This window comes from Vigna unguiculata, chromosome 6 (genome assembly GCF_004118075.2).
Source record: "Vigna unguiculata cultivar IT97K-499-35 chromosome 6, ASM411807v1, whole genome shotgun sequence".
Taxonomy (NCBI): domain Eukaryota; kingdom Viridiplantae; phylum Streptophyta; class Magnoliopsida; order Fabales; family Fabaceae; genus Vigna; species Vigna unguiculata.
The window spans coordinates 13,320,058-13,391,843 of NC_040284.1; the positions used below are offsets into that span (position 1 = coordinate 13,320,058).

General features: G+C 31.8%; 7 protein-coding genes across 11 annotated transcripts in view; 4 read left to right on the forward strand and 3 right to left on the reverse strand.

Moving 5' to 3' along the window:
• Positions 1-8,532: 8,532 nt before the first annotated feature.
• On the forward strand, positions 8,533-13,580 carry LOC114187671 (pre-mRNA-splicing factor CWC22 homolog). 2 transcript variants are annotated; one of them, XM_028075979.1, is made up of 8 exons: positions 8,533-8,741; positions 8,956-10,301; positions 10,412-10,601; positions 11,370-11,473; positions 11,589-11,691; positions 11,792-12,090; positions 12,594-12,899; positions 13,078-13,580. In XM_028075979.1, the coding sequence occupies exons 2-8, from the start codon at positions 8,964-8,966 to the stop codon at positions 13,420-13,422; spliced, it is 2,685 nt and encodes an 894-aa protein (XP_027931780.1). In that variant the 5' UTR covers positions 8,533-8,741; positions 8,956-8,963; the 3' UTR covers positions 13,423-13,580. The 2 variants fall into 2 exon arrangements, with proteins under 2 accessions (XP_027931780.1, XP_027931779.1); XM_028075978.1 differs by having other exon boundaries at positions 8,539-8,741; positions 8,930-10,301; positions 13,078-13,422.
• Positions 13,581-17,313: 3,733 nt separating this feature from the next.
• LOC114188762 lies at positions 17,314-19,070 on the forward strand. Its single transcript, XM_028077397.1, has 4 exons — positions 17,314-17,419; positions 17,496-18,471; positions 18,560-18,751; positions 18,868-19,070. Exons 2-4 carry the CDS (start codon positions 17,857-17,859, stop codon positions 19,030-19,032), a joined length of 972 nt encoding a protein of 323 aa, XP_027933198.1. The 5' UTR covers positions 17,314-17,419; positions 17,496-17,856; the 3' UTR covers positions 19,033-19,070.
• A 175-nt stretch (positions 19,071-19,245) lies between these two features.
• On the reverse strand, positions 19,246-21,198 carry LOC114188430 (protein MAIN-LIKE 1-like). Its single transcript, XM_028077013.1, has 4 exons — positions 20,982-21,198; positions 20,176-20,747; positions 19,501-20,088; positions 19,246-19,428 (listed from the first exon to the last, which is right to left on the reverse strand). Exons 1-4 carry the CDS (start codon positions 21,196-21,198, stop codon positions 19,246-19,248), a joined length of 1,560 nt encoding a protein of 519 aa, XP_027932814.1.
• Positions 21,199-33,129: 11,931 nt separating this feature from the next.
• Positions 33,130-37,046, forward strand: LOC114186703 (cellulose synthase A catalytic subunit 1 [UDP-forming]-like). Its single transcript, XM_028074678.1, has 7 exons — positions 33,130-33,323; positions 34,096-34,291; positions 34,374-34,558; positions 35,042-35,126; positions 35,614-35,794; positions 35,879-36,035; positions 36,726-37,046. The coding sequence occupies exons 1-7, from the start codon at positions 33,168-33,170 to the stop codon at positions 36,786-36,788; spliced, it is 1,023 nt and encodes a 340-aa protein (XP_027930479.1). The 5' UTR covers positions 33,130-33,167; the 3' UTR covers positions 36,789-37,046.
• Positions 37,047-39,503: 2,457 nt separating this feature from the next.
• LOC114186661 (serine--glyoxylate aminotransferase) lies at positions 39,504-44,981 on the reverse strand. 2 transcript variants are annotated; one of them, XM_028074633.1, is made up of 6 exons: positions 44,852-44,981; positions 43,743-44,002; positions 42,325-42,609; positions 41,050-41,416; positions 40,579-40,789; positions 39,504-39,788 (listed from the first exon to the last, which is right to left on the reverse strand). In XM_028074633.1, the coding sequence occupies exons 2-6, from the start codon at positions 43,945-43,947 to the stop codon at positions 39,651-39,653; spliced, it is 1,206 nt and encodes a 401-aa protein (XP_027930434.1). In that variant the 5' UTR covers positions 43,948-44,002; positions 44,852-44,981; the 3' UTR covers positions 39,504-39,650. The 2 variants fall into 2 exon arrangements, with proteins under 2 accessions (XP_027930434.1, XP_027930432.1); XM_028074631.1 differs by having other exon boundaries at positions 44,829-44,959.
• Positions 44,982-49,101: 4,120 nt separating this feature from the next.
• On the reverse strand, positions 49,102-54,373 carry LOC114188230 (leucine-rich repeat receptor-like serine/threonine-protein kinase BAM3). The gene is made up of 2 exons (XM_028076797.1): positions 51,108-54,373; positions 49,102-49,719 (listed from the first exon to the last, which is right to left on the reverse strand). Exons 1-2 carry the CDS (start codon positions 53,737-53,739, stop codon positions 49,382-49,384), a joined length of 2,970 nt encoding a protein of 989 aa, XP_027932598.1. The 5' UTR covers positions 53,740-54,373; the 3' UTR covers positions 49,102-49,381.
• Positions 54,374-71,749: 17,376 nt separating this feature from the next.
• The window catches only part of LOC114188246 (DEAD-box ATP-dependent RNA helicase 53, mitochondrial-like), a 7,546-nt gene continuing 7,509 nt past the window's right edge, over positions 71,750-71,786 (forward strand). For all 3 annotated transcript variants that reach the window (XR_003605392.1, XR_003605393.1, XM_028076818.1), the window contains exon 1: positions 71,750-71,786. This exon is cut by the window's right edge and continues 452 nt beyond it. The gene's annotated coding sequence lies outside the window, so the exon portion shown is untranslated.

Below are 71,786 nucleotides of genomic sequence, written 5' to 3' on the forward strand. Positions count from 1 at the left end.
TTTATGTCTAAACTTTTTAGGAAAAAATTTAGAACATCGACCTTCTTTCATGCATGGTGAGTTGAATCTAGCAGCTTCGCATGGACCATGTATCATATATGTTTTAACAGCCTTTGAAAGTTTTGGATACAGATCTAGATGAGGAAGTTCAGCAGAGATTACTTTATCTATGAGCTTTGCATTTTCTAACTTGTTTGAGTCACTCAACCATAATAATATATGAGCATGTGGCAGACCTCTCTTCTGAAATTTAACTGTATACATACCTATAATTTGAAGATAATAATTATACAAAACAATTGGCGGTAAAAAATCAGAATGATGGAAATGTAGTTTGTGTACCTGCATTGACTTTGCCAAAGAAATTATTCTTCTTGAAATCTGTCATCATTTGGTCTAATTTCATTTTAAAAACTCTACAAACAATGTCTGGCCTATCTGAAGTAGTTAAACCTCTTGATTTTACAAAATCAAGAATTTCAGGCCAATTGACATTACATGTGATTGTTATAAAAAAATCTGGATAGCCATACCTCTTACAAATGGCCATAGCATCTTGGCAATTATTGAACATGTATCTCATGCCATGGCAAAACTATACGCTTTCCAATGGAAGAAGGATCAGTTTCACCTTTGTTAACAACTTCTTGTAACCCATTTAAAATATCAGAACGAATGAGTTTTTGATTATTTCTTATAAAAGAAAACCTTTGAGCTTCAATCATCATGTAGGTATCCACTAAAAATTGTTGAAACAATCTACGTGAGTGTACAACGTTACCAAATTCAACCTTTCTATCTTGTATTCTGAAAGCAATGAATTCTCGTAAAGAAATTCGAACTCTCTTTCTACTTTGACCATATCTTTGACAATCTCTAATTGGAATATCCTCTTGATAACCATCTTCTCCATATGGAAAAATCAAAGGATATTGCAGAGGAATGAAACATGTATGAGTTTCATGTAGTCTCGTCAACTGACCACAAACTTTCTTGACAATGATGTCTCTTCCTACATCTAAAGTGCTCAAATCACCAACTATCAATGCTACGACTTCATCTGCTATTTGGGTATTGTATACTCTAGGATCCTTACAGCGATGTCTAAATAACCTCAATCCAAAATCTGATCGATTATCATCATGTATCAAATCTCTTACTCTTCTGAATGATTGAGCAAGAACATTGTGTTTGTCAATCATGCTTTTCAACTCTTCTATCAATGATTTATCAAATATGGATTGTTGTATATCAGACCTGTAAAATTACAAAAGGATAAATAATATACAGAATGATTCATAAAAAAAATAATAAAGTATGTAGGCATACCCAAAGTGACTAACTTTGTTTGTTGTTTCATTTTCTGTGTCATAAATATATAATTGTGCAAATTTTGGACTTGATCCTTTATCGGGCAATAAACTTCCAATGCGGTGGTAATTTTGACCACTAAGAATAAACTGAGGAGGACCATATCCATCACTGATTGAGGAATGAATCTTCGCACCAATTGATGTAAATGAGAACATGTTATTGTAGCTTCTTATGTATGTAATAAATGTTGGCTTGTAGTGTCTTCACCTTTCAACAACTTTAGAAGCAATTGAGGAGGTTTCTTCAACAATGAAAGTTGGACTTTTCCCTTTTGACAACAAAGAGAAAAATCAACTTGTTTTAATCTTTTGCATTTATCAGATCTTTCTTCGTACCACAATTGAGCTTGACAATAGGGACACTCAATGGAACAGTCCCCTACATCAACATGTGCTAAGTACATAAAAAACAATATGTTATTAATTAAAAGATTTTTATATTTATATGTACAGTATAATAATATAAATTGGCTAAAAAGTTGTATTCAACCTTAAACTTCAGTTGTTGAATATAAATCAAAGGAGAAATGCTCAATAAGATAATTTGATATAAAATAAATAAACAATTAATAATAAAGGTAAATAAAAAAATATTAATTTATTTTTTATAGTCAAGCATTATTGATTACCATGATTCTCATCTTCATCAGAATTATTGTCAAAATCCAATATCTTTGAAATAGGTGTAATAGCATCCTGAAGAGAAGGCTGCTCCAATTTTACAGCTTCTAAATATTGAGATGATTGACTTAATCTTGCACTGGTATAGGATTGCAGCTTACATATGTCTAAATATTCATTTAAACATTAGCAACATGAATTTGTAACAATAAAAGTAATTAAAGTATTCAAAATAATTTTGTTAATAGTACAAATTACCATGACTTTGGTTCTCTTCCACATCAAAAAGATTAACAACTTCAGAAGAAGAAGAAGAATCCACAGAAGCAGGAATGAAGCTGCTACCATCAAATTCTTGATCAACCTGTTAGTAATTTTATCCAACAGTGGTTGTGTATTATGACAGTCACTTTGAACCATATATGCAAGTATAGACATGAAATATAAAATGATGATATATTAGTTTGAAACTTGGATTGAATTAGCAGAAACTTGGAATACAACATGGATTGTTACCTTTGTTGTTAATGTTGGTCTTGTGCGAAATTGGACCATTGGTGATTTCAATTGAATTACAAACAATTCCAGATCCAATGGAGGTAGAACCATGAATTTCTTTACATGAAATGTTAGTAAATATTAGTAATACAAAAACTATTAAAGGAATTGAAATAAAGATAAAATAATATTAGATTTATCAGGCATGATATTACTTTTTTCTGCAATCTTCTGATTCCTAATAACTTTCCTTCTGACTCATGCATTCTTACAATTAAGTTGGTCAATGTCTGCAAAATTAAAAAAAAATGTATCCACTTTAAAATACAAAGATTACATTAAATATAAAGATGAATGACACATTGTGCATTTCAATTTCATTGTTGGGAATTTGAATGAAATTTGAATTCAGTGAACAAACTTACCACGACATGTCAACTCCAACAATGGATTTCTATTTGAAGATTGAATTGCTTGAGCATGGAGGTTTCTATCTTCACTAACAGTAAAGGAGTTGTTGATAGTTGAATTTAGGGTAATATATTCATTCCATACTGCAAAAATGGTTCAAAAATAAGTAGAGAGCATAATAGATAAAGTTCATTTGAAATAAAATTGTTAAACAATGTAATCCAAACTGTTAAACTTTATCACTAAAAGCAGTCTAGTATGCAATCCAAGTAATAAAATAATTGCATCAGTTGCATTTTTTTTATGAATACCTAAAAAAATATTAAGAACACAACTTATCTGTAAGAGATGTATTAAGTAATAATGTCAAAATTCTACAATGTCACTGAATAGACAGTGATTACAACAGTTTGTATTGAATGAAAAAATGATTACCAAAATCTGTATAATGAGAAAAAGGTGTAGTATTTCCAGAACAAAATGCTTCACTGTGAATGGATTTGTGATGATTGGTATCTGCAGTGAACAAAACAAAATAAAAAACTGTGTTGGTAAATGTACATCTGAATGTTTATGTTATTGTATTGGAGATAAGTAAATGTATTTATTGGCAAGAAGTTTTAAGAACAAATGAATACCTCAAAAAGATTATTTTACCTGAGGATTTCATCATCATATTTGAAATCTTTGTTGACACATGCTCTTCCTTTTTCTTCTTGCATTTGTTGATAGATTTGCAGCCATTTGTTTTTGTTTGTTTATGTATACAATTGTTGTTATGCATACACTGTTATGTTTCCAGAAGTTTATACATACACTTGTTGTTTTGTTTGTTTACACAATGAAGAGAAGTTCAATAAAATAAACATTTTGTTGGAGGATGTGTTGAATATAAAGGGACATAGTCAGTTTTCCACGCTGAATATTCCTAAGGTAGATAATGTAAGTACAATCTTTTTATAAAAAAGAACAACCAAGTCACTAATATGGAAACTGTAACTTTTGATCAATATCTGGAACAACGTACCTTTTGATATGCAATGTCCAAATTCAACACTTGTTGTTTTGTTTGTTTACACAATGAAGAGAAGTTCAATAAAATAAACATTTTGTTGGAGGATGTGTTGAATATAAAGGGACATAGTCAGTTTTCCACGCTGAATATTCCTAAGGTAGATAATGTAAGTACAATCTTTTTATAAAAAAGAACAACCAAGTCACTAATATGGAAACTGTAACTTTTGATCAATATCTGGAACAACGTACCTTTTGATATGCAATGTCCAAATTCATGATTTGTAGACACTGATATGCTTCTGTTCAAACTTTGCATTTGTGCTATAATACCTTTTTGGACCAACATATAAGTACTATGCTTGATAATAGTCAACCATAAAAGTAGAAATTTGTTTCTACATTTACTTTACAATGAAACTAATGGAAATAATTTTTAAATCATTCATGAAAGAAAAAGAATGACAACTTAATGTAATTTCAATTGTCCTTTGATAAAAAATGAATACACGTGTTGTTTAACTTTTTAAAACATAAATACACTACAACTTTGAATACACGTGTGTTTGAGAGTAACAAATTAAATTTATTTTATTGCATTGTTTTTATAAAACAAATAATGTACTGAGATAGTATTACAATACAAAGATAACAGAATTATAATGTTAGAAATATTTATAACTTCAATCCTGTGTTAAAATTTTTGAAAAAAAATTAAATTTGTTAATAATTTTTATTATCACAAATGAATATTCTTTGTATAACATTAATATTAAAATAAATCTTAGTTCTAATGATGTTTTTTAAGAAATATATATAAAAGTAATACATAACTATAAAAAATAATTTGAAACATGAAAATAAGTAAAATCAAAGTAAGTAAAATATTAAAGTTCACCAAAATTAACATACGGATAATACTTTTAGATATAGCTTCTACTTATTAGAAGCAACAAAATGACGATGGATAGTCTTACAAACAAAAACAAAGCAAACTTGCTTCAAAGTGAAAACAAAAAAATAAATACCAGCTAAAGTTCATAAAAGAAAAGTAAAATATTAAAAGCTAAACTCTTTTTTGACATAGACTTTTATCTTCTTATTTCTCATTTGGTTGTGAGCTGCAAACACAATAACATCCCCTTCTTTCAACCGATTGAATATGCAAAAGTCCTTCCATCCCTTTCCAATCTTAGTGGACTTCTTAGGTGAATTACGCACCAAAAGCTTACACTGAACAATGCATGTGTTGGTCGATCCCTGCAATTCCAACCTCTTGAATCTACGTTTGCGAACATAAGCTGCAAAGTCAGTTGGTAGGTCCTGCAAAAAATTAACAGTTAAATAAATAAAAACTTCTATGAAGAGGATAGCATATAAAAAACAATATAAAAGTACATTGTTCACCAGATGACTAGCTTGGCTTTGAGATTTTGTCAATTTCACTCTAAAAAACTGTTTTGATCGCAATCGATGTATGTTTGAGAGAAATTTGGCGGCAGTTGATATTGCAGTCATGCAGGAGAATACAGTAATTTGGAATGTTAAGTTTCCAACATATCTGAATAAGATTTGATGGATATGCTGCAATTTATAAAAAAACCCTTAGGCTAGACCAACCATCAGTCAACAATGGATTATTGACATCCATATTATAAGTTAACTGATGGCGATTTCCTTTAATATCTTCCAACTGCCAAACATGTCCTAATTCTTTAGCAAACATAGCAACAAACATACGATCAACATGACCGAACTCCTAAAATTCCAGTGGTCAACAAAGAAAAAGCAGGGTCAAAAAAAATTGAAAAAATGATTGTAATAAACTGAAACTAAGCAAACATTAAACTGATAATGAAAGAAAGACAGAGAATAAATAAGATTTAATCCAATGTAATAAGATATACAACATGAGTGATGTAAACAATAAGATTTTATGGATTATTGAAGAAAGTTGACATTGGAAGCAAAATTAATTAATACGTCAGATATACATCAAAGTAAAAGAAAAATCTTTGCTTACGGAAGCAGAATTTTGTAAATTTAAACTATTATTGGAAAGTTAACATTTTTTTTAAGACAAAAAAGATTTGTAATGAAGAAGAACAAATGAAGAAAAAAAATTTTGAAATCATCCAAATGTCGTATATTTAAACGATTGTTGAAGAAATATAAGATTTTAAACATTAAAAAACATAGTGACAAAGATATGCATGTCTGATGAAAGAAGAAACAGTTAGACAAAGATGAAAAGTGAAGAAGAAAAAGAAAAACCAAAGATTTAAACCATTATAAAATAAAGTTTTGATTTTTATGTAAAAAAAAAAATAAGGGTTCGAACACTGTTTTCAAAAATGAATGGCTTAAGGAAGAAAAAACATTTACAGTACATTTGAAGGGCTAATTTTGAAGAACGAACATATATTTCAAGTTTTTGTAAACAAAACATACCTGATTATGAACAAAATGCATTATAGTGAACCTTCCTAAGGTTATTCTGGCAGGCACAGGGACAAAGGTATCCATGGAGGGTGAAGGGAAGTGACCGTTCTGTTGTGTTGATTGATAATAAACAAAACTTGATGGATACTCAACAGTTTTATACATAGCAAAACACTGTTTCAAATTCTAATTACTTTACTAATAAAATATATTTCTTTAATGCTTTCGTATCTATTTATTACAAATTAAATATATAAAAAAATTATAAATTAAGAATTAAAATTTAAGAATAAATATAGAACATAAAATGTTTATTAAAAGTTAGAAATTAAAAAAAAATACAAATTGGAAGTTTAAAGAGTCATATCAAAAATTGAGAAAAATAAAATATTAAAAATAATATAATGTAACTTTTTTAAAGAATAAAAAGATTACAAATTTAAAAAAAATACAATTTGGAAGTTTAAAGAGTAATATAAAAAATTGAGTAAAATAAAATATTAAAAAATATATAATGTAAATTTAAAAAAAAATAAAAAGATTAAAAATATTAGAAATTTATAGAAAAAAAAAATTCAAATTAATAGTTGGAAAGAATAATACAAAAAATTTAAACACATAAAATAATAAATAAATTATATTTATTAAAAATTTCAAATATTACACATTATTAAAAATAAATCTTTTTTTTAAATTTTTTTTAAAAAAATACAAATATTACAAATCATTAAAATAAAAATAAAAATTAGAAATTCAACTACTAATACAAAATATAAAAAATAATTATACAAATAAAAGGCATAAAAAGTCTAAATGAATTTCATCTTTTGTCTTGGTTAATTAGTCATTAAAGAATCAAAATTCAAATTCAAATTTCAAAACAAAAGTAAAAATTAGAAATTCAAACAGCAATAGAAATAGAAAATAATCAATAAATAAAAATAATCAATAAATGCCAGGTTTTGTATTCAGTGAATACAAAAAAAATATTACAAATAAATTCCTTCCAAAAAATAAAATAAATTAATTGATGGTGTAAATTTTCAACAAATGTCGCATCTTGTTTTGGTTAATTAGAATTAGAATTCAAAAATTTATTGTGTTCAGAAATTATTTTCAAATAATAAAAGATAAATAAAAAAATTATCATTTTATTACAATGTTAATAAAAAAAATAACTTATAAATTAAAAAAAATATCATTTTGTTACAATGTTAATAAAAAAATGATCATTTTATTATCATTTGAAAACCAGAAATAAGTTATATATGTTGTGCAACAAAAAATGTAGTCAAAACATGCACTATGGAGCAAAACTTAATCTCTTTGATGTAGTTAGCATGATAGTGTAATTGACACAAAAAAATAATATCAACACATTGAATTTAAGCTAGCAACATATCAACACAAACAACAAAAAATAATAGTACATGCATGTAACATGAAATATATTTTTACGAATTATTGATTGCTAAGATTGAAATGTAAACAAATGCTGAAAGACAAAAATCTTTTAAAAAAAAGTACACATACAATAAACTTGCTTTCATATTGCTTTCATATAGGTACCACGATTATAGTGTTGACAATATAAAATAAGTCTCACTGAAAAAATAATTATGAATTCAACTTGAGCAATAAGTAAAATACTTCAGAAATAAATAAAAAGAAATTTGAAATGAATGTTTTAAAAATTAAAACAACTAAAGAACAAAACAAATTTTAGATAGCACGATAGTGTAGTTAACAAAGTAAATAATATCAACACATTTAGATTCAGCTAGCCAAATATAATGATGCTTACAAATCAACAGAAAACAAAAGATAAATACTATGTGTATGTAAGTTGAAAGAAGATTGTGATAGTGCATGTGTTTATGTTAGTCTATAATAATATATAAAGAGGATTCCTTCATTTATGTTCTCATTTCAAAATTCTATTTTTATTCTTTAAAATATAATTATTTATTAAATTTTTTAAAATTATCCATTACTTTTATTAATTTTTTATAAAATTATCTATTTTTATTTTTTTTATATTTATTAATCATTATTATCTTATTTTTTAATTTATTTTATTTTATTTTTAATAAATATAATTTTATTTTATATATTAACTTAATAATATCTATATATTTAAATAATATGCGTGAAATAACGTGATTTAGATATACTACAGTTTAATTCATCTGAAATCGATAATTTTTCAAATCATTGCATAAACACCCTCCTTTCTGAAAACCTAAACCTAAGAACCTCTGCAAAACAACCGTCATCTCTCTCCGTTTCTCACCCTTCTTTCGATACCTAAACCTAATACACTCTGCGAAGACTTCATCGAGTTCTTTCACGCAACTTTTCGGTTCTCTGTCACGACCTAAGGTATCCATTTTCGTTTTGTGGTTTGTTCAATTGTTCTCTTCTTTGACACTGTATTACTTAGGGTTTTCTATTGTGATTTTTGTTTCATTTTTCCATTCACACTTCATTTTTACAATTTTAAGTAGTTTGGCGGTGATATTACAACAATTTTGAAATTTTTGTGTAATACCCGTGTTCTTTGATTGTAGATTTAACTTATGTTGGATTGAATTAGGGTTTGATATGGCGAGAAGACGTAGCAGTAGTAGCGAGTCGAGTGAAGATGATGTGAGGAGACGCAGTGGCAGCGAATCTGAGGATGACGAGAGGGATGAGTATAAGCGTGGTGGTAGGAGTGGTAGGAAGAGTTCTGGTCACCGCAGGGATGATAGTGATAGAAGTGATTCGGGGGAAGAGAGAAAGGGGGCTGAGAGGGATGGTGGAATGGGGAGTGATAAGAAAAGTAGGAGTAGGGAGAGAAAGGAGAGGTCGGAGAGCTCAGAGGAGGAGGGTCAGATTGTGAATAAAAAGAGAGTTAGTGAAGAGAATGAGAGGCTGCCGCAGGATTATGATAGACGTGGAGGGAGGGATGCTGAAGGAGATAGCCGGGGTGATAGGGATTCTCGTCGAGTGAATGGTCAGAGTGAAAGGCAAGTGGAGAAAGAAAGTCATAGATTGCATCACAGCGATAGATGGCGCGGAGGGGAGGAAGACAAAAGTAGAATTGTGGATCGCCGCGGACAGCATGATTCAGAAGAAGATCACAGGGAGCTGACCAGGAAATCAGGTGGGTACAGTGATAGGGATAAGAGGCGAACATTGGAAAAGGGTGGTAACAGTGACAGGGATAGACGCTCACGTTATGATTCGGAGGAAGATGATAGGGAGTTGGCGAGGAAATCAGAGAGGGATAGGGATAGGAGACGAAGAGTGGAAAGGGATGATGACCGGGATAGGAGACAAAGAGCTGAAAGGGATGATGACAGGGATAGGAGACAAAGAGCTGAAAGGGATGATGACAGGGATAGGAGACGAAGAGCTGAAAGGGATGATGACAATGAGCGCAACCACAGGGATAAGGGTGTGAGCAAGTATCAAGAAGAAAGTAGGAAGAAAGAGAATGGAAATGGGAGAACTGTTGGAGATGCAAATCCTCAACGACAGACAAGTATCCCAGGAGGTAACCTGAATGGTGATGCATCTAATCTGGGCAGGAGTGGTGGTGTTTACATTCCCCCCTTTAAGATGGCGATGATGATGAAAGAAGTTCAAGATAAAAGTAGTGTCGAATATCAAAGGTTAACGTGGGATGCTCTTAGAAAGAGCATAAACGGGCTTGTAAATAAGGTTAATGCTACAAACATAAAAAATATAATTCCTGAATTGTTTTCGGAAAACCTGATCAGGGGAAGGGGACTTTTTTGTCGGTCATGTATGAAGTCACAGATGGCATCCCCGGGATTTACAGATGTTTTTGCTGCCTTGGTTGCTGTCGTTAATACAAAGTTTCCTGAGGTGGGAGATCTTTTGCTAAGAAGGATTGTTTTGCAGCTTAAGAGGGCTTATAAGAGGAATGACAAGGTATGTGGTTATTCTTCTTAACTTGAGATCAATTTTTTTCTTCTAATTTTCTTTTATTTGTCTTTGTTATGCTTCTGATGTGTTTTTTGTTTGTTTTTCATCATTTATAGCCTCAATTACTAGCAGCTGTTAAATTTATAGGGCATCTGGTGAATCAGCAAGTAGCTCATGAGATCATTGCTCTTGAGTTACTAACTGTGTTACTCGAGAAACCTACTGACGATAGTGTTGAAGTAGCAGTTGGTTTTGTGACAGAATGTGGTTCAATACTGCAGGATCTCTCACCCAAGGGTCTTCATGGTGAGTATTCCCTCACCTATTGCTTAGGGTTTTATTTTCAAATGTGATAATGACTTTGGCATTTGTCTTATTTTCTATTGCACTTCCTTTCACATCATAGACCCTATTTTCGTCTTCGTATGCTTGATGTATTAACTAACCTACGATAGCAGGTTAGAGATAAATAAATGATGTTTAAGATTCGAGTTGTATGAAATTGTTTCATTGAGGCTGTAAAGATAAGGATTAAGGAGAGGCTGTAGAGATTAAGGATTAAGGAGAGGCCGGAGAGATTAAGGATTAAGGAGAGGCCGGAGAGATTAAGGATTAAGGAGGCCGGAGAGAGTAAGGACTTAGGAAAGAGGCTGGAAAGATTAAAAGATTTAGGAAACAAGAAACAAGTTAGATCAAAGGTGACTTGAAGGAGTATTAGATAATATATCATTACAAAAAATAAAAATTAATTTGTCTGGTGTCGTGAGTTGTTAAAATATGAGCTTGAGTCCTTGGTGTAGGGCATGCAGTTCTTGTTTAAAATATCAAAAGCCTCCATGTGAATTTTCTCCCTCGTTTGATTATGATAATTAAGTTTTCTAACTGATTATAATACCCAAACAAAAGCAAATATGCTAGTGTACATAACCGTTCCTCTAGTTATTGCCCTATCCAAGTGCTCCACGCTTCAGGTTTTGTTCTGGTCTTGCAAGACATTGTGTATATGGGCAAATGATGCTTGAGATAATCTTCTGTCCTTAAATTTTCTGGCAAATAAGATTTTATAATTTGCAGGTATCTTTGAGCGTTTTCGTGGGATTCTTCATGAAGGAGAAATTGACAAACGTGTTCAGTTTTTGATTGAAGGCTTGTTTGCAATAAGAAAAGCGAAGTTTCAGGTACTTTTTATGGTTTGTGATAGGAATGACACATTAACATAATAAGACATAATTTAACTCATTTGTAAAAAAATTTAAAGGAGTAGTTTAAAGAATGTGTTGCAATGATTAACAGGGCTATCCAGCTGTTCGTCCTGAGCTAGATCTGGTGGAGCAGGAAGATCAGTTAACTCATGAAGTTTCCTTGGATGAAGAGATAAATCCTGAGATTTCCCTTGGTATATTTTGTTTTGAGAAGTTTGTATATGTTTCTTATTTGATTGATTGTGGTCATTGGTCATTTTGATTTCTTTATATTCTATTTTTGTTTTTTCTCAGATATATTCAAGCCAGATCCCAATTTCCTGGAGAATGAAAAGCGTTATGAAGAGTTGAAGAAATCAATGCTGGGTGAGGAATCCGAGGATGAAGAGGAAGGTGTGGATGCTGAGTCAGATGATGAAGATGAAGAAGATGAGTCTGATGAAGAGGATGAAGAACAGATGCAAATAAAAGATGAAACAGAGACAAATCTTGTCAATCTTCGAAGGACAATATACCTAACAATTATGTCTAGTGTTGATTTTGAGGAAGCTGGTCATAAGCTTCTGAAAATTAAGCTTGAGCCAGGTCAAGAGGTGAGATCGGAATCATTGCTAGAATTCATTTTCTTTTGCTAAATTATCTACTTGCTGCCTTTTTCTTATTTAAATTTTTTAGTATGTCAAATTTATATTTTATGAACATGGAAGAACATTAGAATCTAGTTCAATATATTGAAAAATTGAATGCTCTCTTTCTTTATGTATCCCTTGTATAAACTCACTAATTTGCCAATTTGTATCTTGGCACTACTTGGTCTTTTAGAATTTAGAACTGAATTTAACTTATTATCTCTTCGGATCAAGGTTATTTGTTCGTTTATTTTTATCTGATTTGATGCTCTTTTATATAACCGGTGCATCAATGCCTAGCTGTTATAAGCTTTTAACTATTCCAAGCATAGACTCTGTATCTATACGTAGTTACTCAGATCGAACATTCATTTCCAGAATAGAATGTATTGTTCTCCATTTCTTTAAGTTATGCCTTTTGCTTATTTGAACTAATTATAATTTTGTATTTTTATAATTGGTGGCAGATGGAATTGTGCATTATGCTTCTGGAATGTTGCAGCCAAGAGAGAACCTATCTCCGATATTATGGTCTTCTGGGGCAGCGTTTCTGCATGATCAACAAAGTACACCAAGAAAATTTTGAGAAGTGCTTTGTGCAGCAGTACTCCATGATTCACCGACTTGAAACAAACAAACTGCGTAATGTGGCAAAATTTTTTGCTCATTTACTTGGCACAGATGCTTTACCTTGGCATGTTTTATCGTATATACGCCTGACTGAAGAGGACACAACTTCTTCTTCACGTATATTTATTAAGATTCTCTTCCAGGTATTCATAATCAAAATCAAATATTTCTCTTGCTTATGCACCTGCAGTATTATTTCTCGAAGTTTGAATTGCCAGCTTTAGAAATATACTTATTTGGGCTTCTTGTCTTCTGACTGTGTAAATTATGCACTCATGTATGGTATGTGGAAGATGTTGATTTCTGTTTATGATGTTGCAGGAATTATCAGAGCATCTTGGAATCCGGCTGCTAAATGAACGGTTAAACGATCCAACTATGCAGGAATCTTTCGAATCCATATTTCCGAAAGATAATCCAAAAAACACACGGTTCTGCATTAATTTCTTTACATCCATTGGTCTTGGTGGTCTTACGGAGAACCTACGTGAGTATTTGAAGAATATGCCACGTCTTATCATGCAACAACAAAAACAAGTTTCAGAATCTGAATCAGATGATGAGTCGGAGAGTTCTGATTCATCTGATTCTGGAACAGCTAGTTCAGACTCAGATTCAAGTAGTTCTGATGAGAGTGACAGACAGAGAAAGCGGAGGAGAAAGTGAAGTTATTTGATTTTTAATTTCATAATTTTGCTTGTATGGAGATACTTTGGCGAGACAAAATGAATGTAATCAATTTTAGAAGTGGAAAAATATGTACTAGGAAATGTAATCAAATTTTCTTTCAATTTTTTTTTAAAGAAACCTTTTCTTATAAATAATGTCATTTTTTTTTTAATAATGGGCTCGTGAGCTGTCGCGATCACAACGCAAGCCGATTTTCAAATACCTTAACATAATATGCCGCTTGTTTAATAAGCATTTCATACAGGGGCTGTGACTTGCTTCAAGGCCATAGATTTATTTCAAATGACTTAGACCGAGTTTGAATGTTTGGGTTTGGTGGAGGTGATTTAAGGGTCTTATTTTTCCTATTGTTTATGCATCTTTGAATAGGAGTGATTTGGTAAAATATGATGGGAAACAAAATAAAGATTGACTAGTGATTTTTGAGAACTGAATTTCAATGTCCTAGCTTTTGGAGGAGGATCTATATATGAAGGTTTTCGAGTAACAAATTTGGAATAATATAAGAAGTTACTTATGCATCACTTGTTCCAGAGGGTCATTAATTTACGATATGTTTTTAAGAAATTTAGAATTAGTCTCTTTTTAAAACTGATTCAATGTAGTCTTTCAATTTTAGAAATGTGTAAATTTAGTTCTTTTAACTAAATTTTGTTAAGTTTATTTAATGTTTAAAACGCATTTAGTTAAAAGAACTAAGTTGGAAGATTAAATTTGATCAAAATTTTGAAGAGTGACTAATTTCAAATTTCACCTAAAATTAAGACACCAAAGATATATTTAACCCTATTAATGATCCATTTGCTAAGAAAATATTAATGCAGGCGGAGAAAAGTATATGAAAAATAAATACACTTACTAGTACCTAAGACACACTTGTGACGTGTGTAGGCAATTTGTAACTTTTTGGAAGATTTTAATTGAGAGTAATTTAAGATAAATATACAGTAATCACTTTTTTTATATATTTTATATATAGGTTGAGGTATCACAAATAATCTTATTTTCATTTTTTAAAGGAAAAAAAGGTAACCATATATTTAGAGTAAAACACATTTAAACTCAAATGTGGAAAGCAATCAACTTGGATTCTTCTCTTTTAGCCCAATGGAAAAATGTTTCAAATTTAGTGTGTGGGGCCTTCTCCCTGCACCTCCAATAAATCTCCTGTACCCCCCAAATTTACATTTCTGTCCTTATTTAATATCGTGTGAGAATGGTTGAGAACGGTTGAAAATGGTACGGACGCAGTAAATGAAATTTACTGCGTCAACCTCGCTGCACCCCCAAAACGTGAACTCCCTCTGTTCTCCATCATCAATTCATTCTTGCTTCTTCAGTTCATTCTGTGCAGTGGTCCCTCTCGTCCTTCAGCCCTTCATTCTCTGCATCCTTCAGCCTTTCATTCTCTGCAGTGCTTCAGCCCTTCATTCTTTGCAGTGTGGTCCCTCGTATCTTTGCTCGTTCGTGGTGGTCCCTGGAGGTTTGTATCCTCATTTCTTTATTCATGCTGTTTTGTTTATTCTGTCACACTATTGATTATTATTGTGATTGAAGGTTCATTCTTTGAAGGAAGTTCTTCTAAGTAACTACGTTAGCTCGTCGAAGTGGTATTTCCGTCAGTCAGGTTAGCCTTCATACCAGCATAAGTTTTTTAAATTGAATTTGTTTGAAGGCATTGTTTGGGATTCAAAATGTATGGGAAACGGAATACGGAATCCGTTTCATACAGTATGAAACGGATTCTGTATTCCGTTTCATAAAAAAATTTGCAAATTTTTTTATGAAACGGAATACAGAATCCGTTTCATACTGTATGAAACGGATTCTGTATTCCGTTTCAAAAAAAATTTTTTTTTATGAAACGGAATACAGAATCCGTTTCATACAGTATGAAACGGATTCTGTATTCCGTTTCACAAAAAAAATTGCAAATTTTTTTGAAACGGAATACAGAATCCGTTTCATACAGTATGAAACGGATTCTGTATTCCGTTTCATAAAAAAATTTGCAAATTTTTTTATGAAACGGAGTACAGAATCCGTTTCATACAGTTTTGAAACGGATTTTGTATTCCGTTTATAAAAAAATTTGCTAATTTTTTTAAAAGCGGAGTACAGAATCCGTTTCATACATTTTTGAAATGGATTCTGTGTTTCGTATAAATTATGATTTTCGTTATCATTGCATATGTATAATAACTTATTTCGTTGAAATTTCTGCTCCTTATTATGTTATGGATGTTTTGTCCAACACATGAAACACTTGAAGTCCACACACTTGAACATGAAAGAGAAACCAAAATTTTGTTTTTCTAAACGGATTACATAATCCGTGTGTTAAAGATGTGAAACGGAATACCTATTCCGTTTCAAGGTATTCCGTTTGATTTTGTGTGTTGGTTTGTATATTGTGTTATTGGTGAATTTTTAATCTGAGTCTGTGTGATTGGTGAATTTTCTAACTTAAATTATGCAATGAATATGAACATGCAATTAGTTTTCAATTTTTGAATATGAACATGCAATTAGTTTTCAATTTTTGATACGTGTTATATTCAGTCGTTTTCTGTGATACGTGTTGCATTCTTTATGCATTTAGATAGGTTATTTACTTATTAAAATTTCTTTTTTTATTATAGTTCATTATGGAAGAGCATGAATTTAGTTATTTGAGTTTCTTGGATTCTCAAGCGGATTCTCAACAAAATTGTAGTCTCCTGTCAGAGTTTTCTGATTTTGTTCATGATATCTGCGAACAAGATTATACATCTCATTTTACAACCGATGATATTTTCTCAACACGTGAAGAATTAATTAAATGGGTTAGAGGGGTTGCTTATAATCTTGGGTTTGTCGTTATTATTCTAAGATCGGATAAATACAATGGACAACCAGGAAGAAAGACCCATGTATTATTAGGTTGTGAAAGAGGTGGAAAATATAGAAAATACAAGTCTGATGCAGAACCCAGTTTATCTGGGACAAGAAAATGTGATTGTCCCTTTAGATTGAGAGGGAGACCCATCTCTCAAGGGGAGGGATGGGTGTTGAACGTAAAATGTGGTTACCATAATCACGATGTCTCTTCTACTCTAGTTGGTCACCCCTATGCGGGTAGGTTGAAGTCTACTGAACAGTCGTTGCTTGTTGATATGACCAAAAGTCAAGTCAAACCTGCAAATATACTTCTCACTTTGAAAGAAAAAGATGATTGTAATGTTACAACTCTGAAGCAAGTGTATAATGCGAGATATAGGTACAAACGTTCAATAAGAGGTTCAAGAACTGAGTTACAACAGTTAATGTTGATGTTGGAACGTGATCACTACATCCATTTTAGTAGATGTCTTGATGAATCTGATGTGGTAAGCGATTTGTTCTGGACCCATCCTGATGCTGTGAAGTTGTTAAATTCATTCAACATTGTGTTCTTAATGGATAGTACCTATAAAACCAACAAATATCGGTTGCCATTACTTGAGATTGTTGGTGTGACCTCAACGGGATTAACTTTCTCGGCCGCTTTTGCATTTTTATCTAGTGAAAAGCAAAACAATTTCATTTGGGCTCTTGAAAGGCTAAGAGGTCTATTTATGACGTCCGAGGGTGGTCCACAAGTCATTGTAACTGATAGGGATCTTGCTCTAATGAATGTTGTTGGCATGGTGTTCCCTCAGTGTTATCATCTTCTATGCCGTTTCCACATTCAAAAAAATGTGCAGGCAAAGTGCAAAATGTTAGTAAATTCTGTTGACGCATGGGATGTTGTACTTCAAGCCTGGGAGAATGTCATGGACTGTGAAGATGAATTAAAGTTCAACGAGTGTGTTCATCGTCTTGAGCTTGTTAGCCAGCCATGGCCTATATTCTTTGAATATGTTAACGACTCGTGGATCATTCCTTATAAGAAATTCTTTGTGAAGGCATGGACGAACAAAGTTATGCATTTGGGGAATACAACATCAAACAGGTATGTTTGTATTTTGCTATTAATTAAATTTTTTTTATTAATGGTTTATATGATTTCCTTGTATAAATTGTACTAGGGTTGAGTCTGCTCACTGGAGTCTGAAGAAAGTTCTTGGAAGTAGTATGGGAGACCTTTGTTCGTGTTGGGATGGAATTCACAACGTTATTATCTTGCAACACAACGAAATTAAGGCGTCTTTTGAAAGAAGTATAAATCTGATCAGTGACTCTTACAAGGCATTGAGTTATAGAAGATTAGTGGGTAATATTTCTAGATGTGCCTTAGAACTCCTTGCTCCAGAGTTGGAAAGAGTAAAGAAGATTGGATTCGATAGTAGTCGTTGTGGCTGCATTCTCAGACAAACTTATGGTCTACCATGTGCGTGTGAATTAGCATGATATGATCCTGGGATTATTCCTCTCCAAGAAATTCATGTCATGTGGACTAGGTTGAGCTTCTCCAATGTCTCGTCTTCACAATCTGAAGGGCAATTATCTATTCAGAGGGAGGTTGATCTACTGCTTAATCTTTTCAAAGAAGTTGATATTGCAGGAAAAGTGACCATAAAACATAAATTACTTGACATAGTTAGCCCTTCCATGACATCGATGTTACCACCACCGAGTAAAGTTAAGACGAAAGGTGCAGCTAAGAGTCATAGATCAAAGAAGTCAACCAAACGTGATCCCTCCTATTTTGAGCATGTGGACGCCTTCATAGAGTCCTCAAGACAAGACACATTTGTTGCAAAAACAGAAAACAAGGTGAAGAGCAAACGTGTAATTGAAGAGAAAGTAATACCCATGCTAGAACAGTTCAATCCTGTTTTTCATCCATATATACTCGATGTTGTCGATGTTGTGGCGGACGGTCATTGTGGATATAGATGCATTGCTGCATTGTTGGGTATGGGTGAGGAGTCGTGGCCTCTAATCAGACATGATCTATACAAAGAACTTAGCCAATGGCGAGATGAATATGCAACGTTAGTTGGAGGCTATGATCGTCTGGAAGAACTGAGAAAGTCTTTGCTAGTTCAATCACCATCAGGGGTATAACTTCTATACACCACTGTTGAAATTTATTTATTACAAGTTTTTTATGATTTTGTTTTATTATAATCTAATTAATTATATACAGGCTAATCGAGACAAGTGGATGACTATACCAGACATTGGGTATGCGATTGCTAATCGGTATAATGTAATTCTCGTGTGCTTGTCATCAGTTCAGAATTTGACTATATTCCCACTTCGTACATCCCCACCTACTTCGCAAAGTCAACATCGACTAATTTGTATCGGACATGTTTACAATTCTCATTTTGTTCAGGTATATATGTTTATATATATATATATATATATATATATATATATATATATATATATATATATATATTATTTTTATAAATAACTTTATTTCTCTATTGACTAATTGCGTATTTACAGGTTCGTCTACAAGAAGGCTGTCCATTACCGACAGTGGATATCATATCATCTAGCAATTGTTACCCAAAGGCAAAAGGGTGGGCATCATTTTATAGAGATAGGATGCAAGCATTCCTAGATTTACACATAGTGGATCGTAGTTATGTAGATCTCATGGAAGACTGATATTTGTTGATTGTATTTAAGTATTTCACTGTTGTAGTTTGTAATAATTTTACCAATATATAAAATTCTAACTCCTTTGGCCAAGGGACGAATATATTTTGGCCTCATTGCTAACATTAAATAACTTAATATAAAATACCATATATAGATGAAATATCTTAACATAAAATCCAATACAAATGTCAACTCTAACATCAAATACAAATAAATCAACTATCCAGACGTAGATGGTCGTCGACCTCGAACTCTACGTCCTCCTCTAGTCTCTTCCTCTTCAAGTCCATCTTGAGCCATCTGCAATAACTCATGAGTGCGATCCCAGGCAACTGTGCCCTCAGTAACATCTCTGCAGTCTATCATGCGCTGAAGACCACCTACAATGCGTTTCACGAGACCCTGTCATAATAACAAGTTAATGTCAAATATTAATAGTTACTAATAATATTAACAACTAAATGTGTGACATACCAATAAACCACTGGAAGATGATGACGGTGACGTCCTCTGAACTGTTATGTCATCTGGCAAATTCCGACGAAGTCGGGGCACAAGCACAAGGCTAGGTCGGTCGGCCTCAGCTCCACGTAAAATGTATGGATGGGAGACTCTCCTAAACCACTGCAAATATCCATCCGAACATGAAAAGGGAGCTGGTGCTTGGACCACTTGATGTACAACAAACTGCTCGTGCTTTTTCCACCGATCATCAATAGCCTCAAAGTCCATCATGGGAACCGAACTAGGCGGTCGTGGAATAGGCTGGATGAACCCAAATTGTCGCAACACACGCTCAGGCAAATGACGTTGTACGACGGTCCCAACCCTCAGGAAGCCAGAAAACATGCTATGTGTTACCAGTTGTCGTGCAGCTCTGTGTGCTACATATGGGTTCCAAATCATCCCATCATATGTCAAGCCATCCAACTGGACTCTAACATCAGCTATAGCGGAAATGGCGCGTCCAGTGACATAACGTAGAGCACGGGGTTCGGTCTCCACATATGTATCCCGTACTTGCTTCCTTCCCAATGTAGGGAAGTGCTCGTATATCCAAGCCTGTATCAAATAATATTTCATTTAACCATTATCATATAAAACTAAAAACAAGTGAAATAAAAAATAAAATGTTATATAAATGGGTACCTGCAGAAGAGGTAGATATCCAGCTAATTGCTTTGTATTTGCAAAGCTGGCATCTCCTAGCTGCTCATATAAGTGGACAAGAGCAGCAACTCCCCAACCATATGTACGACATGTGGAAAGATCTCTAAATAGGTCCAGATAATGTGTACGAACATACGTGGCGCTTTTGTTAGCAAATATGGTGCACCCTACAAGGTGCAAAAGATATGCACGTGCAGCAAACTCCCATAGCTCGTTTTCACAACAGCTGTGATACAAGTCTCTCAACCAGCTCAGTCGGACCTGTGCACCCCGACTTTGATTCAGCTCCACACATGCCATGGCCCGGTCAACACCGAGAAGTGTCGTCAAAATCTGAACAGAATCTTCATATTCCAGATTTTCAATGGAGCAAAAGTTTCCACTGATGGAAAGATGGAGAAGTGACGATACGTCATCCAAAGTGATAGTCATCTCCCCAATGGGTAAATGAAAACTGTTAGTCTCGGGATGCCATCTCTCCACGAAACCCAATACTAACCCAAGGTCGATATATTCATATAATATGTCGCACAAAGGCGATAATCCCGAAGCTAACACAAAAGGTGCAACAGCAGGGTGAGGACGTCATAATTTCTTAACTTTTTTAATATGGGAGACCACTTTCACAACTCGATCCTATCAGAAGAAACAAACAACAATAAAAATACTTAACAACAACAAAAAATTAAACCTATATAAAAACTTCTTACTCACCTGGCCATCCCATATCATGCGTGCAACATGATCCTGGTACTACGTCAATAAAGATGTATCATACGGCCCACCAGGAAATCCTCCACCATCGTTATCAATGACCTGCTCGTCCTCGCGAGGAACGTCAGGAACCTCATTCTCAACAATGTCATCCTCAACAACATTAGCCTCATGCTGACCCCTTCTACGAGCCGATGCTGTCGGTCTCTTTCGTGCCGCACTGTGTCTAGAACTCTCGGGTGCATCATTTGAACCACATCTAGATATATTTCCTCTGGTCCTAACCATATTTGTAATAAAATAAAATACAAGTTAATACATAATACGTCATTACACAATCTGTTTCAAAAAAAAAAAAAAACAGAAACGGATTACACAATCCGGTTAAAAAAAAAAATACAGAAACGGATTACACAATCCGTTTCAGAAAAAAAAATCAGAAACGAATTTCACAATCCGTTTCAAAAAAAAAATAAATAAATACAGAAACGGATTACACAATCCGTTTCAAAAAAAAAAAAATTCAGAAACGGATTACACAATCCGTTTCTAAAAAAAATAAAAATGAAACGGATTACACAATCCGTTTCAAGAAAAAAAAAATCAGAAACGGATTACACAATCCGTTTCTTAAAAAAAAATGAAACGGATTAAACATTCCGTTTCAGAAAAGAAAAAAATAACACCACAACCCTTCCTCTCAAACGCACACCACTCATCAACACAACCCACCTTTCCAGGATTAACAAAAATTAATAAAAACCTACATATAAAAACCTACTTATAAAATCAATTAAAATAAAAATATACACATGCATAAGAATATACGATGTCTAATATTAAAAAAGCAGTAATACTTACCTGCAAAAATTGGGAAGCCGCGAGAAAGGATGAAAGATGGTTTGTGGGAGAACAGGGAGAATGAGTGCGCGGAGGAGAAGGGAAGAGGAATGAGTGCGCTGTGGGGAGAAGGGCTGCTGCAGTGGGGAGAAGATTGAGTGTGTTGCAGTGGGGGAGAATGGGAGAATAATGCTTTGTGGGAGGCGTGGGAGGCTAGGTCAAAGATTCTAAAAAGTGGTGCAGTGCGTGCAGAGGGAATCTGCTTTTTATGGGGGTGCAGTGCATTAACTGGTTGTGAGGGGTGCAGGTTTGGGGGTGCAGTGCGGTAAAATTGAGAAAAGCACAGTAAAGTTTTTTTTAACCAGGGGCAACGTTGGAAATAAAGTATGTTTTGGGGGTACAGGAGATTTGTTTGGAGGTGCAGGGAGAAGCCCCCTTAGTGTGTTCCAAAAAAATAATCCAAAATGATGGGGTGCAGGAAAAAAATATATAGGTGCAGGAAGAAACAGCCTTGATTCCCTCACTACATCTTCAGAAAAAAAAGAAAAAATCTCCCCAAGAGTCTCCATTGCTGCAAGTCCTTTCTCAAACTAAAGCTACGTATAAAAGAAAACATGTTTTAAAAATAGTGAGACCATATTTTATATGTGAAGTCAGTATAAATTGAGAAATAAAAAACTTATACAGTATTTTGTTGAGAAAAAAAAAACTTTTTCGATCAAAAGACCACTTAGAAACACTATTAGAAAGAAACTAAGTTATCATCATTCAATATGTGACAATTCATTACCTATGTATCGGATAAAAAGAAAGCAACATAAGTATATGCAATTTAAAATGGAGTAATAGAATTCAAAATTAACAGAAAAAAAAATCTATAAATGATCTTCTAAGGATTCATATTTTGATACATACAAAATACCAAGATACCATTAGCTTATACTCTAAAAATGTGCTTGATTACTCTTAAAACAAATAAATTTATCAACTTGTAAGTTAAGGTTTGCACCTCACTTATGGTGATCTGTAACGGATGGAACAAAATATCCAAGAAATCTTGTTAAGACAAGCATGTTAGGAGTGAACTTTAAGCTTAATTCAACCCCACAAAACTGACTTGTAAAGTGAGGTTTACACTCAACTTATATACTATGAAATTACCTTATTTCTAGTCGATGTGAGACTTCCAAGACCCTATGTACTAGAAGTTAACTTCACCTCTAGTCAATTTGAAATCTTTAATACATTGAAATGAAGATTTCAATGACTCAATATACCTAAAAAATATAATAATAAAGAGTAAAATATAAAGTGTGACTAACAAATTTAAAACACAAACCAAAATGCATGTTAACCATTTCTTGATTTCAATAATTTAGAAAGTTGATGGTTAAAGAACCACTTGCTACCACCTTTTAATAAACTGAATAACCAACTCATTATCCACTTCTTGAGGAGTAAACAAAATTTTACTTCATCATCATAGCCATGAAAATTATACATTCTTTCATAAATCTACAATGTACTAAAAACGCAAAGACAACATAATGAAAAAGAAAAACTGTAAAATTTGATATTTTATTATAATATCACCATTTACTCAAGTATAATCCTCTTTTAGTTTGACCATTTGTAATAATTTCTTTTTCATACACCAAATATGATCCAACCACATCTATCAAATTTGAAACTTGTTATAAAAGTGTTACATGTGACATCCCATTTCTAATAGAGTAATGTATTAAAATTTTGCATCACATAATTATAATATAAAAGAGCACACGACATGAAACATACATGTACTAACTATTACAGTTATCCATCATATACTCGGAAAGAAAGTTTAGGCACACCACGATGCCATAAAGAACACAAAAGTACTATTGTCTTGCAAAATACTGCTCATAGAGCAAGGAATTTAAAACTGAACACAAAGTTCTTCAAAAGGGACTCGACAGTGAGTCATAACCCAGACCATGGGAACCACCCTACACCGCAACATCGTCACCACCCTGAGAACCTCCAGGGGTTTCCACATCTGCTCACACCAATAGTATTAGTAATCATTGTAAAAAGGAAAACCAAGCAAAGAAACACACACCAAGAGAAAGGGTAAGCTAAAGCAAAAATTATTTTAATCATGTTATAGAGCAAATCAATAGTCAGATCATATTATGCATAAACAAAACAATAGGCACACAAATCATGTGAAAGCAAACAATTTGAAGACTCTATGACTCAATATCCGAATCATACTCTTGATACATAATTCTAAAGGAAGTATGCGCCTGTGCTGCCTTCTAAACTCTGCAGAGTCTAGACGCAATGGGTTATCACCCAACACACACAAGGTTAATCCTCTAATGTCTTGGGCCCAATATGTCCCAAGACTAGGACCTCCTGTCACTCTCACCACATAAATTATTCTACTCTATGTGAGCGTGAATAATTTTTAGAGTTCAGCGTACCTTCCTTTATCTAGACATCTCCTATATCAAGGTATACACTAACCACCATCACTAAGAGTTTCCATTGAAACTCTTTTACCAACAAAATCCACATGCCATATCAAGCATTCAATTCTCATGCCAAACCACCACCAACCATAAAATCATGTTTTCCATTTCATACACAACATAAGAAGATTCCATTCAATCTCATGCTTTATAAATGCATACCAATGTCCAACCCAACCAAGTCATGGCTCATTACATAACAACATATTATGCAAACGATTTGGGATTTTAGAAATAAAACTGCAGCTTGTGTAAAGCTCCAAAAATTTTGTATTTATATTCAAATTAAAGATGATTGAATCAAGAACCAAATGCAACAAGAACCAACTTAATTGAATAACTATAGAGATATTTATGCACCAAACAAGCAACGAAGGTCAATGCTGTCAACAACCAAACTACAGGGACCTTGCGATAAAAACTGCTCTCACTACAGAGCTCTGATTCACGATCTGACCGGTCAAAGTCAAGAACTAGGTGTTAAGGATCAGCTGTTAAAATTTCAGCTCGATTCAACTGTTAACGAGTCAGGAAAGTTAATTTTACTAAAATTGCATATCAGAAAAAAGACATAGTCGCCCAACGACAAAGGCACTCGCCCAGCGACATAGAGCCATAACAAGACAACTAGAATAAAAAGGTTGTGGTCTACTTACTAATTCTTAATGGTAGAACGTCTCTAGTTTTCCCTACATCAAAAACAACTTTAATGGTTATAAAAGGCTAAAACCCTTAAAACCCTAACACGCGACCTTAAGGGAACCACTCAAATATTGAACCTTATGTCATCTTACCTTGCGTGAAGAACTTACCTTCAACGAAATCAGCAGGGAACAATTTGGGGAATACTAGGGAACAACACGATTTGGGGAGGCCACGAATTCCAAATTGGCAAGGGAAATGAATAGATTTGGGGACGGTAAGGGAATGGATGAAAATTGAAGTGGACCGCTACTTTGGAATGAATAAATCGATGTGGAATGACTAAATAGTAAAGGAGATTTTGAATATGGTGGGAAATGAACTTCGAACCAGAAGAGAGAAAAAGGGGGTTTATAGGTGAAGTGAATGTGCTAGAAGAGATTTTGGAAAATGGAGGAAGTTTCTAATCACCAAAAGAAAAAAAAGGGAGACAAAAATTAAATTCATAAAAATTTTTCATAATAGACAAAAAATTAATTAAGAAAAGACATTTCTAAATGACATATTTTACAATAATAGTATGACATTTAAAAATGTGGTGTTTTAAAAATAATGTATGACGGTTCTTAAAATATCGTATTATAATGTAAAAAACGACATTTTTAAAGAACTATCATATTAAAAACGTCATTATATACATGAGTTTTTATACTGAACATATAATTTATATTAACATATATTACGTATAAAAATATATATAATGCAGAAAACCTTATAGTACGTAAAAAAACATATATAACGTACAAAAACTTTATAGTACGTACAAAGACATATATAACGTACAAAATCTTATAGTACGTACAAATATATATATATATATATATATATATATATATATATATATATATATATATATATATATATATATATAATGCATAAAATATTTCAGTCTTGTTTCTCTCCTTTGTGTCCGTTTGGGTTATTTCTAGACCCATAAATTTAAATATTAATTGTAATTCATTTCAGATTATGTGTGTTTACACCTATCTGAGTTGATAAGCCCACAAATTTGTTTAGGGTGTGTGTTGTTGCTATGGTTAGAAATCGATAAATGGTGTGTTTGCGTTTTATGATTTTTAGGTTTTTTGTCGCTGATTTGCGTCTCCTTTAGAAGTGGGCATTGTGACTGAACTTGCAGAGGAATTATGATACCTCAAATAGAGCTTATGGTGATACCGGTTCTTGAATGAAATTGTGTGATTTGTCTAAATAATTTTGATGATTGTTTGGGAATTGGATTTTAACCATGTATACATTTGGGTATGTAACCATCTCGTTATTTTTTATTCATTTAGTTAAAATGTAATTGAATTCATAGTTTCAAGATTTGCTTTGTTCCTTCTATTTGATGGTGCCATTTGTGATTGTTTGTGCATTACTTTTTTCTGTTCATTTCGAGTCCATGAATGTGTTATCTTGCTACTGTTTCTGGGTTTATTTTCGATTTGAATGTGTGATATAATATCTTTGCCATAAGAAGTTGGATTTCATGATTCATTTTGTAGAGGTATTTTTGTTTTTGGATGGATTTAACAGGTGATAAATGCTTAGTTCGAGTTGTTTAGGTTTTGTTTAATCATGGATTGTTCTGGAGATTGGTGGGGATGGCAAAGGAGTTGAATTCAATTTTGGTGATACTAAATAAGGGTCAATTAATTAAGTTGGGAATTATGTTTGTATTTTACGTCATTTATGGGTGTTTTTGTATTTTACGTCTTTAATGTTTGTTTTAGTTGTATTTGGAGTTATCTTGATTCTTGGGTTGTGAAAGTTAGTTTGGGATATTATTTTATTAGAAAATTGTAGAACGTAAAGATGTGTTTTATGACTTTTATTGGGTAGGGTTTCATTTTCATGTTTTGCATATGAGAATTAAAAGGAGTATAAAGGTTTTAAAATAAATACATTTGAAGAATAAAAAAGTAATAAGTAGGAAAAATAAGAAAATCAAAATAAAATTGGATATGGGTTCAGCCTATTCTTGATTTATGTGATATGCATCCTCACACCTTAATATTTGCACTTCATAATAATATGTTGTTTGTACCCGAAGTTTTTAATTGTTTTTCTTTACCAAAACTTTGGACCCTTTTTATTTTTAACGTTGTTAGATTTTTTTTATATACTTATAGTAGTTTTAGCTCCTAATTTCTTTCATGTAAGTTTTGAACCAATTTTTATAACTAAATAAAGATAAAGTTTGATTATCATGTCTAGTCTTGGACTTGCTTGATAATTAAATGTTTTCTTTAAATAAAGTTTGATTATCATGTCTAGTCTCGGACTTGCTTGATAATTAAATATTTTTCTTAAATAAAGTTTGATTATCATGTCTAGTCTCGGACTTACTTGATAATTGAATATTTTTATTAAATAAAGTTTGATTATCATGTCTAGTCTCGGACTTACTTGATAATTAAATGTTTTTTTCTAAATAAAGTTTGATTATCATGTCTAGTTTCGGACTTGCTTGATAATTAAATGTTTTTTTTAAATAAAGTTTGATTATCATGTCTGGTCTCAGACTTGCTTGATAATTGAATATTTTTCTTAAATAAAGTTTGATAGTCTCAGACTTGCTTGATAATTAAATATTTTTCTTCAATAAATTTTAATTATCATGTCTAGTCTCGGACTTGCTTGATAATTAAATATTTTTCTTAAATATATTTTAATCATCATGTCTGGTCTCAGACTTGTTTGATGGTAAATCTTTATCATGTTGAGTCTCAGATTGACTTGATAAATAATACATGTTGAGTCTTAGATTGACTCGATAAATAATACATATACATTAAAATTTAAAATAAAAAATAATAATGATAAAAAAGGATATTAATCAAATTGAAGTTTTTAATAATTTGTTTTCAAAAGAGAACTACGTAACCTTGATTTCTCATTTGTATTTGTATAAGAAGGTAGAACACTTTGTCAGACCCAAATATAAAAATTTTAAAAATGTTTTATTCATTCATATTAGTATGTTTTGTTTGTTTTTTTTGGAAAAATAAATATTTTAAAATTACATTAGTTTTGTACACTTGATTAAAGGGAACCGTCTTAGGACGAACGTGTTGGATGCTAATACCTTCGCCACAGGTAACCGACTCCCAGACTTGATCCGGTTTCGCAAACCATTTTTTTTTAGGTTTTTCATAGTTTCCCAAAAACTATGATGGCGATTCCCCTTTGTAAAAATTATATTTTAAATAGATGTTTTTCTTTTATGTTTGTCGTCCCGTCACGATTTTTTCTGAGGTTGTGATAGATTGCGACTCCACTAGGAACTTTCAAGAGTCGACCCTATTAGTTGAGTGTGAAAAATATTTGTTGTTTTAAATATTTGTTTTTCCCAATTTTTTTATATTGACTTTCGTATACAAATGCCTTTACTCATATTTGTGTTGATGTCATACCCCTTTGGTATACCAATTATACTATGAACATGTGCATTGTAAACGGGATTATTATTCATATTTGTATTGATGCTCTACTCCCTTGGTATCCTAATTATATTGTGGACAAGTGCATTGTATACATGTGTCTTTACTCATATTTTGATGCCATAATCCCTTGGTATCCGATATTCCAATTAAATTGTGAACAAGTGATTGTGAAGCATGTGTATTGTGATTGTCAATAGGTGTATGGTGAATAAGTGTCTTTGTTTGTATTGGCATTGATGTCATACTCTACTCTGACGTCTTGATTATCTTGTGAAATCATAGAACCCTAGGATAGATGATAACTACTAAATATGTCCATATCTGCCTGGGAAATTTTTAGGTTATTTTGCAGGTACTGGGTTTAGGTAGTGCTAGGTTGCTCCCTACATACACTACATTGTTTAGGCTAGTTCATTCATTGAGATGTTAAGGCCCTATACCCGAGCCTGAGTGAGCCATAGGGAGTGGAGGTCCAACGATTGTCATGTTAGATCTCGGATCTACTTGGCTATTGTAAAGACTTCATCTGGAGTTTGCTTCCTCTTGACATGCCACATCTGTTAAGTCATTTATCATTGTGGATTATGTCATGAGGTTGACTTTAGCTCTAATAAAGGCCATTGAGATTATTTAGAGCTATCCATGGAAGAATCATATAAAAGTCCATAGACCCAAAATAGGTTTCTCCACACCTAATAGGACACAAAATGGGAGCATGTTTTAGAACTCCATATCTCTCAATCCTGTTATTGTTGATGATACTATATAATTGATTTTCAAATTTATCATGTTTGCATCAATATATTATATGAATAACACCTTTCAAGGTGCAAACATGCATTGCATCTTACATTAGACTTAGGCATGTCATTAACATTGCATATCATTCATGTTTTATTGAGTGCATGACTGTTTTACCAACATATCATGTGGATGAATGCCTCTTAAGGCATAAACATACATTGCATCTCATTGCATAAGTTATTCCCATATAATGCATGTTTTTAATAAATGCATCACAATTTTCATTAACATTTCATGTGAATAAGTACCTTTTAGGGCACATATATGCATTTGCATTAAACATTCAATTTTCATTCAAAATACGATGTACATAAATTCATATACATAACATGCATATTGAATTACTATTGTATAATGCATTTGTAGGTTGATATTGTTTATATACACATAGTGAGTCTCCATGCATTTGTCTCTACAATCATTAGGTCCATGCTAATAAAAAATGAAAGAAAAGCAAAAACAAGATCATGGTGTTTTGAGTCGTTTGTTTATTGCAAACTGTCAAATTTTTTTTTTTCAAAAAAAAAAACAAAAGATGAATGAATAAAAGGGAAGAGAATAATAAAGGATGTCACATTTTTTCTATGGTTGAATGTTTAAATCAAGAATAAGTAGTTGACGTTTTTTGAAACCAGTGGTGTATGCATTGCTTGATAACCTTTTCCTTCTGCCATTCCTAAAATAATAAAGGATATGCCTTAATGACACTATCTTAGCCCAAAAATAAGCATGAGTTTTACACTGGGGCAAATCTGTTGAGTTTTTCTTGCTTGTGTTGGAAGGTTATCCCTGAATCCATCAAGGCAAATAAAAAAAAGAGAAAAGAAATAAAAGAAAAAGAAAAATGAAGAGTTCGCTAGACTAAAAACCCGAAAGGACGGTTTAGGCAAAAATGGATGAAATAAAGAAAAGTAATTTGTGTTACCCTTAATTTCATTGTAAGATTAATCTTTGTAAAAATAAACAGTCAAGATTCAAATAGATGAGTGGTCGTTTTCCTTCTCCAATAAAATAAGATATCCGTTGTACCCTCTTTGGGCCAAAAGCAATACTTTCTTTCATATTATCCCTATACAAGGGTTAACAGCTTGATGAGATCACCTCAAGATACAATGATCAAAATGCAAAAAGAAAGATTGAAAAGCGAATGTGATTCAAGATCAAATGAATAAGAAAAATATGAAGTCGAATTGATCAAGGAGAGAAGAAAGATGATGATGATAAAATATGAAAAAAGAGTTATAAAGTTGTGGCAAAATGAAGGAAAATATACAAAAAGAAAGTAGAAAAATGAAAAAAGAAGAAAAATAATCAAATTTTTTAGGATAATCAAGATAACATCAGGTTGATAATTCTTGTGCCAAAAATGAAAACTCACAAATATTTTATTTGAGCCTTTATACCCTTTCTTTCTAAACCATTTTAACCCCTGGTCACGTTACAAGTCCAGCAAAGTCCACTCTGATTGAAAAATGACTAATTTAGTTTTCACAAAGGTTAATTTAGGCAAATTTTAGGGTAATGTATTTCTTGTCCTTAACTTTCATAGATTTATATTCTCCATTCACTTTTCCTAACATGCCAAACTGGGCAGCTTTGAGTATCTCACAAATGTCTCACTTTAACCTCCTGAGAGGAAATTGTGAGAAACAACATACTTGCATGTGCATGGTTGTCTCAATTCTCTAAAATTTTCCAAATTCATTCTTCATACTTTTCAATAGGCTGGACAATCAAGCATGTATGCATCATTATTGTGAAAGAAAAAAAAAGTCAAACATATAAATGTCATTTTGAACATTGAACTTCAGAATTTGTGGCATATCTCATTTTCAAAAATCAAATGCTATAAAAATGAAAAAAGGAAAAAAGAAATCCAAATGCTATGATAAATATTTTCTATTATAAATAAAATCTTAATTAATATAAAAAATAAAAAACCTATTTCTTATTTATAAGTTTAGCACCACCACCTTCCTTCCTAGTAATGAAAAGATCAACATTAAATATTACTTTTTATTAATGATTTTTCGGATACTATTAAAAATAAATATTTAACCCTTGCAAAAGTAAGAAAATAATAAAAAAGGTGTATTATTTTTTAGATCTTCTCTAACACGTAACTTTTACTTTTTAGTCTCCGAATTTTGTCACCAGCATTAATATTTACATCTTTAATCAAGTCATATTAAATATTATTTCCAATCATTGAAAGGAAAAAAAATATTGTACAAAATATTAGTGAAACAGGTTATACGCAATTCATTTGCTTGCATAGCATAACTTAACATAAGATTATATAAGAAAGATTTTTTTTTTTTTATATTATCCATTCATGGTAAGTAAATATTAATTCTGTAAGGGAAAAGTTAAATAATAAAAGGAGAAGGTTTAAGAAAATGTGCAAATGTAAACAATGCATAGAATATAAAAATAATATTGGATTAAAGAAAGGAAACTCAAAAAATATTAAATAATTACAATAAATGTCATTTAATTAAAATCTGTAATGGGGGGTTTAAGTTTAAGGCTCTATTCGTATCAAAGGATTGATTTAATACACTGATTCACGGACGACGGATTATAAAAAAAAGTTGTGTGCGTTTTAGAGGATTTGCACAGATGGATGAAGATGAATTTGCGGGATTCCATTCAAAACACATCCTTCGGTTTAGTGAAGATTTGAGAGAATGAGGAATAAATTTACTTTTATATCCTCGCCTCTTAACAGCTAAATATGATTCTTTTATATATATATATATATATATATATATAAAAAATTAATAATAATTTTAAATAATAGTAGTTATTATAAAAATAATAATAATAATTTAATATATATTTTTTTTAAATTTTTTTAATAATATTTTTTAAAATTTAATATTTTTAACTAATTTATTATTTCATATATTTTTATCATCAAGATATTTTAGTAATTTTCAAATTTTATCTATTATAACTTTTTATTTTATCATTCACATCACTCAAATCACTCACTAACTTTCACAAAATTCATCTTCAAATCCATTCACTTCACCCTCTAAATCCACTCAAAGAAACACACATATTCATCTACACAAATCAACACAAATTCATCTTCATACTCTCTTTCAAATTTATCTTCTTAAGTGAACAGAGCCTAAGGGAATCTGAAAGGAATAGCATAGTTGATTTAGAAAAAAAAAATCATTTATTAGAAAGTGATGTGACCGATTAAAAAGAAAAATAATGTTTTGAATGGAAATAAAAATCCTAAAAGGATGACAAAAAAAATTCTACTATCTATCAAGTGGCTTTAGTATATAGGTATAAGTATAGATCTGATTTTATTATTTTAAGTTCCAATTGTCACATGAATCCTTCAAGAGTCTGGAATGTCATATTCTAGTTTCCATTATTTCAATTTTATTAATTGAATTTTTGAAAATCATAATTAGAAATATCATAGCATATATAATTATAATTATTTATGATATGTTTGGAACTAAAATGACAATTATAATACTTAAATGACCCAAATATCAGAACTAAAATTACACATAAACTGAATTAATAAATAATGAACTAAAATACCATGGTTGAAATACTTTTTAAAAACAAATTAAACTTTAATTCTAACTAATTAAAATGTGAGTGAGAAACTAGAACTTCCCAAAAGGTACAATGGAGGAACCCATTGGTACCAAGAACCCATTATTTATTAGGTTTTTTCTTCCAGAAAGAGAATAACAGCACCCCACATGCCACGTGGTCCCCATTCAATTTCCTCATCCCAATTCTCATCCCTCCGATGCATGAATATCCAACGGTCTTAAACTGTCCACGATCTCTCACACCAGCCTTTGATTACACGAATTCGACATGGTTCACGTTGCTCCACGATTACCCCTTGTATACCGTCAGATCTTTCAAGATCCAACGGCCATAGTTGCGTTTAGAACCACAGAACATGGCAGCGGGAACAAGAGCTGAAGTAAGAGAGAGAGAGAGAGAGAGAGATGGGTTGGTGAAGGTTTTCAAGAAGATGGAACGAAGTGGTGGGATGGTAACAGGGTCGCATGAAAGGAATGAACTTGTTAGAGTTAGACATGGTTCCGATAGTGGGGTTCGTTCTTCTGGCTCTGTTTCGACATTTTTTCTTCGTTGGACTTTTCATGAAGACCGTGTTTCCTGTTTCTCTTTTTGCGTCTGAGAGTTTTGTTCTTTCACTGTGTGCGATTGACTTCATAGTTTAAGTTTATATGCTTGCAATGCAAATGGGTCTTACAAGTTGTGTTCTTTCTTGAGAGTGTGTTGGAGTGGCTTGTTTTTCTTCTTCTCCTTGCATGGAGGTTTGGGTTGGATTGTTTTTTGCATTTTTTTGGTCGGTTAGCTAAACATTGTTTCGTGGTGTTGGTAGGATGGTTGGATCTTGATGTATTTGATTGCTAGTGTGATTCCCCATTGGTGGTGTTGTTTAGGAGTTGAATTTGAATTTGAATTTGAATTTTTAAATTACATGTAGTGTGTGGTTTTGAATCAACATCTGGCAGGTGATAACTGAGAAGTTTTTCTTTGAAATAGTACTGCCTAATCATCTCTTGGATGATGAGGCCATTGGCACTTGAAAGAATTTTGATTGCGGGTTTCTGGTGTTGGTAATGAAAAATGGTTGTTAACTGTAGTTGATTGTTGGATCCTGATCATACAAAAGATTTCAATGCAAATTCATTGAAAAATCTTGTCATGATGGAATCTTACATGTTTGTGTTCTTCTAAACTTATATGGATTGGGTTTGTTGCTTTTGCATATGATCTTGCAAGAGATTGATCCGCATAGACTTAAATTTTGGTCATGGAATTCTAATTCTGACTTTTATAATCTCTATACTCTGCAGTCTAAACCCTTGAAGAATTTAAATGGTAAGATTTGTCAAATATGTGGTGATACCATTGGATTAACGGCTACTGGTGATGTCTTTGTTGCTTGTCACGAGTGTGGCTTCCCACTTTGTCATTCTTGTTACGAGTATGAGCTGAAAAATGTGAGCCAATCTTGTCCCCAGTGCAAGACTAGATTCACAAGTCAGCAAGGTTAGCCTGTGCATAAATGCTTTTTGTTTTTGGTCTTTCCCACATCAGAATTTACAATGAACAAGATGAATATGGATATCAGAGGGCGCTGGAGTGGAAGGTGATGATGATGATGAAGAAGATGCTGATGATCTAGATAATGAGATCAACTATGGCCAAGAAAACAATTCCAAGGCAGGGATGCAATGGGAAGAAGATGCTGACTTCTCTTCATCTTCTGGACATGATTCTCAAATACCAAATCCCCATCTACCAAACGGGCAACCGGTAAAGTATTTACCTGATTCTGTCATTTCTCAATTGGGGTTAAATCACAAGTGTACCAGCAAAAATGTGTGAACTTGTACACGCCCCATTGGTTGAAGTTATGCATGCTCAGACTCAATTACTGGAAGTTGTACAAGCTTGAGTAAAGTTTGAAAATTATGAAAACCTCGAAGATATTGCTCTTATGTTTTTCACTTTTAATGTTGTAATACGCTTAGTTATATGCTCAATTTATTTCTAGCTTGTAATTATGTATGTATCACTTGTGTAGCTTAGGTTGTTTAGATATAGACAAGTATGCTACTAATTTTGTTTGAACTTTGTAATTATTTACTGTAACAAGTGTTCTGTATGTTATATTTCATGAAATAATGTATGTATTTTACTTAGACTTCATTGACATCATAGTTGGTACATCATTATGCATCAATGATACACTGAATACTAATACTAATATAAACTAATTTTTTCTTTTATGGTTAGATGTCTGGTGATATTCCATGTGCTACTTCTGAGGCTCAATCTATGCAAACTACATCAGGTCCTATGGCTACAACAAAGCAACCGGGTATGCAGTTAACCAGAAGTGCTGGCACCATATCACATTTTATGGCTATCTCAACATTTTTGAATGAAAAGTGTCTTTTTATAACTGTTCCTATGAGTCTTAAATCTTGCAAAAAAATTCAAAATTCTTCGATTGCTTGAAATTTGTATAAGAGAAAATTTTCTTTATAAAATCTGTGAACTTTTATGTTTTGCAAAATACCTCGACTGTATGTGATTAAACGTTTTAAAAATAAATTATGAAACATCCTTTTTCAATATCTAGTATCCTTTTCAGTTTTGTTATAAATGTTGTACTATGTATAAGAGTTTTCCTTTTGTGGAGTTTTTCTTTCTCTAAAACTGAAGAGCAAACATGAATTAAAGAAAATAATTAATGTTTAGAAAAGGTTTCATGACTCAATATACCATTCTTATTGTGTCGGTTTCATGATAACAGACAAAAATGGTTATTGTGGGTTTGAACTTGTGAGTTTGGCACAATCCAGGTCCTGAAAGTGACGAAGAGATAAGGAGAGTGCCGGAGATTGGAGGTGAAAGTGCTGGAACTGCAGCTTCTCGGCCGGATGGTGGTTCAAATGCCGGTGCAGAACGTGCTCAGGGGACCGGAGAGGGTCAGAAGAAGAGAGGGAGAAGTCCAGCTGATAAAGAAAGCAAGCGGCTTAAGAGGTATACATATAAACTTGGTCCTGTCTAGCCTCTACCGAAACCTTTTCTCCTATGACTTACTGAGGGAATTTGAAATGGAAATAGGCTATTGAGGAACAGAGTTTCGGCTCAACAAGCAAGGGAGAGGAAGAAGGCTTACTTGATTGATTTGGAAACAAGAGTCAAAGACTTGGAGAAGAAGAATTCAGAGCTCAAGGAAAGACTTTCTACTTTGCAGAATGAGAACCAAATGCTTAGACAAGTATGCTAATTTCGCTTATTTTGTTAGCATGGGATCAACATTATCACAATATATACATGTCTCTAACTCATTATCATCAATGTCTGATGTTATTCTTCTTTGAATGGGCTATGTGAAGTTACATTTGATAAAATTGATTCATTACTTGCTCTACCCATTTTTGACTTGTGTACTCTAAAATTTATTTCACAAAGGAACAAAGGGGATATTCATGTTAGCTTATGCATGGTTTATGAAACCATCAATATCAGTTTAGTCTTTCAATTTGATTGAACGAGTTTCTTCATAAAGCTTTTGGAGAGAATAAATAAGAAGAAAAAACTGAAATTAATTTCTTCACAAGTTTAAATTATTCTTTGCATGAGCTAATTTATGCTCATGTTCCTTTTATTCCTGTTTTATATGCACATGGAAAAAATACCAAGGTTTCATAAGCTTGTAATTTCTCCTATCCTATGTGCTCATAGCAGACCACTTTTGGTACTTATTTACTAGAATTCACTACCAAATTTGCATAGTTTATCCCTAATGTGTGTGAAAACTTGTCTTTAATGATAATCACAACATCCCAAGGGAGATCAGTAGTCTTTGGTTGGGAGAAATCTGTGGCAGGAAAAAAAAAGTTCATGCATTGCTGTGTCATTTTTGTTTGGTTTTACCTTTACTGAATCATGTAATTGCTCTTTGTAGATATTGAAGAATACAACAGCAAGCAGAAGAGGGAGCAATAGTGGTACCAATAATGCTGAATGAACATAATGGCAAACGATGACAGAAAATTTATAGCTGGAGTAGATTTAGAGAGAGTATATTAGCAAGAAAAAGAGTATATTAGCAAGAAAGAGCAAAAAGAAGTAATTAAACATTAGTTTTGATGATTCTTTTCTAGGTGTGCTTTTGGAATACAGTGAAGTAAAGGATGATCCTCAAGACATGTTTTATCCTAAAATATTGTAATCTGATGTTCCACTGTTTATGAGTAATGTAATTATCATACAAAAAATTTTAGTCTCCTTGTATTTTAAATAATCATCAAACTACTCTATTACTCATCATGGTTATGCACCATTTGGTGAGGAGGTTCATTAATCAATTGTCATATACACCTAATTAAATCAGTAATGAATTTTGAAAGAGACTGATATTGATTTACTTGTTTGAAGCATAAATATGTGCTTGAGTTGGCTTGATAATTGGTTAAAATGTAACTATACTACTTAATTGGCTTAGCAACTATCAGTTAATGGGGGATGGCCATTGAAAATGTGAATATATCTATATAAGGTTTTTAGTTAAATCAATATCCTATAGTTCAAATCTTAAGAATGAGTGTTATTGTGTCTGGATTAAATATATTATTAAATATATTTTTAGTCCTTTAATTTTTTAAAAAAATTAAAATTAATTTTTTTCAAAATTTTAAATTTTAAAAATGTTTAAATTTAATTTTTTTAATTAAATTTTATTAAATTTATTTGATGTTTTAAATGTATTTTATAATAATATTTATATTATTTATATTATTTGACATATTTTAATTTTAATATTAATTAAAAAATTATTTGAAATATAAAATAAACTTACTGACATTTAATTAAAATAACTAAATTTATATAAAGATGAAAATTTGGTTTAAAATTTCAAAAATAAACTAATAAAATTTAAGAAATAAAAATATATTTCATTTCGGTGTTAACTATTACATAGGAAGAAGGTGAGTATTTGTAATCATTTTACTCTGTTCTTTTCAAGTAAGATTGTGATGGGGTGAAACTGACAATTATTTTCATTAAAAAGTTGACACTTCGATTTTACTTTTTGGAATTTGGTTCTAGATTTTCAATTTAACTTTTACCGGTGTATTGCCAATAAAATAATTAATTTAACGTCTATTCTGAATATATATTATTTTAGTTTGAAATTTCCTTTTAGTAAAGTAATGACTAACACTTATTGAAATTACGAGAAAGAATTAAAATCTTATTTTATATATTTAGTCTACTTCAATATTTATAACATTATATCATGGAAAAAAAATGTACTTTAGTAAAGATTAATATGATAAAACAAGAGATGGAGGTAAGGTAATAAAGCAATAAACTTATCCAATGTTTGAATTTTGAAAAAAGAAAAGGTTATTAAGTATTGTAAGTGTAAATATTTGAGAAATAATACTTATCTCTCTAAAATAAAAATTCTAATTCAAGTGACTGGTTGACCAGATTCTGTAAAAAACACCAGACATTTTTTTTTTGACAGAAATTAGTGATAAAAAAGTCCTAAACCCTAAAATTAAGAAAAAATAAGTATGATATTTAATATGATGTAAAATGTGAGTTGAAGATTTATGTTTTGTTTGGTTTCTATTTAGGTTTGTGAAAGGGACCATACATAAATTTAAATTGATGCATATTTATTGTCATAGGTTCATGATTTCAACAAACTATTCTTCCAATTCTAACTACAATCACAAAAAGCCTAATACCTAACCTATCCCCACACATAAATTACAACAAATAGCTTATAGGTACAGTAATCTCTTGTAGCAATTAATTGGTGAAACAAAGTCTTTATGAAAGCACAAAAATTGAAATTATTATACAATTCATTGTTCTTCTCTTCAAATATTAAATTTGACTATCCTTGTGGTGTTAGTTTGAAATGAAATATTTGTTAAGAATTTTTTTTCAAAGTATCCCTTGTTTAACAAATATGAAGTGTTAGGAATACATTTTGTAACGATTGTTTTAGACAAGCCTGTGTTGGAATTTATTAAAACTAAAAAATTAGTACAAAATCAATAATAAGAAGTGACTCTTATTATTCTAGTAAATTTCAACTCACGAGAGTGTGTAAAAAAAGGTTTTTCAAAATTTTCTCTCGTAAATTTAAAAAATGAATAATAATTTTTAAACAGCTATTTTTTTCAAACATTTATTATACACATGTTACCTTTTTTTAATTTTTTTTTTCTTTCTATCATACCATATCATATCATTATTAACTTTTTCCTTTGATAAAAATATCACACCTATCACCTCGACATATAGATCATTAAGAACAACAAGATATGAAGAAAAAACATGATAATATATAAAAATACCCTCACAACTAAATACATCAAGAGAACCATTAATAACATCATCAATATTACATTTAAACCAATGAGAAGGTGAAGGAAGCTAAAAAAAAAATAAGAACATAGAAATCAACCTTACTAAGATGTATGTCAATTCCAAAACTATTAAGAATAATCACCTCTTGGACATTATATAACCATTACAACAATTCCCAGTTCCTAAATACTTTTATACTGTTAAGTGTCTATCTTAAATTCTTAACAATTTACTTAGAAGATTAATAGAATATGTAGTCTTTTTTTTTTCAAAAAAAAAAAAAGGTTTGTGGTGAATTTGATGAGGATGAGAGAGTGAGAAATAAGGTGAGAAGATGCAATTATTTGTGATATACAAGAGAATGAAAGAAACAATGCATTAAAGTTGAAAGTAGAGAGTATGTTGATGTTGAAAGGAGTGTAAAAGAGGATAATATATATATTTTACAGAATTTTTGAAAGAGCAGAAAAGGAAGTGAAGAGAATAAATAGGTTGTGACTCAAATCCTTGAAGGAATGAGAGGAATAGTGTTCTTAAAGTATGCACTGGCAGCAGCAACTCCACTTCCAAGCTTTACAGGGTAACCCACATCTTGCAGTATCATCTCCACACCAGCTAGACATCCCAACAGTTGCAACTGAAAATATATTACAACGATTATCAAATTTAAATCTAGGCAACTTGGAACTAAGAACTAATGCAAACAAGTTTTTTCTTATTTTAATAAATCATGTTAGACATTACGATCAAGTTCTTGCATCTCAGCATATATAAGCATATATATGAAAATCTAAACGTGAGTTAAAGTTTTACATTGAGTAAATACAAGAAAATCAAACAATTATATAAAGAAGAAGATCTATAAACCTATTGTCTTAGAGGTTTTGGATCAAAGTCAGTATCAATTTTTTATATAAACAAAAACTCATCTCTGATTGGTATTGTGTTTTCCCAATAAATCTTCTTTCAAAAACTTCTCACCAACTTAGTTGGTACTCTACAACTTCAAGAATAATTTTCCATCACATGAACATTTATCACATTGGGTAAAGAATCAGAAGTCCAAGTAAGAAACTTTAAGTTAATGAAAAGACAAGTCTTCTACATTTTACTACATTGATTTCAGAAAAGCCAGTTCCACATTCATAATTTGATATTGTTTCTTTGTGCACTATCCCTATCACAGTTTTGAAGCTTTCAAGATTGAAGTTGGACAGAAAGTCATCAAAGCTAAAATGGCAATATTTTATGTAATACATCCAACAACCAAGATCAAGAAAAACAAAACACTTATGGTTTTTTTAACATATGTACCTTTAGATACTCGATTCAGAGTAGCTAACCAATGAAATTTTGTATAGAATATGTATATTGATTATTCAATGATTATTCTTTATTTTTGTATACAAATTGGGAATCAACATTACCTCATTCAAGTAGCCAAGATGTCCAATTCTGAAAACCTTGCCAGCAACTTTGTTGAGTCCAAGACCTAAGCTCAAATTGTATCTCTTCCATGCCCTTCTAACTATTTCAGCACTATCAATGTAAGAAGGGACAACAACAGCAGTCACTGTGTCACTGTGCCACTCTTCCTTTTGGGTGCAATTCTTCAAACCCCATGCCTCTACAGCAAGTCTGCATTCACCATATTCAACACCTATCATATTCATTATCTTATACACATAACCTTTGATCATTTCTCAAACCAGTAACTTTTTCAACTAAACACTGATATCATTCAATCATAAATTAACACATACATTGGATTTCATTGTAACTATACCGTATTAGTCGATCCGTCTACAAAGAACCATGAGTACCAATCGGTTTTTTATAGACGGATCGACTGTACGGTACAGCAACCATTCTTTGACTAGCATGTCATCATGGCTTACCTGGTTGCTGTGCCTAAACGGTTGTGCCTTGCAATCACATTTTCAAGTCCTTCTTCAAAAACCAGATCAAGAGCAGCTCTGAGACCATACAGCAGATGTATGGAAGGAGTGTATGGCCAATAGGTTCCTAACTGGTAGAATTTCAGGTAGTCTTTCCAGTCAAAGAAAACTCTGAGTGATTTAGCAGTTTTTGAGGCTTCAATAGCTCTAGGTCCTGCAACCACAATACCTATCCCAGTGGGAAGGGAAAGGGCCTTCTGAGAGCCAGTTATGGCCACATCTACTCCCCATTCATCCATGCGAAAATCAAGAGCACAAATTGAAGACACTCCATCAACAATTAACAGTGCTGGATGCCTGTAGGAATCTGAGTGTCCAAAGAAAAATGTGAGAAGTTTTTCATGAAGAAGAAAATAACATTAAATGATTTGATACATTTGCATTTGCAGACCTGGAAAAGACACTAGGAACTCATTTTCATCAGATAATGACAGAATTTATGTCAATATAGCCATGGTAGAACTATGTGTAAACCAATGCACCTGGTTTTGTTAAAATTATTATTTAGTATCTCAAAAAATTTTATTTTGCCCCTTCTAATCTTTTATATTTGAACCCAGTGATCACTACTTTATGATAGATCTGTGTGTAATTGAGAGTGTACAAATACAACACTCGATTTGTCACCACTGACTCAGGGTCTTAAATCTGTCACTAAACATGGTATTTGAGTTCACTTGTGGTGTTGCATGTGAATAATTTGGCAAAGTTTCAGATGCATACTTAGATCACAAGAGTCAAGTTAAATACTAATGATCTATGCAGCAGATGTCTCACTATGAATTCTGATTGGACAGAAACAGTTTGACAGTTACGCTTGCATTCAGTGAATGCAGAGCAGTTATGTGTTTGGACAAAGTACTAAACTAAGTAGTCCTTCAAAGTACAATAGATGTTATAGGACAAAAGAAAAAAAACAGCTAAAACTGCAACCAAAATATGTCCAATGGAACCAAGAGCAGCCATGAACAATAATATCTTTGATCATAGATAAACACTTCTAGGAGAAAAAGTTTTAGAATTTTTTGTCGTGTACTGTGGAGTAACCTATTTCATTTTTATCTTCTTAACTTTCCCTTTTAAAGTACTTAGGGAGAAACTAGTCTAAAATGTTGATTTTGGGCTGTTTCAGTGTACAGAGAATAAAAGGGTACACATGTGGAGATTCAATGAGAAAAAAGTTATGATTTTTAGTCCATTAAATGAAACACTCACCGAGAATTTGTCTCACTTTGGCCAAGTTGTTGGTGACCCCAGTTGCTGTCTCATTGTGAACAATGCAAATTGCTTTTATAGTGTGTGCAGTGTCTGAAGCAATCTTTGTTTCCAGAACATCAAGCTTAGCACCCTGGCCCCATTCACTTTCCACAACATCAACATTGAAATTCAGACGTTGCTGCTGATCAATCCAAAGCAAGCTGAATTGGCCAATCAGAAATGATACAATTCTATCCCCAGGAGACAGTGTGTTTGTGAGAGCACTCTCCCAAGCACCAGTACCTGAACCATATTCAAAACCATTACTCAACAACAACAAAACTAGAAAACCATTACCATGTGAATAATAGAGTAATTGTTCTTGTAAAACCACCTTACTCTCTATGCTTGTAATAACTCCCACACACACACACAAGAACAGTAAAGATATAAAAGAAAAAGAACATCTAATACTATCATTATTCTAGATTACCATATAGGAGTTTTGCCATTATTTTCGTGAATATATAATGTAAACCTTCAAATCAAATGTAAAAAGTATATAATATAAGGAGTAAATTCAGCATGGATGATTAACAGAGCTGATTAGGTTTGTAGTTGGATGCATCTAAGATATCTATGTAAAAATTAGGTTAAATTAATTAGTAGGTCTTCAAGCCATTTGGAAATTTTTATTTAGGTCCCTGACTAAAAAAATTGAAAAATATTTTTTTGACAATGACAAAGTTACCAAATAGAGTAACTTTTTATCTTTTTATGGAAGTTAAGAAAATAAAGTAATAAAGTTTTAGGATTTTTTTTACCAAAAATGGTTGTTTGTCAAAGATTGTAAAAAAAACTTTGTCAAAGTATTATTTTCCAAAAAAATTATTATAACTGAGTCCTTGATCTTGGAAGAATTTTTGTGTTGGATCTTTGGAATTAGTTTACGAAGGTTTGGAACTACAAGAAAATGACAATTTGTGGTGGTTTTACAAATCCATGGCCTAAACTGAAAAAAAAAATATCACTATATCAAATATCTAATTATACTTTTTACTCTGCTAAGGTAATTAAAATTTTCAAATAGTTCAAGGACTTGCTGGTTAATTTAACCTAAAAGTATAACCATTAAATCCTCATTATTAAGATAATAATATAACCTAACTGATTTTCTCAAAATTGCAAAACACACCCTTAAATTTTTGTTATTTACAACTTAATCCCTGATATGAAAAACATGCACTTCATCCTCAACATTTTCAAAGCATACAGGATAGATTCTTCATTAATTTTCAGCATACACAGAAAATGTTAAGGACTGAAATGCACCCTTTTAAAAGGTTAGGACAAAGTCACTCATACCTTGAGTTTAGGAAACTGAAAAAGGTATTATCATAAGAACACTAAGATCATAATAGCTTGTTTATGCATACCAGTTGTAGGGATGAGAAATGGGGTTCCAGTAGTGGTCTTGAAAATCTTCTTGACATCTTCAAGCAGAGTTTTTGTGAGAGCTGGAATAGCTGGAGAACGGTAGTCCTCATTGTTTCTGTTCATGGCCCTAATGATCTGGTCAGGGATGTTAACTGGCCCTGGAACAAAGAGGTGGTTCCTTCCTGGTGCATTGAAATAGTCCATCTTCTCTTGCTTCAAATTTCAACCACTTCTTTTGGATTTTCCCACAAAGAGTCCTCTAAACAAAATCCATCAAAAAGTCAGCTTTAACCACCTTCTGAATCTTTTATCATAAACTTTCTGCATGCACTGCTATTTACTGTTTCATTGTTCCTTGGTTCAGGAGATTTGTGACAGAAACATGAACCTTAATGAGTTTGCCAACTAATAACACAGGAAATTCATGTTTAACTGCTTAAAAATCTAGTTCAGAAGGTAAGTTACACAAAGTTGGTCTCAAGGACAGAACAGAAACTGCTTAAAGTGTACATGTTATTGGTTATCATTATGCAACTGTATGGATGACCTTTAACAGTAACATAATATCAGAAAAACACAATAAAAAGTATCCTTTTTCATCAAAAGCTTTGTTGTGCTTTTATAGTTATCATTTAAAATATGCTTTGTGTGTCTATCTTTCAGACACCCTTTTCTGCAATTAATAAGAAAAGCTGAAATCATCAGCTTAAAATATTAGAACTGATACACAACTGAATTCTGCTTTCAGAAAATTCACTGAGAAAAAGATTGTAACAAAACAAACTGTATATCGAAGAAAACACAGCAGAATATATCGGTGGACAGAACAAGAGGAAAGACATGCTCTGAGTTGAAACTTGAGCACCAGTAACTAAATCAACACATGAAGGAAACTGTGATTACCAATCACCCCTCTTGGTTTTTCCACTTCCAAAGCCAATTTTACAGTAAAGATAATAACACAGAGCATGAGTTTAAGATCGTTCTTAAGAAAATTCAACTGAAAGAGCCAACTAAACACACGCACACACACAACATAATATGTATGTATATGATGAAGAGAGAATGAGAAAAAGTGAGTATACGTGGGAAGAAGGAGGAGCTTTACAGAGTTTTTGTGGAATGTGGCAGAAGCAAGTAAGAGCTGTGTCTGGTGTTGTTAGAAGGTTATTATATAAAAGTATAAATGGGAAAATTATTTTTTTTATGATGAAGAGCTGTGGTGAAGCAATGAAGTGCTAAGGTGGGGCCAGGTCATGTCACAGGTAGAAGATAAGAGGGAGAAACTTTGAACCTTGAGGCTGAGAATGGATGAAGAGGGAACCTCTAAGTTTTGGCTTGGATTTGCTCTGAAATGGCACATCATATCAACAATTTAGCTTCATCTCTAAAAGCCAAAAGGTTATCCATATTCCAAGTTTCTTGCTCCTTCATTGCCTTCTAATTTTTATCATTATCATCATCATTCACATAATATATTTGTAAGACAACCAATCTCACACGATATCAGTGTGGAAATAGTTTTGCTTTGGTTTTTAAACAATCAGAGGTTCTAATAAAAGGCACTGATGGTATCATTTGATGCATAATATCTAATTATCAGTGTTAGTTATTAATATTTTATTTGATGATAACACGATTGATCTAGAATGTGAAATGAAGTTGATGTGAGTGTAAAGATAGGTAATAAGAGGGTATTTTACTAGAACATAGAATATGAATATGAGAATGATGAAGGTTGAGGCTAAGAAAGGAGGATGAAAGATAAAGAGATAAAACAATATGAGCCACAGCTGAGGTGTGGGAAATGAGGGTGGTAGCTATCGTTTTCGTGCGTCCAAAGTTTCCACGTAAGACCTTTCCCGCAATCACTCTGTTTTTTCAATTTTACCACTTCATCACCATTTTTTCAATTTGTATTCGATCAAAGTTTTAGTTTTAGTTTTGCTTTTGGTTTTATTTATGTATGAAAAATTATTACCAACCAGAGTTACTCATTTCATAGAGTTCAAAATCTTTTCTAATTTTTTTCTTGTTAAAATATATTTATTACAATGAATGTAAATAAGTGTATTTTGAAGGACCAATACCGAAATATTAATAGAGAATCCAAATTGCATTTAATATTAAGAATTTTTTTACTAAAAGTATAATTACTGTTGTTAGTTATGTTATTTGTGAGTAAAGTCCATGTATTAAGTAGTTGTTCAATAGATAAATAAGGCATACTAAGAATTAAGAATTGAGGAGTTGACGTAGACTATCCAATAATAACCTTAAATGGTTTCACGCGAAGAGGGTTGTGGTAACAAATATTATAAAGCAATTGAATTCAATTCTTAGTATTGTGATAGGTCAAACATCTCAAATACATTTTTAAGCATTGATTTAATGTTTTAGATTGTACATCAGGTTGCGGATAATATGGTGTTCTCATATTCAACTTCGTATTACTCCATTCAAAGACATGTTGCAAAATTGATTTTAAAAATCTTATCACTTTCAAAGAACTCATGCTGATTTCATGAATAGTTCAACCACTTGCTTATTAGATTTAGAATATTTTTTATGGAGAAAAATGATTATCCCTAGATAGACGATCCACTGCCATAAGTATTAGTAAAATCATTAAAAGATGGGAGGTCTTTAATAACGATAGACGGTAAATATTGTTTCAATAATTCTAAAAAATTAAAATATATTGTATTTAAATTTTTTATAATTAATTTTTTTTGTTTTTTAAATTATTTATTTGAATTAAATAATTAAAATATCTAATATCTTAATTTTTTGTTTGGATAAAATAATTAAATTTTTTTTATAAAATAAAATTTTACTTTTATGATATTTATTTTAATATATAAAATTTTGAAATTAAATTTAAAAAATATAATTATCAACTTAAAATTTTTAAATTCAGTCAAAATAAAACATTAAAGTATAAAAGAAAATTTGTAAAAGTTGGAGGTGCAACAAGAAAAATTGGGAACACAAAGAAATGCCCACGATAAAATTAACCCCTTGACTCCCACTTTTTGTGTAAGTATTTCTCTCTTCTGATATACACGAGATCCAGAAATTTTTACTTATTGTAAAATTTATGTTTATTTTTAAAGTAAAATTTTGAAATCATACAATTCAATAGTAACTTCCGAACTTAAAAACTTATTCTAGATTGTAAAATTTAACTTATGGATTGTGTAATTTAAAATTTTTATAATCATTTTTTGATTAAACCATGTGAAGTGACTTCCATATCTAAAAGTCATTTAAAAAGTCTATTATCAATTGCACAAATCTTTTCTATTTTTTTTTTTTACCGGCAGTCAATGAATATATTTATATATAATAGAATATTAGGGGTGTTGTAACCCATATACATAAAAATATATGTAATTAAACAGTACTACAAAATATCTTAGAAAGATTTAGCACATCTTTAATAGAAGTTTCACTATACCTTCCCAAATCAGAACTATATAGTCTTAGAAACTACCTATGTATACCACTTGCCAAAACAAAGTAGCCACATAATACACTTAAAGTACAACAACCAGATTTATCAAAATCCAGATGTTTCACTTGTGAGTTTGATGTAGATCAACTTGTAAAATTGTCTTAATTGATTATTACTTTTGCTTCTCCAATTGTTGCTTCCCTAATGAACCTTGAAAGAAGTATGTTGTTGCTTAATTGCAATTCTTTACTATTTGTATGTTATGTTTATACCATCCTTGTTGCATTTCATATTTGTTGAATTTGTTTAGGCCATACTCATCCTAAATTTATTGCAAAAGACAAATATAACTCCAGACTAAAGGTCCAGCCAGGTTAAACTGCAAAGAAAAGATATTTACTTCCAAATTCATGCTTTCTAATAGATATTTATGTTCATTCTCGGTCTCAATATGTGGTTGAGTTTATATTTTCTATGTGACAAATTGAATGCACTCAATTGGGCAAAGGATCCAGTTAGAATAGAAAAAATTAACATTACCAATTTTATGTTTCATCCAAACTCAAGCATTTAGTTGTGCTAAAGAAAAGATTCCATTTGCATCCATTTTCCTTTGCCTAAACACTATTATTTCTATGATCCCATATATTCTTTATAATTGCAAACCATACACCCTTCCATAACTTATTTCCTTTACTATTAAGGGTTAGTAAATCAAAAAGTTCAAAGTGATTCTTTAGTTGATTATGATGCGTTATACTCACTTTTACCCGTTCGCTACAATGTTCCAAATCTTATGTGCTATATTACAGGTAAGAAATAGATGTGTATTAGTCTCTTCTTCCAACCCACACAATACACAAGTTACATCACTTAATTGCACTCCCCTCCTCTTAAGATTTGTCTTTGTTGGTACCTTATCCATAATTGCCTTCCAAGCAAAAAATCATACATAGGGATTTTACCTTTACACTCCATAACATTTTGTATAAATATGAGTTTTCTCCAATACAGGGGTTTTGTATATTATCCAGATTTGACAGTATATGTACCTTCCTTATCTTTTCAATTCCATTCATCCTCTTTATCCTTTTTTATTATTATTTGTTGTATTAGGTGTACAAATTCTTTTACTTGAGACAACTCTCACTCAAACCATTCTCTTCTCCATTTTACTTTCCATTCCCATTCCCATTCATTATTCACCCATTTCCTAAACTCCTTCATGGCTCTATAACAAGAGTAAAGTAGGAATTTTAATATTTATGGAGGTGTAGAAAGAAAGCATGGGTGTGAAAAGAAATCTCCCAAGTTTTGTTTATATTTGTCAAAGTTTTGAGCTACATGTTATGAAAATTCAAAAAACTCCACATAAATGAAGTCAACAAAACTGCCCCAAGTTTGAGAGCAATGAAGGCATATACTTTCTCTGCCTCCACCAACTAGCAAAATTCTGTCCTCCCCTTATTTTTTTCAGAACAATAATTATTTTGAGAAATATTCGGATAATGAGAAATCCAATTTGAACATACTTGGTTGAATAATGTTTAATATGATGAATTTCACTATAAATTTTATATCTATATTTGTCACCAATAATTTATGCATATATGCACATTCCCTGAATTTTCTCTTCATAGGAGTATCTCTACTCTCTTATAGTCTATTTGGAAAGAAGCATCACACAAAATGACACATAGATTCTTTTGTTTGACCTTTAAGTATTTGCATGCAACAACAAAGTTACAAGAGTTTTTTAAATATATCTGTATATGTGTACACTATAGTGCTGCTTTATAAAGTATCTTCTGTATAAAAGCTGCAACTTTTATATTCCCCATTAAAATTAATTTTATGTATCAATTAAAAGTAAAAGTATAAAGAAACTAATTAAGTAAAAATATAAAATGTTTACTCATTCCAAACAAAATCCCTATGTATTATACAAACTTTTAACATGCTATGGACAGTTTAACATTAATTCTACCTTTCCCATGCATAACATATAAACTATAGTGACTCTCTTGCACCCATTGAAGAGGTGCTAGTAAAGTAAAAGGGCAAAGAAAAATAACATGAAAATTTCATTTGACAAACTAGTTTGGAAACCAATACAAAGCATATGTATGAAGGAAGAACTCATCCTTTTGTTTTGAATTGTTCTCTTTTTACTTTTCTAGATCACTGCATCTGAAATGTGTTTGGTTGTTTTGCTTGTGCAAGCATTTCAACCACTTCTCTCATGGTTGGTCTCTCCACACTGTGTTCATGAACACACAACTTTGCCACAAAAAACACCTGCTTTGCTTCAGCCAAAGGAATGTGATGTAGCCTCTCATCAATGATCTTCATCACCATCTCTTTGTTCCCATTTGTTTGCATCATGATCCATTGCACAATGTCTAATCCATCTTCCCCAAAGTTCCCCACTGGTCTTCTCCCTGTTATGAGTTCTAGCAGCACCACTCCAAAACTGTAAACATCACTTTTCTCATCCACTTTCAATGTGTATGCATATTCTGCAACATAAGGAAAAACCAGTAAAAAATATGCAGGATTTCAATAGTTAAAATAGCCCTAGATTGTTATAATACACACATATATGATGATGTTAAATGTTTACACAAACAGATATATAATAATGTTAAATGGTCATTATCCATGTCACTGATTTTAGTCCTACATAAGAAAACACTATATTTTAGATTTTACATGACAGACACTGATAAATCAGTGATTGTCAATTGCCAAATTACCAGAAAGTAAGATTTTGCGTGGTTGTCCTTTGAAATAGGAATTAAATGTTGCAATAGAATGGTACAAGGTAAAAGGATCAAATTATTAATTTAACATGATAATAAATGAAGAAAAAGTGGGTGAGTTAAAGGAAGACTAGTCCAACATTATTTTACAGATAAAGGGAAAAGCTTCATTTTAATTTTCCAAAGTAACAAGTTAGATTTGTAAAAGATGACCAACTTGTGTCTTGTGCCTAAACTCTTCACGTTTCTTTTTCATCTGGGGTTTTGAGAAAGTGAATCATGGATCTCGATCTGAAACTTTGTGGGGGGTAAAATATATGCATTTGGTTAATGTGCATTGAGTGACTGTTACTGATATGAAGATGGTCAAAAAGGGAGGGCTGTGATTTGTTCTGGTTTAAGGGTTTGTAGTTTCAAGGCATGCAAAAAAGCAAGCACACACCCAGTTAGCGTGGAAAAAAAAGTGAAAAGAATTTCCTCTGTGTTAGTGGAGCCTTTACTGTTCAGTCTAGGAATCCACGTACATGGTGTTGGACACTGTGGTCCCATAAAAAAGACCAAGTATCATGCTACAGTGGCTAAGGAGGGGAAAAAACATTTCTGTACCCAAAAAATAAATGACAAGTGTATTTAACACATGAAAAATTTGATTTTAACCTTGGGAAAAAGAGCCTCTACAATCATTCTTCCCGTTGCATGCTAGCATTTTCACTCATTTCATTTGCCCAAACTTAGTTACTCAACAGCAATGTTCTCCAAAAGTTTTTTGGAGGGAAAAACTCTTACATGGTCTCATATTTCTATGTCAGTATGGTACTGTAATTTGAGGATTAAACACGTAATTATATATATTTTTTAGGAATTAAAATGACATGATGAGAACCAAAAGTAGATTTAGGTCTAAAAAATTTCAGCTTAAAAGAAGAGCTAATAAACTTTTCATGTTCAGGTAAAAATTGTTCAGATGATGTGTGCTAGCAATATAGTATGCAATATATTTTATTAAGTGGAGGGAGGGGGTTAGGTAATAATAATGTCTTCAACTTGAAGTGATGCTAGAAAATTTGACTGAGGCAGAAGATATAACTTGAAGTTATCAATCATGATTCTCCAATTATATGTAGTTGAATATTTAAAATAAGTACCTGGAGCAATGTAGCCATAGGAACCAGCAATGGAAGACATGCACTCTGATGCACCATTATCTTGCATGAACTTGGCAAGCCCAAAATCAGCAACATGAGCCTCAAAATCAGAGTTCAGAAGTATGTTGTTTGACTTGACATCTCTATGGATGATCAAAGGGGAACAATCATGGTGCAAATAACAAAGTCCTTTTGCAGCTTCTATGGCTATTTTGAGCCTAGTGTCCCACTTGAGAAACTCACCTCTTTTCCCATGCAACACTTCCCCCAAGCTTCCATTTGGCATGTAATCATAGACAAGCAAATTGGTCTCTCTGTTTGAGCAAAATGCTAGCAACCTCACAATGTACCTGTGTCTGATTCTCCCCAATGTTTTTATTTCTGCAGAGAGGCCATTGTCATGGGAAGATCCTTTGTTGATTCCTAAGAGTTTCTTCACTGCCACTTCCTCTCCATTTGGCATGGTTCCTCTGTACACAACCCCAGATCCTCCTCTTCCTATCACATTGCTTTCCTTTATGCACCCTATGATGTCCTCACTTCCATACTCCAGCTTCTGGAATGCTGTTAACTTCCATGAATTGGAGTGCCTCCTTGTCTTTCTACTCTTGATTATGGCCAAGGTTGCAAACACCAATGAGCACCCCAACAATGCCAATGCAAACAGGAACTTGAACTTCCCAGGGACACCATGTTTTGCACTCTTTTTTTCTTGAGACTCCAAAGTAGATGTTGAAGAAAGGTTGCATGGCTTGGAGTCATAGCCACATAGATGAGGATTACCCACAAAGGATGTGGAATTAAAGATTGAGAATTGCCCCCCCTCAGGTATTGAACCTGAGAAGTTGTTGTGAGAGAAATCTGCTGTAGTTAAGCCCTTCATGGTCCTAAGTTCCTTGGGAAGGCTTTGGTTTAGGTGGTTCCATGAGACATTGAGATAGTTTAATATGTGGATTTCAGCAATTTGAACAGGAATGGGACCTGATAGCTGGTTTTGGCTGAAATCTAAGTAGGTGAGTAAGACACAGTTACCTAGCTCAGGTGGAATAGTACCTGAAAAGTTGTTCATACTTATATCAAACTTGAGGATGCTTTTCAACCTCCCTATAACTGGTGGAATTTCTCCGGAGAATCTGTTTTCACTAAGCAGAAGAATTTGCATGTTTGGAAAATTTGAAATTGAGGCTGGAAGAAACCCTGAGAAGCGGTTGTTTGATAGGTTCAACTGTGCTAGTTTGGAGGGTGTGCTGCTCGTTGATTGTGGGAAGCCACCACTGAGATAATTGTTCTGAAGCTCCACAAGTGAAAGTTCAGGCAAATAGAGAAACCCATGTGGCAATGGCCCGGTTAAGTAGTTCTGACCCAAACGGACTCTTTGGAGTGTGTGGCATTGACCAAGATCCTCAGGCAAAGATCCAAAGAGAAAGTTCTTGAGCAGGATCAGAATTTTCAGCCTCTTTCCAAGGCAGAGAGATTTTGGCACCAAACCAGTGAGCTTATTTGTTGACAAGTCAAGCTCAAGCAACCTGCCATTCTGGCCAAGATTTGAAGGAATCACTCCAGTGAAGTTGTTCTGCCAAAGCTTGAGATTCTCCAAGTTTGGTAGCTCAGAAATGAAGTGAGGAATTTCTCCATGCAGCTTGTTTATGAACAGGTTCAAGACGGTAAGCTCTTGAAGAGCTGAGAACTCATCAGGGATGCCTCCTGTGAGCATGTTGAATGATAGATCAAGAGCTTTTAATCTAGTCAAGTTTCCCAGCTGGGGAGGGATTGAACCACTCAGCTGATTGGTTTGCAAGTAGAGAGTGTCTAACTTCTTCAGGTTTCCCAACTCAACAGGAATTGGACCTGTCAAGCTGCAGTTTGCAATGTCTAGATGAACCAGATTGGTGAGCTTACCAAACTCTGGAGGGATTCCACCATCAAACTGATTGTAGTATCCCAAGCAAAGATGAGTGAGGTTGGTGAGATTCCCAAGCCCACTTGGTATGAATCCTCTCAAATCATTCCCTGCAAGGGACAGGTACTTGAGCTGCCACATGTTTCCATAGCTTGGAGGGATTTCCCCAGAGAAGTAGTTCCCTCCAAAGTTCAAGTGCTTGATCTTTGGGAGATGAGTGACACCCAGAGGAAGTGAGCCATTGAAAGAATTGTCATAAGCATCCACCACTTCAAGCTCCTTTAGCTGGGAGAATTTCCAACTCAAATTCCCACTGAACATGTTTGCAGACATGTTGAGGAACCTGAGCCTTGGTAGCTTGTGGATTTCACTTGGAAACTCCCCAGAGAAGCCATTTCCCTGGAGTGACACACTCTCAAGGCTCAAGAGTCCTGTGATGGCAGCTGAAACTGACCCTGAAACATTCATATCTGATATGTCAATTGACACCACCGACCTGTTCTCATGGTCACACTCAATGCCATACCAACTGCAAAGGGACAAGTAGTTTGACATGTCCCAGCTTCTGAGAGAAGAGTTAGCAGCTCCAAAATCTTGCTTCATGGAAACAAGGATTGAAGCTTGCCTTCTCAGGGAAAGTTGAAGTGAAGAAACACAAACAGGACCAGCGAGACACACAAGGAACAAGAGCATGCAAAAGGGTACAAAACTGAAAGAAGAAAGGGTAGCCATTTGTGAGAGAGAAGTGGCTTAGAGGAGTAGAATATGAATGAAAGAAACCAAATACACCAGCAATTACAACATTTCATAGACCTTAAAAGGTTTATCTGGTTATACACTAACAGAATGATAAGATTAATTGTCTAATGAAGAGCATAGAAAGCTAGCACAAACAACACTACCAGCATCCAATGTTGTTGTTCTCTTTCTTTCCCTCAACACTTTTTCTTCTTCACATTCACAGCACACACTTACACACACTGCTTTGGTGTCATCTTTAGCTTTTAAAAAGCAAAAGCAAAAGTGTTGTTGGAGTAGAAAAAAAAAATTGTATATGGATAACCATTAACCACAGACAGATTCATCACCCAATTAATGTTTAGTGTTCCACTTTGTGTCGGTTTTTGAAACCAGTTTCACCATTTTCCTTTGCTTTTTCATTTCACATAATTTTCCTCTCTCTGATTTGTGAATGAGAGGGTCCAACATGGCAGCTGATTCAGATTTGGAATCTTCTTTCATGCAGCTCTAGTGACATGATTAAACCATCCATGGACATCTTTAAGTACCCGTCATGGTCTAGAATACAACTTTTACAACAAATTTAAGCGTTTTTTGTTTCTGCTCAAGGTGTGTGTCTGGAAGCACACTTCAACTTTTTCGTGGAAAAGCAAAAAGAAGAACATGGAGAAGAAATTGAAAGGGGTTCAATCATAACAAATCACTGTTGTGTTTGTCACAAAATCAAATGAGTTAGTTAATGCAAAAGTTGGAGACATTATGATATGTTTTGTTTTCACTTATCTATTATTACAATTTTTTATATATTTATTTAAATCTTTTAAAGTAAGCAGAAATTAAAACCTGTTTATTCTGATAAGTTACTTTCAACTGTTTATCTAAATAAGTAGACACATAAACAAAATAAGCATAAAACAACTTCTACTTTTATAAAAATCACTTTTTTTTAAAAGCACTTGTTTTCTGTCTAAACAAAGTACCCCCTTATATATCTGTTAAATGCGATGGATATTTAACTTGCACACACAGTTTTTAGTTTTCTATTATGGAAATCATAATTGCCCTCTATAAGTTAAAGTGCATGAGGAATCAAATTCTTGGATCTTGCACATGATTAGCATCATAATTAATAATTAGATGTTAATTATAAAAAGGTAAAAGTCGATTAGTGTGGTGTATATATAATGGATAGATTTTGTGGGATTTTGCTTCTGAAATGGGGATATGTGTAAAATAAAATAAAAAGTAACGTATATTTTATTATGGAGTATAAGTAAATTAGATTTTCGACCTACTTTAATTAAATCAACACTACATATAATTTTACTTTCTCAATTTTCATAATTTATTATGAGTTAATTACATTTTTGGTTTTTGAAACGTATGATAAATCTGGTTATAGTTTCACAAATTTTAAAATAAAAATTATACTTCCTCAAATTAAAAAAATACATATGGTAGTCTCTAAATATTAAAATTTTAAAACAATAGTTTTCTAAAATAATTTTCAATTTCTTAAGTTTGGTGTTTAGTTATCAAAATCACCTTTTTTTTTTTCAAAACCTGATCCAATGTAATTAAATAGTTGATTGCTACAGACGAATCAAGGTTCATTTAATAATAAAGTGTAAAGAGAAAAATCATTAACATGAGTGATCTAAAATCACCTTAAAATATGAACTAACGTAATTTTAAACAACTAAGGCAATCACTTTTTTACAAGTATCTTTAAATTTATATCTATCTTCTAATAATATTTAAACTTCAAAATCGATGTGTCTTTTAATGTGATACTATGAGTTTTTATTTTGATTCGTATACACTGAGCTTTTCCAAACATTTTTCTTACCACTTTTCTCTCTTTCGTTTCTTATGTGTTTTTTTACTTTAGGTTAAAGATTACTGCATTACCAACAACTCAAAAATGGCTAGAATGAAAATTTTGTGATGTTATTTACTTACCCCAATGTGCATGTTAAAAGATTAAACTTAGAGATTTCAAAATTTGGAAAAATAAAAAGTACACAAAAATATTTAATATAAATTAAACTAAAATTTACATCTGTTCATGAAATTAAAAAACAATTATTTACGCTTCTAGAGGGATCAAAAACAAAGAATATTTTTTTATAAAAACACACTAATTTTATAAAATCTATGAACATATTTAAATATATAGTATTAAAAACATAATATAAAAAAAATTATATAATAACATAAAAGTCCAATATACATGGAGGTTTTGAATTTTATACTTTATTTATTGACATCATCCAAACAAGGTTTCAAAATTCTAACTAATGTGGAATACAATTTTCACTATCATTTCATAAATCAATCGTGAAACCATCAAATCAATTCCTTTATGTATTTCAGTCCATTACAATTTGTAAATTTATTTTGTATTTCATACCATTAAAAATTGCAAATTTTGGATTATTTTAGAGAATAATTTATTATTTTAGAGAATTTAAAATTTCTATAACAAAATATGTTGTTTGGACAAATAATTTTAAATGAATATAAAATTCTAAAATTTTATTAGAGTAATTGATTTACTTAGAATTAAATAATTTTAAATACCTAAATTGATCGGACTAGGTCCAATTTGATCTTGATCGAACTAGAATTTATTTGAACCTATTCCAACTTGGCTAACATGAGTCAGCCTAACTCAAATAAATGTGGACTTATCCCGACTCAACAGAATGTGGTTATCCTGACTTGGCTCAACTTAAGCCTAGAAAGACTTGACTCAACTTAGGTCTGAACCAACTCTGTTCAACTTAGACCTAGGATGAATGATCTCAACCTAGACCTAGGCTAACTCGACTTGATTTAGAACTAAACCAACTTGGCTCGATCAAAACTCTGACTTACTTGGCCTAAGTTGGGCCAATATTGTCAAGACTCAAATATTGAGCTTGGGTTGACTTGGCTTGACTCTAGCTTGAACTGTCTCGACCAAGCTTGCATGAGCCCAACCTGATACTATCTTACTTGGATATAGTTTAATATCACATTTCATATCTTGAAAATAATCTTGTTTAACAAAAATTGAGAACAATAATCAAGATTGACTACAAAATATTGTCAATATTGATATTTGTTTTTTTTTTTAACAAGTATTTGATATTTAAATAGTGTTTTGAATTTAATGGTAATTAAACTACTTTATCTAAATAAAAAAATTAAAATTCACTAAATATGAATTCTCTTGTTCAAACAAAACATTTAAAAAATAAACAATTTTAAATGATATCAATTCAAATTCAATGTATTTGAATATTTTAAAAATTATAAAATTTCCTATCCAAACATAAAGTAAACAAATAAGAAAGTCCAACATTAAAAGCTTGTAAAGCAAAAATATTAGATTATTTGAACCATCAATTACATCTATTTGTAAGAATTAGTTAACTAATTTACATAACAGACTTGTTATCAATTCATGTAACAAGTTGTCTTCATACTTGTTTCGATAAAAAAAAAATCATTTAGAACTCAATTTAAAAAAAATGAAAATTACATAATTTATACCCATAAAACAAAATAAATTACAGTAAAAAAGGTTTATATATAAAAAAATATTATTCAAATTTATTTTATACAAGTTATTATCTCTAAAACGTCTTTCTTTATCCTTTTCAAGATTTGAATCTGTCATAATAAAACTACCACACAGAAGAACAGGTATAATATAAAAAATATAGTTTAGAGTAAGTATCTCTATGTGTGGGATTGATTGCATGTGAATGGTTGCATGCATAGGAAATTGTGTTGCATGTGTGGTTTGATGGACGAACATGACTCTCTCCTAGACTAAGATAGGTATGTTTGAGTTTCCTATGTGAAACTAAGTTTTTTGAGTAGTTATAAGTTTGGGGTGAGAGAAGTTAGTTAAAATTTGATAACATTTTAAGTCGTGATGGATATACATCACGATAGGATATGTAGGTACACTCTTTGGTTTTGTTTAAATTACTACTATATATTTAGAAAAAAAAAATATTTTCTTTCTCCTAATTTTATATATTTGAATCTGATGGTTGTTACTCTATGATATATTTGTGTGTAGTTGAAAGTATACAAATACACCACTTGACTTGACTCTACTAACTTAGGATCTTAGATTTGCCACTGATCTTAAGATATAAGATGTGACTTGGTTACGACCTGTAAATTTATGTAAGAAAAATTCATTGATGTGAGTTGTTGTATTGTATTTTGGAAATGTAGAAATATATGAATATGAAAGTTGTGAAATTTAAAATGATTTGGTACAATGGAAGTAGTTTTAAATTGTTGAATAGTTGTAGTTTTATTGTTGGTTAATGGAATATTAGTTTAAATTGTCTACAAAATTATTTTTAAGAGCATCACTTGGTGTCTCTTATTATTCCTTACCTAGTTCTCATCTTTACCATTTTCATTCTAATTTTAAACTAATTATATTCCTAAAACAAAATATTTAATAAAATGTGAATTTTATTAAAATCATGATTATAAACATTTATATAAAAATTAAATTTGGTCTCAATTTAAATTTGAAGAGAGACAAAATTGTTCCATTTTAAAAAAATTGGAACTAAATTGAACAAAAATAATGAATATAAGAATTAAATTGAATTAAAACATTAACTTTGACATGTGACACATTGTTGGATTGACACGTAGACATTTATTAAAAAATTTTTAAAAAAATACGAAATGACACGTGGTAGTCATGATTTATTATTGGTAACCATTTAAACGGCGTTAGCAAAAAAAATATCAAATTGAACAAAATTGACGAAAATTAAGACCTATTTGAAAAAAGAAATATTATGACTAAAATGACAAAATTGAACTAAAACAATTATATTATAACTAATGTTAGAAACTGACTTAAACTCTGATTCACTGACTAATTACTAATTTTTATTAGTAATAAAAATTATTTTAGATATCAATAATTTTTAATTTATAAAACTCTGATTCACTAACTAATAATTAATTTTTATTAATAATAAAAATTATTTTAGATATCAATAATTTTTAATTTATAAAATAGTGTATAACTTAGTAATATAGTGATTAATATTTTTTGTCTTTGAATTAGGTATTATTTAATGATTTTGTTTACAGTGATACTTGTACAATATGAAAATATATTATTTTTGAAAAAAAAGAATATTTATATTCCACTTTTTATTAGTTAAGTAGGCAACAATTTGAATATTACAATTATCAAAGATCATAACATTATATAACATTATAGAATAAACAAAAATGACATGAAACAGTTATTTTAATATTTTAAAATTTTAAAATTTTAAAGTTGATCTCATATCCATTGAGTTGGGAGTAGCAACCAACAAGGACAAGGCAGGAAGTGTAATAATGTGGATATAAGTATACATGAAATCAACCTAGGTCATCCCATAAACTCCACAAATTTTAATATTTTCTTTTGAGGTTGATTCATGTGGCCCCTTTTGGACCCTCTTTCCTTCTTCTTATTCACCACCTTGCACATGAATAAAGGACACTGTGTCCTATACAACAACAATAATGAACACACCCCATGCATCTCTCTCTTAATTACCCTCTCACTTTTGCTTCTTCTTTTTTCCATCTCAATGTTTCTTAAACCTCTCAATTTTAGATTCAAAATTAAAATTCACCCATTTTAATTACATTTTAATTACATTTTACAAGTATTAAAAACATGTTTAAGCTTAATTCATTTCTTCCATGGTCAATGTAAAGTGTTTATACTTTGTTCACACATCATTGAACATAATTTTAACTTAGACATTATGCATAATTAGATAATAATGTCAAAATTGGCAATGATCATACATTAAAATTACCCTTTTTCTTCATTTTACCACAATTGTTTCTCCATCATTATTACCTGCTAAAACTGGTGAATGCCACCGTGGCTGTAACCTGAGCTTGGCATGATCTATGCTTGAAGACAAAGCATAATAGTTGGAAGATTTATTGCTGCAAAAGAGGGTCCCACTCTGTGAATTCTTTGTTTTGTTTTGGATGGTGGATATTATGGCCCATTTCTGCCATCTGCCACTCAACATAAGTACTTTAGGTGCATTGTCTCTTTTCCTAAGAAAAATACACTTTCTCTTCACTTCAAGAATAGAGCAAAATAATAATAAATTCAAAATTTGTGGCAAAAGGCAAAAACTAATGAATAAAGTTGTGTGTGTGCAATAGAACAATGCATTGCATGGATCAAGTTTAGGTAGCACCCTATATAGGTGTGTGTACATTGAAAATTGCATAATGGAGCTTCCCTTTATCCACCTCTTGTTTTTGTGAGAGGGAGAAAGATCATGGTGGTGGTGGCACAGAGAATAAAATTATTGAAGTGTTTGAAATTGAAATGCATAGAAATCATGTTTCTCCTAACCTACAATAATCCTATAGTTTATAGGTCTTTGCTTTGTTATATATATCTTTACAAGGAAATGGGATCACCTTAATTATTAGCTTTAGACAACTTTCTTCACAAATTAGGGTTCGATTATTAGCTCTTTTGTTGTAAAAAAACACATCTTTTAAGTGGGTTGATATGTTTGGTTAGTTAGTTCAAAATCAAATTAGGGAATCATAGGTAATGATAAGAGAAACTATATGTGCATAAAGTTTTAATCATATTTGATTGGCATGCGCATGCCCTTTCAACATGTTTTTGTTCACAAATGTTTTGGTTTTTCATGAAAATATGGTCCATTGAGTGGATAATAGTTTGCACACCAAAGACATAGGAGCAACTTTTTGTTGGTCTTTTTCTAGGGTTTTGCACTCTCCAAGTTTGCACACATGATTCTCTTCCCTCTTTTATTTTTCCCTTGCAAACCTAAAAAAGTAGAGAGTGAAAACACTTCATCATTTGTTTTAGAAATGAAAAAAAAAATCTATGTTTGGTAAAGGAGTAAGAAAAAAGTGATAAAATGGGGTGATGATTAGGTTTGGATGACTTATTTTTATAAGGATTTATAGAAGAGAAAAAATAAAATAATTTTTTAAGTTAAAATTACTATATGTATCGATTAAAAAAATTAAAATTTAGATAAATTGTATGATAGATTTTCTGTAAATTAGTTAATGTATAAGTTAATTTTAATTTTTGAAAAAACTAATACAAATTTTTTATGTTTCTTGTAGATGTTTTTATGGAAAAAAACTTTAATATACCTATCAAATTAGTATATTTATGATTTGTTTGGACATGTTTCTTTAAAATTATTTTTAGGAAAGAAAAAAACCTTTTTAATATGCTAAAATTAATATCTACCTAAGTTTAAAATAAGAATTTAACAAAATTATATGAAATGACTTATTTAATCTTATAAAATAATTCATTTTATTTTTTATTTTAATTTTCTAATGTATATATAGTAACACTTACCAACTTATTTTGACTTGTTTTACGCAACCTACATAAGATAAATAAGGAAAGAATCAACATATTTCAATCTGACAACGTGCTTTTTTACTAAGATTTATTGGTTAATGGTCTCTGTGTTAATGGTAATTATATGATTCTTTTTATCATGTTTAAATCTTAGCTTTTAGATAATGTTTGAGTTTTTACTTTTTTTTTTTAGTTATTAACTTGTGCTTCTTTTTTCTACTTTTATGAGTAAATAACTAAAACTAAAGAATATAATGTATTGTATAACAAACAAACAAAAACTTATAATAATTTAATTAGTTTTTTTTTCCTCACTCCATTTTTTTTATTCCATTCCCATAATATGAAAAATATCAACAACCTATAACTGTCATGATAAATTTATATTATATTTTAATTCGTGAATTCCGAGTTTGGAGATTTATTCCCATGACCGTGTTACCAATTAACACCCAACAAATAATAATATATAATATATAGTTTGACAATAATAACCCATAAATACAGTATCTAGTCAAATAATATAATATATTCACCAAATCTGCTGCTACCCCATAATTCAGGAAATTATTCACACACTTATGATAATAATAAAAGAAAGGCAAAAATCTTGTGATAAAATAATATGTTTTATTTATTTTTTATATATTTTAGTAAGGTTCAAAAAAGTTTATAAATATGTCACAATACTACAAGGAGTATGCACTTCTTTTCATACTTATTCTGTCTTATTATAATTTATATTTTTACTGATTTGAACATGAAAGAATCCTGAACAAATAAATTCCTCGGTTTGTATGATCAACCTTTGTCCTAGGATCAACACTCATTTCTCTTTAAAACAATTTGAAATGTAATTCTAAATTATACAATTTAAAAAGTTGTACAATTCAGATTTCAAATTATAGAATTTAAAATATAGTTTTAAATTAGATAATATGGAATAATATTTTAAATCATGAAAGAAGTGATTATATATATATATATATATATATATATAATTATTTCCTTTTGGAATATTTGTTAAATAAACATTTTATTCATATATATTTTTAACTAGATTTTTAAATATTTAATTACTCTTTATCTTCATATGTTAAAAAGTTACAAGAAGGTTCTCATTTTTATTTTTGTTTTCTCAAAGTTTTAATTTTTTTTAAATTTACCCGGTTAAGCTATTTTTGTTAGTATTTTCCAAGTGATAATAAAGATGTCATGCGTCAGTTTATAATTTTTTTTTTTAAATTTTTGTTAATTCTTTGTATAAAATTTACTAATGTCCATGTGTGAGACCATTTGATATGAGACATAACATTGTTATATCACCGGTTATGATTAGTGTTAAATATTATTGTTTTGTATTTAATTTAGTCGTTAATAAATAAATATATATATATATATAATTTAATTGAATCTCAATTTTTTAAAATAAAATAATATTATTTTTCTTCAAAATAAAATAAAATTTATTATTTATATAAATAATATATTGATATTTATATATTTGTGTATAGTGAATCTGTTCATGATTTAATTTTTAATCTCTAAATATAAAACAAAATCAACTTCGTTAACACCAGTATTTTTAACTTATTGTTATTGTATTATCATTCTTAATTTATTGTGAAATTAACTTACATTTACTTTTCTTCTAATTTACTTTTAAATTTTATGTTTTGTTTAAATTATAAAATATATATATATATATAATATTCTGTCTTTAAAATCTATATTATAATATATAGACAAGGTGCAATTTTGTTTTCAAAATTATCAAAATGATTGAGATTTTCAAAAAATTATGAAAGTGGTGTGAAGGTGACAAAATTTCACTGTGAAAAAAGTCATATCAAGGTGATATGATTTTAGTTCGAAACATTTTTAAAGTTGAAGTCATGCAAAGAGTAGGCAGAACTTTAGACTAGTGCATTTTAAAACTTAAAGTCATATCAAATTGGCACAACTTTAGTTCAGTTTTGATAGAAGTCATGCAAAGTTGACACAACTCCAATTCATTGCATTTTAAATTGAAGATGTGTCAAGTTGACACAACCTTAGTTCCGTTTTGATAGAAGTTATGTTAAGTTGACACGACTTCAATTTAGTGTATTTTAAACTTGAAGTCATGTCAAGGTAACACGACTTTAGATCAATTTTGGTAAAAAACGTACTAAGTTGGCATAACTTTAGATTAAAATGCTCTAAGCTCAACTAGTGTCAACTTGACATAACTTCAACTTTAAAAATACTTTGAAATAAAATCATGCCATCTTAACACGACTTATTGTTGTTAATTTGACAAATCACGAACAAAAGAGCCCTTCTTGAGGCATGTATATTCACTGCCCTTAAAGACTTATCCGCGATGTGTTTCACAAGCCCTCTAGGATGAAACAGGAACTTCCTAGATTTTCTGAGGATCTAAGAACTAACAAGAAAGTACTCTTGAAAGAGTAAGTGACTCAAGATACTAGAAGGAAAATAAAGGAGAGAGAGCTTGAAGAAAGAAGAGAAAAGAAGGAGAGGTATGTTTCTGGATAGACCACCTATTTATGATGCTCTCGTGTGGGGATACGAGCAAGGATGTTCGTATGTTCCATGCTCACACCTGAGAGCTGCTGCGAGCGGGAAGGTTCGTAGCTGGTGGATCACGTGTGTTGGACTACGAGCGGGGAGGTCCGTAGAGTTGGGCTACGAGCGAGGAGGTTTTTAGAGGCAGTATAACATCTTGGTCAGATATTACGAATTTAAATAATACAATAAAGAAATATGAATAATACCTCATTTATTAAAACTTCATTTCCCAAAAACGTGGGAAAATTTAGAACATTTATTACATCAATAATGCGCGAAAAACTACAATTAAAAATACTCGCTTACAATATCAAAAGGTTTACAAAAATTATTTAAATCCATAAGCGATAACTAAAATCCATAAAACATAAACTCCATGAAAATGTTTCTCGTTTAGCCCCTCTCCGATGCTAAGCCTCACCAGAACCGCCTGCAACATCATCTGCTCCCGTGTAAAGGATTACACGATCATCGTCAAACACAAGCAGATAGGGTGAGCTAACAGAAACATATAATAATTCAAATATATATAAACATACATTCATCAAAGAAACTCCATCCTTTGATACAAAGCCACATGGCCACCACCATGTTATCCATGTTTTACGTCTTTAGATGAATACCTCAAGATACTTTTGCTGCCACACCGACAAGCGACAACTTGTAGAACACGTGCGGGAAACCTGCTATGGACCACACTCTGTAACACCAGGTGGAGTTTCCAATACGAACATCGTTCGTAATGTCCTAAGACTACCAAACTCGTCAGCTAACTATTGAGGAGGGCAATCTTCTAAACCCATCCGTACGAGCCACAACTTGCACACTCATACTGACAACACTCGCCAATCCGAGCCACAACTTAAGAGATGTCATTTTAAGCCACAACTCAAGGAATGCCACGTGTTTAACCCCTATCCCGAGCCACAACTCAAGAGATACATTACGAGCCACAACTCAAGAAACACTCTAGCAAGTCGATCTTTAAGGTATCACCAAAGCCTTGTAGACCACAAACATCCAAAGCAAACAAGCGTGCTACCCCTGCATTATCGTCTTATGCTGCTCCAGAGCCGCCAGGGGAAATCCAGTTTCAGGCCGTCTAGAGGAAGCCTCGTGCTGCTAGGCGCTGCACGTCCTAAGAGCCACTAACCTTGCAGACATCGCTTGGTGGGACTATCCTCGCCGCTAGCGCCACACGTTCCAGTAGCCCACTGTGATTGTAACTATCGCCTGGCGGGTCAAACACCACTGTTAGGTGCTACACCAATACTTGTGTAGTACTGGTTTTTAGTCAATCCTGAATGAATCCTAAGGCAGCCAATCCCTATCCATTCCCATCCAGATCTCCCACAACATCATTAGCTACCTTCAACCACATATCCATTCATCATACTTCATATTATAAACATCAATTGTTAGTTTTATAATTTAAGCATATAACCCAAAGGTGTGCAATTTTGTTAACTTATGGCAAAGCTAGGTATCCACAGTGTAATCCTTAATATTACTGCTATCTTATCGAGTAGTCCTATCTCTCTTTCATATCTATAGGTATTTGCATCAAGTGCCCCCCTTCTAATCCTACATTTGACCTCAATGCGCCTATACCCAAAGCACACCAATCACACAACCCATTCATGCTTATTACTTAACCATTTACTATCAATACATACTCCCCACCATTACCTACTTCCATTATTTCTCATGCACGTAGTCTTAGTTTTCCTCCTATTTAATTCGACTTGAACCCCTAACAGCACCCCTTACTCGAGCCACACAGAAATCAACCTCAACTATCACTTTCCTCGCTATCGCTTGGCGGTAACCTACGAGCCGCCGGGTGGTGCATCACTTTCTGGAAAATTCTAGATTTGGTTTTGCACTTGTGCGAAGTCTATTCTCCAAAAGTCATATCATTCTATCAATTTTTCCTTATAACTACTCTTTAATGCGTTCCGTTCCACAGATAGATAATTACCAATCGATTATACCAAGAACTTTCCATCAATTGCAATACAAATCATGCTACCCAAAATTCCTCAATTGGCACAACCCTAATATCCATGAAATCTTGAATTCATCGCGTTTGTAGAAATCATAGGTTCTCCCACCCAATTTGTCAAGGTACTTAATATCACAATTCATAAAGACTCTCATGAGTCCTTTACATTCCCAGAATGCGCAAAACATAAAAAATAAAGCAATGTAGCTCGTGTCGCCTGGCGGGTGTCCATCACTACCAGGTCATTCATATAAAACCCAGAAAACTGGGTTATGCAGGATGAGTCACCTGGCGGGCCAATTGTACTGTCAGGCAGTTTTTGGGAAAAACCTAGAAAACTATGTAAACGCATGTGTTGCCTGGCGGTTCCTTCCACACTGTCAGGCGGTTTCTGGAAAAATTCCAGAAACCCGAATAGGAATCACGAAATTGTAGAATTTAAACATAACCAATACTCAACATATCATGCAATACATATTAATTACATCAAAACCAATAACAACTCCCATAACCTGGTAATCCTTGCTCCAATTGCAACACTTAAGCTAGCTCTTTGATCCACGAAGCCTTCCTTGCTCTCACCTCCGTTAAGCTCCTTATCTCTCTCACTAACATTGTGTTTACTCTCAAACTTCTCTGCTCACAGTATGCACCAATGGCAGCCCCAACAAACCACTCTTTCACCCTTAATTGGTCACTTAACTATGCTTTGATAAACCCTAATGATAGTAAAACGAAAATTCCAATAAAATTAGCTAAATGGTTATTCAATATTGGTTCTATGGTGGTTTTATAATTCCTTTCGGCTGCCCTCTTAGGCGGCTAGGGTTTCTGTTCCTTCAGAGTCATGCCAAAAAGAATTTCGGCAAAAAAAAGTTATTTTATGTAGACCAAGGTTCGAACACACAACCATTCAATTATCTATACCAATACACAACCAATTCATGTTTCATGACTACTAAAAATTCTCATATTACATGAGAATTTTCTTGCAAATTTGTTAAAAAATTTGCAAGAAAATACTTTTTCCTGCTATTTTTTTTAAGAATTTTAATTGGTAGGTAATTCCTTCGTGGGTAATTATTTTCTACAAAATTATAAAATTCGCAAATATTTCCTACAAAATTTGTTGCGAAAAGTGTTTTATACAAAATATTTTGCAAAAAAAATTGGCAGGAATTTCCTGCAATTTTTTTTTCATAACAAAATTTATAAGTATTTCCTACAAAAAAAATCAAAACAAAATTGGTAAGAAATATGAGTTTTTTTTAGTAGTGATGATAATTCTTATAAATCTAGAATTTTATTATCACTCATCACGATCAATTATATTATCAAAAAAATGCACAATTAAAATATCACACAATTTGACATACATAAGACTGAAACCCAAGTCCTCTCAACACAATCAAATACTCTCAACCATTTGAGTTAGTACTATTCCACATCATACAAGTCAACATTTAATGTCATAAAGGCTCCCACTACCCGCATTTATTAATTAATTTTTTATTTAATTAATTAAATTTCTCAGGTCTTAGCAGAATCACGAGCGGACAGATTCGTGGAAGCATCATATATCCTAGGTCCATAGTCAATTATTTGTGTGACTTGAAGGTTGGAAAACCTTGGGGCAATAGGGTCTTCGCCAAGAATTAACTAGACTAAAGTAACTTGGGTGAATATTTATTTATCAATTTATGTGATATTTGTTTATGAGCTCATCCTTTATGTTTACGTTTGGCGATGATCGTGTGACTTGTCACACGGGAGCAGATGATATTCCAAGTGATGCTGATGATGCCTAGAGACGGAAAGAGGGCTTGCATGGGATTTGAATTACATTTATATATGATTTTAGTTCAGTTATTTAAATTTGGAGAACTTGTAAACGATTATAGTTTTTATGGATTTTGTTATTTTGGATTTTAAGCGCATTGTATGAATTTTAAATTTTCCCGCGTTTGGGAATAATAAATTATGGCGTTTGAAATTTTTAAGTATCAATTATTTATTTTATTTAAGTAATTTCCAGTAGGGACGTTACAAAAACCACCACAAAGTAACACATTATCTAGTTTTTCTACCATTGTTTTGGTGCTTGTTTTAACTCATACAAAGATTTTAAAAGTTTGCACACCTTGTTTTCTCGACCAAGGACAACACACCCTTCAGGTTGAGTCATATAAATTTCCTCCTCTAATTCATCATTCAAAAAAGCAGTCTTAATATCCATCTTGTGTATCACTAGCTTATGGATAGTTGCTAGAGCTAACAAAACTCGAATAGAGGAAATCATAGTCACAAAGGCAAAAGTATCAAAGTAATCTATGTTGGGTTTTTGAGTAAAACCTTTTACTACTAATCTTGCCTTATATTTGTCTATGGATCCATCAGGATGATACGTTTTCTTAAAGATCCACTTACAACCCATGGGTTTTGCTCCTTTAGGCAAATCTACTAAGGTCCAAGTATTATTTTTCTCAATTGATTCAATTTCAGTCCTAATAGCCTTATCCCACTGTTTTGCATCAGTAGCCCTAATAGCCTCTAAAAAACTTGTTGGATCATTTCCAACTAGATATGTATAAAAGTCATCTCCAAAAGAAGTTTCATTCCTTTGTCTTTTACTTCTTCTCAAAACCTCACACATGGCATCACTATTATTATCTATAAGTTGTTTAGATGTATCAGTAACCTTTAAAGGAAATATATGTTCAAAAAACTCAACATTTTTTGTCTCCACAATGGTATTATGTTCAATTACATTACTTTTAAGAACAAGAAACCTATAAGCAGCACTATGTTCAACAACATAACCTAAGAACATACAATCAATGGTTTTAGAGCCTATTTTCTTTTTCTTAGGATCAGGTATTATTACTTTAGCTAGGCACCCCCATACTTTCATATATTTAAGATTAGGTTGATAACCTCTCTACAACTCATAGGGAGTTTTACCCTTTTTCTTATGAGGTATTATACTTTTGTAAAAAGCATGCAGTAAAAAGGGCTTCTCTCCAAAGGTTATCATGTACTCTAGAACTAATAAGCACATCATTCTTTTATTTTTTTTCTCTCATCTATTCCATTAGACTCAGGTGAATATTGTGGGGTTACTTCATGGATAATACATTCTTTTACACAAAAGTCATTAAATAATACGTATTCACCACCTCTATCTGATCTAATCCTCTTAATTTTCTTATTCAATTGATTTTCTACTTCCGCTTTATAAGTTAAAAACACATCAAAGGCCCCATCCTTACGTTTGATTAAGTACACTTTGGTGTATCTAGAATAATCATCTATAAATGTTACAAAATAATTTTTACCACCTCTTGACATGGTTTGTTTTAAATCAACTAGATTAGTATGAATTAACCCTAACAAATCAGTTTGACGTTCTACATGATAACATGTTTTCTTTGTTATTTTATATTCTACATATACATCATATTTATCACTTTGTTTATCATGCATACCAATTAATCCTAGTCGTTGCAATTTCATACTATACGAGGAATTCACATGTCCTAATCTAGCATGCCACATATCATACGAGTCAACGATATAAGCAGAAGAACATGATTCATTACTAATTTTTAAAATATTGAGTACAAAGAGACGTTGATTACAATATCCCTTCCTCACAAAATATTATTTTTTGTCATTACAATCTTATCAGATTCGAATGACATTTTAACCCCCACTTTTCCCAATAGTGCTACTAAGATTAGATTAACTTTGATAGAGGGCACATGTAGCACATCACTCAAGGCCAGAGTCTTCCCAGATACAAGTTTTAGAAGAACCTTTCCTTTTCCTAGGACAATTTTCATGGAATCACCAAGATAAACATGTTCTTATCCATCTCATACACTAGTGTAGGAGGTAAAAACACTTATGTTTGCACATATGTGCTTGGTAGCACTAGATTCTACCACCCACTTGCTCACATTGGTCATCAAATTTACTTGTGCAATGACTGCAACTAAAATATCTTCCTCTTGGACTATATTTGCCCTAGGAGGATTGTCGTTTCTTGCTATATGCCTACACTGAGGTGCATGATGGTCTGAATTCCCACATACGAAGCAATTACTTTTTTTCTTGAAGGTGTGGTTAGATCCATTGGGACGGGAATTTCAAAAACTATTTTTCCTTTTGTGATCAAATTTGTTTTCGTACCTTTTTGAAGCAGGTTTATCTTCTACCACGTTTGCCTTTGTAGATAATGCTTTGGCCCTTACTATAGCACACTATTTCCTATTGGTATCTTTAATTATGATGTGTGTAATGAGCTCCTGAAGCATCATTTGTTCGTGCATGTGTTTTTGTTGTTGTTTATAGTCAGTCCAAGATGACAACACTTTCTTGATCAAAAGTTCTGAAACAAACTCATCATACAGAAGTATGTTCTTTACTTTGATATCTTTAAGTAGCTTGTGATATTCGTTGATTTGAATCTTAATGTCTTTTCCTTCAATCATCTCCTAACGGTAGTAATTCCCTATGACGAATCTTTGTCGAATGTCTTCAGTAATATATTTGAAAATCAACGAATCCCAAATTTCTTATATGAGCAGTACACATCGAACAAATCATTAAACGTGACAATAAGTAAGGTCTGTCGGCATACCTTGTTTGCATGAGTCTAATCTTCAATTTGTTTTGCTAGACTACTGAATTCGTCAGGTTTTGAAGTTGAGAGAGTCATAGCTACTCCATACATGTCTAAAAGGGTAGATACACGTTCTTGTCAGCGTCAGAAGTTTTGTCTAAAGAATACTTCAATTTTTGATACATCCGGAAATGGTTTTGCAAAGATAATCTGAGTTCCGAAAATGTTTTAATTCTCCAGAGTAGAGTTGTTGATGTTGTCAACCATAAGGCCTTAAGATTGTTGTTTATCCAATAAATCACGAATAAAAGAGCACTTTTTGAGGTGTGTATATTCATTATCCTTAAGGACTTATTCACAGTGTGTTGCACAAGCTCCTAGGATACAATAGAAACTTTTTCAGATTTTCCGAGGATCTAAAAATTAGCAACAAAGTACTTTTGAAAGGGTAAGTAACCCAGGATACTAGAAGGAAAATAAAGGAGATAGAAGAGAGCTTGAAGAAAGAAGAAAAAAGAAAATGAGAGGGTGTCTCTGGAAAGCACTAGACCACCTATTTACATGTGTAGAGAAAAAATGGGCTGAAATCCATAAAGCTCACCAACGTTCAAAACCAATTTTGCAATGTGCTTGAGATAGTCATAAATCATAATTCTTGCATTAATCATTAAATCAAAACGAAAACATAATATTGCACCAAAACCAAAATTACACCGGTACAAAATTATAGCGGGTGCAACATTCCAATCTTTTGAAATATTATAACGTTTCACTTATTCACAATGAAATTGTGTCATCTTAAGAAGATTTGTTCACATTAAAATCTTACCTCGTTAATACGACTTATCCACCTTCCCAATTTTTTTAGCACTTATCCCATTTCGATAATTTAAAAAAAAACATAAAAATAGTGCTTTTGCCTATATAATATTATGAGATTCTCATCTAACAAACTTGTAAACGCTGTTTCTTTTGCATAACTTTCTCTTATTACATAAACAAAATTGTTAAAATTTTAAATAATTAGTTTGAAATAGAATACAATTTTTAAAAATTATATGAAAAAAATATATTTAACCTTTAAACTTTTTATCAATAAATAATCCTAAAAAAGGTTTAACAATAAAATATAATGTGAAGATTTGTTTGTATATTAAAATTAATATTTTATTCTTTTAAAAGTTAAATTAACATAAATCAAATTATTGATTTATCCATAAACTAATAATTGTTAATATATGTGAATCTTTCTTCCTTTTTCTTCTTACAAAGTAATTTATCTGTTATACTAATTTTAAATTTAATGTGAAGTTTTTTTGTAGTATTAATGTGAAGTATAAAAGGTGTGTAGACTTGTCCACACAGGATTTCCAACCCTAAAACCCTGAAACTTAAAACCCTTCTCAACCACT

Excerpts from the sequence above, each read along its gene's own strand:
- LOC114187671 (XM_028075979.1), top strand. The coding sequence starts at position 8,964 with ATGGCGAGAAGACGTAGCAGTAGTAGCGAGTCGAGTGAAGATGATGTG. Across the intron at positions 10,302-10,411 it reads CTTATAAGAGGAATGACAAG|CCTCAATTACTAGCAGCTGT; the intron begins GTATGTGGTTAT and ends CATCATTTATAG. Across the intron at positions 12,091-12,593 it reads AGCTTGAGCCAGGTCAAGAG|ATGGAATTGTGCATTATGCT; the intron begins GTGAGATCGGAA and ends AATTGGTGGCAG.
- LOC114188762 (XM_028077397.1), top strand. The coding sequence starts at position 17,857 with ATGTGGACTAGGTTGAGCTTCTCCAATGTCTCGTCTTCACAATCTGAA. Across the intron at positions 18,472-18,559 it reads TAGTTCAATCACCATCAGGG|GCTAATCGAGACAAGTGGAT; the intron begins GTATAACTTCTA and ends AATTATATACAG. Across the intron at positions 18,752-18,867 it reads ACAATTCTCATTTTGTTCAG|GTTCGTCTACAAGAAGGCTG; the intron begins GTATATATGTTT and ends GCGTATTTACAG.
- LOC114188430 (XM_028077013.1), bottom strand. The coding sequence starts at position 21,198 with ATGGTTAGGACCAGAGGAAATATATCTAGATGTGGTTCAAATGATGCA. Across the intron at positions 20,748-20,981 it reads CGATGGTGGAGGATTTCCTG|CTTCGGGATTATCGCCTTTG; the intron begins GTGGGCCGTATG and ends CTTTTGTGTTAG. Across the intron at positions 20,089-20,175 it reads GATATCTACCTCTTCTGCAG|GCTTGGATATACGAGCACTT; the intron begins GTACCCATTTAT and ends TATTTGATACAG.
- LOC114186703 (XM_028074678.1), top strand. The coding sequence starts at position 33,168 with ATGGCAGCGGGAACAAGAGCTGAAGTAAGAGAGAGAGAGAGAGAGAGA. Across the intron at positions 35,127-35,613 it reads GGCTACAACAAAGCAACCGG|GTCCTGAAAGTGACGAAGAG; the intron begins GTATGCAGTTAA and ends GGCACAATCCAG. Across the intron at positions 36,036-36,725 it reads AGAACCAAATGCTTAGACAA|ATATTGAAGAATACAACAGC; the intron begins GTATGCTAATTT and ends TGCTCTTTGTAG.
- LOC114186661 (XM_028074633.1), bottom strand. The coding sequence starts at position 43,947 with ATGGACTATTTCAATGCACCAGGAAGGAACCACCTCTTTGTTCCAGGG. Across the intron at positions 42,610-43,742 it reads ATTTCTCATCCCTACAACTG|GTACTGGTGCTTGGGAGAGT; the intron begins GTATGCATAAAC and ends AATATGGTTCAG. Across the intron at positions 40,790-41,049 it reads CGTTTAGGCACAGCAACCAG|ACTTGCTGTAGAGGCATGGG; the intron begins GTAAGCCATGAT and ends TGGTGAATGCAG.
- LOC114188230 (XM_028076797.1), bottom strand. The coding sequence starts at position 53,739 with ATGGCTACCCTTTCTTCTTTCAGTTTTGTACCCTTTTGCATGCTCTTG. Across the intron at positions 49,720-51,107 it reads CTATGGCTACATTGCTCCAG|AATATGCATACACATTGAAA; the intron begins GTACTTATTTTA and ends CTTATGTTGCAG.